General features: G+C 28.4%; 1 protein-coding gene and 1 long non-coding RNA gene across 2 annotated transcripts; one reads left to right on the forward strand and one right to left on the reverse strand.

Annotated features, from left to right (window-relative positions):
* Nucleotides 1–901: 901 nt before the first annotated feature.
* On the forward strand, nucleotides 902–5,311 carry LOC136086698 (uncharacterized). Its single transcript, XR_010641523.1, has 3 exons — nucleotides 902–1,110; nucleotides 4,726–4,772; nucleotides 5,129–5,311. It is a non-coding gene; the product is annotated as an uncharacterized LOC136086698 (long non-coding RNA).
* Nucleotides 5,312–42,094: 36,783 nt separating this feature from the next.
* Nucleotides 42,095–43,633, reverse strand: LOC136087061 (uncharacterized). Its single transcript, XM_065809567.1, has 3 exons — nucleotides 43,035–43,633; nucleotides 42,624–42,876; nucleotides 42,095–42,410 (listed from the first exon to the last, which is right to left on the reverse strand). Exons 1-3 carry the CDS (start codon nucleotides 43,631–43,633, stop codon nucleotides 42,186–42,188), a joined length of 1,077 nt encoding a protein of 358 aa, XP_065665639.1. The 3' UTR covers nucleotides 42,095–42,185.
* Between the last annotated feature and the right edge of the window lie 28,456 nt (nucleotides 43,634–72,089).

The following is a 72,089-nucleotide window of genomic DNA, read 5'->3' on the forward strand; positions in this document are numbered from 1 at the left end:
TTTACGCAAATAAAAATTTGAGCAATTTTGCTCAAATCTTTATTCACGTAAAGCTGAACAATTATTCGGCGTTTTTGGAGTAAGTTGCTCAGCGTAAATAAAAATTTGTGCGATTTTGCTCCAAATTTTGTTTGCGTAGAGCGGAACAATTACTCCAAAAACGCTGAGTAAAAGTAATTGCTTATAATTATTCACCCGGCCTAGTGAGTTTTTAAAAAGCTTAAAATTTTTATAAATATCAAAACAGCGACAGAAATTTTTGCGTTTATGTCACGACAGAGATACTTATGTTATTAATGTGCTTGTAATTAGTTAGGTCTGTGCGTTTACACATTAAAGAGACTTTTTTCTTATATAAAAAAAAGATTTTATATTCAAACTTATTTTCTTCAAAATTAACTAACGGGGTGAAAAAATTATAAAAAACCTTTAATAGAAACTTAATAAAGAAAAAAAGTTATTAAGTCTGTACCCGTTTTTTTTTATTTTATAGATATTTACAGTTTTACAATAAGAAGTTGTAAAGTATATTTAAAATGCCCGCTTCGGGTACTAATATCTAAAAACTTTTAAACTTTCACTAAGTTTAGTTTGGCTAACGTGTACTTTTGAAGCCTAGATTTTTGCTGAAATTTTTCAAAATAGATTTTTTTCATATAAAAATCTGTATAGCAAAATATCTTTAAATATAGTTCGAATAAATATTTTTATTGCTCACTTTAATGTTCACTTGGGTTATGACTTCTTTTCAACCCCATGCTCCTACCCAGTGAAAAATAAAACCGCGTCACACATGGGTTCCGAGTGGGTTCCGTGTGGGATTGATGGGATTTACGTGGGACGGATTTTCCCATGTGGTATCCGTATGGAAATTTGTCACCTTAAACCCATGTGGGTAATCCCACTTGGGTTACATGTGGGAACCATATGGTATTTACACACATGGGAAATCCCACGTGGGTTTCCTGTGGGATTTGCATGGGAATTAATTTGAAAGCTGGAAACTAAAAAAAAAACTATAAAAATTTTTTTTAAATCGACATTGCATTGCGTTACGTTTATATTGTGTGAAAATATTTTATATTAATAAAGAGAATGGCAAGCAAGTATGTAAGTACCTCGAATAATGTTTATCTTTCCTTATAGAAATAAGATTAAGATTTGTGCAAATAGACGTATTATTAGGATAATATAATAGTTATTTGAATATAGATCTTGAGTTAATTATTTGCAAACAATTAACTGATGCAAGTTGAAATGTTGTCAAAAACCAATCTTGCATGCATGGGGCACTGCAGTGTCCCACAAAGAAATGCAGGTTTGAAAGTCAAAGAATTCCCAATTTTCTTTATTAAAAAAAGAAAAAAATAGGATGGGTTTCTGTAACTTTTTTTATGCTCCAAAACTTTTAACTTTAGATGTAATAAGGTCCTTAAGACTTAAGGGACTTACGAACTACATTGAGGAACAAAAACAGGATATTTACAGAAACTTTTCAATTTTTAATCTGGAGTACCACAGTGTTATTGATAATAAAGCCTCTGGGTCCAGTTTTCAAAGTAATATGATCTAAGTAATGTTTAAATAAAATAATATGCTTTAAAATGCATATAGTTATACATATAACTCCCGATAGTTAACTATATGTATAACTAGTTATACATATAATTTGTTATAAAAACTTATTTTTTAAGGTTATGCTTGAACAAATTAGTACCAATTAATTCAAATTCAAGATTTAGTTAAAGTTCAAGTTAATGTTCTTATTTATTTATTGTTTTTGTTAATTTTATATTTATTTGTTCAAATTTATCAGTTAGTACTATATTTTACTACAGTAAGAATGTTTATCGTTGTTGAACGTGATTTTATGTTGTTATTGATGTTAAATTTATTGCGTTTCAATAACTCAGATTGAATCTTAACTGAATTATTGTAAGCTTTGTAGGGGTTTGTTGTATATCAAATGGTGTTGTAAATAAAGTAAAAATAATATATATATATATATATATATATATATATATATATATATATATATATATATATATATATATATATATATAAATATAACATTAAAACAATAAAATTGATACAAAATTTCACTTTAAAACGAATACCATTAACATTGTGATGATAATATCATTAGGAAACTAGTATTTATGTATTATTATTATACTATAAATAAATAGTTTTTTAATTCATTTTATAAAATGGAGACTGACAACTGATAATTAATGGAAATAAATACAAATTATAAAAATCATGTATTATTACTAAATACTATATTAATGCTAGTCTACAAAGTTAAAATCAATTTAGAGCATTGTTATTAGTTCTTTTGTGATTCGCACTTCCACTTCTGTCTCTCAAATTTATAAAATAGGTGGTCAAAGCTTGCTCAATAGGTAGGTTCTCAGCATAACAATGCTTTTTTCTTACACTTTCTAAAGAGAAATATGGCAAATTGATTACTTATTTTACTTAAATTGTAGGGTCATCTATGCATAATGATGTCAGATGATGACCCGGTTTGTTGAACAACTTCACCCTTTATCAAACTCAGTCAATTTTTTGCTATCTCCCATTGAAAATGATATCAGTTTTTGTTATCTTATTATGATGGTATATCTGAATTGTTAATATAATATACAAAATGCATATACCATCAATTTTTTTCTGGTTCAATTATACATTTATTCTCAACAGTACTAAAAGTAAAAAAAACAAACATAAATTGTTCTTTCAGATAAGCAAGCTAATTTCTGAATTTAAATTGTTTTTCCGATGATCCTCTACAGTTTTAAGCAACAAAAGCAAGAAGTTTTTAGATCACATTGTTGGTGTAAATACCTCTAAAACCTGCTCATAGCTAGTTTTACTTTTTTTTAAATAAAATATTTTACTTTTTTTTTTAATTTAATTTTTTAATTGACATTATTTTGGTCTCAACATCCCCTTCTTATTGTCAATTATTGTTAAACTCACGCTGCTCCTCTATCTACTGGCATCATTTATGGATGATCCCATAGCCTAAATACTATATATATATATATATATATATATATATATATATATATATATATATATATATATATATATATATATATATATATATATATATATATATATATATATATATATATATATATTTATATATATATATATATATATATATTATTTTTACTTTATTTACAACACCATTTGATATACAACAAACCCTTACAAAGCTTATAATAATTCAGTTAAAATTCAATCTGAGTTATTGAAACATAAAAAATTTAACATCAATAGAAAAGTAAAGCTGTCATCTTTTAAAATGTAAAGGGTGTTGTCAAAATATGTTGATAGTAAAATTAAGTTACTAATAAAATCACGTTCAACAATGATAAATATTCTTACTGTAGTAAGAATTAGTACTTGTTAACAAATTTGAACAAATAAATATAAAATAGTGAAAAAACAATGAACAAATAACTTGAACTTGAACTAAAACTTGAATTTGAATTAATTGGTGCTAATTTGTTCAAGCATAACCTTAAAAAATAAGTTTATATAATAAATTTTATGTATAACTAGTTATACATATAGTTAACTATCAGGAGTTATATGTATAACTGCATGCATTTTAAAGCATTTTATTTAATTTATATATTACTTTAGATCGTATTACTTTGAATACTGGACCCAGAGACTTTATTCCCAATTACACTGTGGTACTCCAGATTAAAAATTTAAAAGTTTCTGTAAATATCCTGTTTTTGTTCCTCAATGTACTTCGTTAGTTCCTTAAGTTTTATGAACCTTATTATATATAAAGTTAAAAGTTTTGGAGCCTAAAAAAAGTTACAGAAACCTCCTTATCTCCCCCCTATTTTATTTTTTTTTTTAAATAAAGAAAATTTGACTTTCAAACCTGCATTTCTTTGTGGGACACTGCAGTGTCCCATGCATGCATGCTTGGTTTTTGACAACATTAGAACTTGCATCAGTCAATTGTTTGCAGATAATATACTCAAGAACTATATTCAAATATCATATGAACATGTTAGAGAATGTTCATATGATATTTGAACATCACAAATTTAATAATATTGTTGTGATATGTTATATAAATAATACCATAATAGATTATGATATGAAAATAAGATAGGATATGAAGGTAATGATCAAAGAATAAATTTACTTATAGAAATTTAGATGTTTGTTTATTAGTTTCAGAATATTATATTGTGTGACCGCGGCCTTCTATAATAACAGGCCTTAACATCGCGCAACAAAGTTGTTAAACTGAAGGCCAATTCCTAATCTGTGTTTACATTTTCATCTTTTAACATCAGACGAAAGTTTGTGTTCGCGCTTTTTTAATAAATCTTTAAAATGTGATGTGGTTTATAAATTAGATATCTTTAAAATGTGATGTGGTATATAAATTTAAAATGTGATGTGGTTTATAAATTAGATAGCCCAACATCAAGACGATAACGTTGTTATCGTCTTGATGTTGATGTAAGGTTCAAGGCGTTAACTTTGTAAGGTAATAATATTGTCAAATTAACGATAAGTTTTTTTAATAATTAAAATGCCTTTAAAATGCCGTGTACGGCATTTTGCGCGATGTCAAGGCCTGTTATTATAGAAGTCTACATCATTGAAAAAGTAGGTTTTTACATTTTTGCTTTTGTTTTTTTGTTCAACTACTTATCCTTATTGATCACTTTTTTTCAGGATTCTCCTCATGGGTTCAAGCTCATTACGCATAAACGTTAGTCATTGTAAGTAATAAATTAGGAAATAATTATTTGTGAAATATTGTAGTCATTAATGACTTCAAACTGTCTAATAATTAAAATTGCTCGACTAATAAGGTTCCTTATTAAAATTGCTCTCTTTCTCTCTCTCTCTCTCTCTCTCTCTCTCTCTCTCTCTCTCTCTCTCTCTCTCTCTCTCTCTCTCTGTCTATCTCTATCTCTCTCTCACAATCTATCTATATATATATATATAAATATATAAAAATATATATATATATATATATATATATATATATATATATATATATATATATATATATATATATATATATTTATATTTATATTTATATATATTTGTATTTATATTTTTTTTTTTTTAGAAAATGTTTGAAGAAAGTTAGAAGATACTAAAAACCTTGGTATTATACAAGCCGAAGCGATTTAATTAGTTCAATTGACAAAAAACGGCGTGTAAATCGCAAAAGAAAAAATAATATTTTTAATATTCGTTTTGGATGTATTGATTAATAGCATTTATTTTTAAATAAATTCATTTTGCAACACGTTTTTTAATTTTATAAAATTTCGTCATAATAGTTTAAGGTAAATCCCACATAGGTTATAGGTGGAAAACATCACATGTAAAAGATCAAAAATGCTACACGTTTTGATTACCGAATGGGATAAAGTAGCAAATACCAGATTAAGTTAAGCCTCTCTGAAAGCTTCGATGATTGATTTTAAATTACTATTTAAAAAATTTTTAATTTAAAAGAATTTTAAAAATTATCATAGAAGCATTCGGACTTTCATTTGTCTGGTATTGACTACTTTTATACCATTTGGATTAAAATATGTGGCATTTAAGATCTATAACATGTCGTATTTTCCACCTATATCCCATGTAGTATTTACCACATAAAACCCATGTGGGATTTACCATATGAAACCCACATGGGACAAAATAATAATCCCCATATGGGTTACATATGGTAAAAACCCACGCGTATCCCATATGGGATTTACCATATGGAATCCATGTGGGATTTACCATATGAAACCCACATGGGACAAAATAATAATCCCCACATGGGTTACATGTGGAAAAAATCCACGCGTATCCCATGTGCGCTTTTTCACTGGGTATACTGTAGTTTGATGAACTATTACCTAAAAAGCACGAAATGAACTATTATTTGCATATTTTTTGAAAAAAGTTCACCGTGCCATGGAAAAATCGATTTTGACATAAGTACTACAATGTATTCAAATGCATTTACCCAGTGAAAAAGTGCACATGGGATACGCGTGGATTTTTTCCATATGTAACCCATGTGGGGATTATTATTTTGTCCCATGTGGGTTTCATATGGTAAATCCCACATGGATTCCATATGGTAAATCCCATATGGGATACGCGTGGGTTTTTACCATATGTAACCCATATGGGGATTATTATTTTGTCCCATGTGGGTTTCATATGGTAAATCCCACATGGGTTTTATGTGGTAAATCCTACATGGGATATAGGTGGAAAATACTACATGTTATAGATCTTAAATGCCACATATTTTAATCCAAATGGTATAAAAGTAGTCAATACTAGACAAATGAAAGTCCGAATGCTTCTATGATTTTTAAAAATCTTTTAATTTAAAAATAACTTAAATAGTAATTTAAAATTAATCATCGAAGCTTTCAGAGAGGCTTAACTTAACCTGGTATTTGCTACTTTATCCCATTTGGTATTCAAAATGTGCAGCATTTTTGATCTTTTACATGTGATGTTTTCCACCTATAACCTATGTGGGATTTACCTTAAACTATTATGACGAAATTTTATAAAATTAAAAAACGTGTTGCAAAATGAATTTATTTAAAAATAAATGCTATTAATCAATACATCCAAAATGAATATTAAAAATATTATTTTTTCTTTTGCGATTTACACGCCGTTTTTTGTCGATTGAATTAATTAAATCACTTCGGCTTGCATAATACCAAGGTTTTTAGTATCTTCTAACTTTCTTCAAACATTTTCTAAAAGAAAATATAAATACAAATCTATATAAATATAAATATATATATATACATATTTATATAAATATATATATATATATATATATATATATATATATATATATATATATATATAGAGAGAGAGAGAGAGAGAGAGAGAGAGAGAGAGAGAGAGAAAGAGAGAGAGAGAGAGAGAGAGAGAGAGTGAGCAATTTTAATAAGAAACCTTATTAGTCGAGCAATTTTAATTATTAGCCAGGTTGAAGTCATTAATGACTACAGATTTCACAAAGAATCATTTCCAATCAATTCACCAAATGAACGGATCACTGTAAATCCAAACATCCAGCCTGGATCTAAGTCACTGTAGGAATCCTGAAAAGTGTTATTATAAGCTGTTAAACAAAACAAAAACAAAAGTGTAAAACCACTTTTCGAACCACACACACATGCCAGACGGTGCACAGCCACTTGCAGCTACAAAGTATCCTCAACTTTTTTCGTCACACACACGGCCTTCTATAGTAACAGGCCTTGACATCGCGCATAATGCCGTAAAAACTGAAGGCCGATTAAACTTTCACTTTTACTTATATTGATATATTTTTATATTTAGTAGGGTGTATGGGCAGCTCATGTTTTCTAATAATAATCTCTAGTAAAGACGGAAATATAAAAAGAAAACCAAAAAATTGTTAACAGATAATCATATTTTTCGTATTTCAAATTTCATTAAGAATATTTATGTACTAATAAATAGTATCAATAACAAGCAGAACCATATCAAATTATATAACTATATATTAGAAAGATAACTGTATTTTTAATTTTTTTGCTAAAAATGGTAACACTAAAAATCAACAACAATAAAAAACACCAACAAAAGTTGATTCAAAAAAGCGAAAAAAAAGTTTGATCAATATATCTCCACAGGGTAAATATTTACAAATCCAAACATATTGAGAGACATATAGGCTAATGAGAAAATAAAAAACATTACAAGTACATAGCATAATAACTTACAAAACTAATTTTCACATAAATTATGATAGCTTTAGTATTTTGGGAGTGGTAATTAGTGAGTAAATCTTTAGCAGATATTAGAATATACTCTGCATTGTTTTTTTGTGATTTTAAATTTATTTAGCAGCAATGAACTGAAACTGAGTAACACAAAATGTTCTGCATAAAGGGTCAGTAGCACCTTGAAAAAAAGCAAAATATTGACCATTAGAAAAGAGTATCAGAAGGAATTTCAAGTCCGCCTCTGTTTAGGCTATACAGATAACTTCCATATTTATAATAATAATTGGTAGAATTATCATAAATTTTTATTTCGCTTTTTTGCACGTAGCCAGCTATGTAAACTATAGCCACTAATGTAGATTTGTCAACTGAGCTTTCAAGATCATGTATATTATCCAGAAGTTCTTTTTCATCAGTAGAAATATCTCTAAAACATATGTCACAAGTATGACCATCGATACCATCAACAGGAATGTCAAGTTGTAATATCAATTTAGTATGTTGAATATTAATTTTTTCAATTACAGATTTAGCGTTTATAAAGTAAGTACCTCCAGATCCCTGTTGAAGCTTAGAAAAAGCTTTTTTCAAGTGGATCTGTTGAAAACCAACCTAATAAGACATACTTTGTTCCTTTTCTCAACAAAGTTTCTATGAGATCAATAAAGCCATAACATAAATGCGCTATTGCCTGTAGGTTTTATAAAACTTGACAGTTCAGCAATATCTCGTAGCAGTTGTAACCGTTGATCACCAACTAAGTCGATTTCTCCGCATAATTCATTTCTAAACCGAATGCCAGCACCAGGTGCTTTGACATTAACAACATTCGAAAAAAAATTATTTTTTCAATAAATACAGCAGTACCTTCAAATGCTTTATTTTCAATCTCTGGATGCGTTCTTAATGCAGCTACTGTTTCTTTGCAAAAAACAGACAAACAAAACTTTACAGATTGTCTCTCTATTGGTTTTGGATAAACTGATTTAGCTGTAAATTTAGAGAGTTTAAAAAGACTATTGCACTCAGTTTTATATAAAGTTTCTAAATCACTCCACTTAGCCAAAGCCAGTTCTTTATTGTTCAAAAATTGAAGTTCCCCAGTCTTTTTTGTCAACCAATTGTTTCGTATAGATTTTAAGAGATGCACATAATCATACAATAAATATACAGGGTGACCACAAAGTATCCGCACAGATAAAGAGCTTAATATAAAGCATGTAGAAAGTATTTGGAACACAAATTTTATTTTAAAACATTTATTGAACTATAACAATTATGATTCAAAGATTGAATTCGACTTTCTCTCCATCAGCAAAATAACAGGCCTGTAGGCGTCTCGGGAATGCTTCGACGGTGGCGAGCAAGCAGGCAGGGTCCAGAGAATCCCAAGCTTTCAGTAGTGATTTTTTTAAACTTTCAATATTTTTATGCGGCTTTTGGCATGCCTTTCCTTCTAGGACGCTCCAGACTGAGAAATCCATCGGGTTAAGATCGGGGCTCGATGGCGGCCATTGAGAAAAGTTGATAAAATCAGGAAAAGTTGCCGCACAAAGGAGAAACGCGCACCATTCTAAAAAAACCAATTTAACATAGTTTACAAAGTATATAAAGTAAAGTATATAAAGTTTATGACATAATATTAACCAAAAAACAACAAATAAATAAGAAAATACATAAGTGCTTTTATGCTTATATTTTCACAAGATGAAACCGTCTCGTGTGCGGATACTTTGTGGTCACCCTGTATACCTGATGTTGATAACCATGGTTTACTATCAACTGTTTTAAAAATTCCAAAAAATCTTTGATTTACACGGTTACCATCAGTAATTATTACCAGTGTCTTACTACTTTCAATGTTATTTATCGTATCAACAATTTGTTGACATTGAGCAAACTGAAATTCAGAGGAAAGACTTGAAACAGGTTGAGCTCTACATATAAATTCTGGACCTCCAAAAAGACATTTAATCATAAATGATAAAATTGTTTTAGCTAACTTTTCAGGGTAGTTTACTACTTGACCAAACAAAGCACCTCTTTGGTAAAGTAATGAAGCTTTGACATAGACCTAATCAATTATTAGTATGAAAGTTCTTTTCAATTCATTCAAATTCATAAAAATACTATTTATGAAACTTAGGTCCTCCATTGAGCTTATTTTTGAACTCAATCGTGTTAAAATCCTTATACTTGGTAACTTGTAGTCAATACACAAACAATCATATAAACTTCGTTGCATAGCAAAATACTCATATGCTCTACATATAATATCTGAAGTATATAAAACTTCACCAACATTAACTTTTCTCATAGCATTAAGGTGTTCGAATAGAATATTTGACTGAAGTGAACTTTCTTTATTTTTTAAAAATCTAACTGCTTCAAATAAAGCTGATTTTGTTTTTATTAACTATAATTTGTTTATAGCTAAAGATGAAATATTACAAGTTGTGCGATTATGGTTAGCTACAAATGAATAATCATTGAAAATTACTAAAATAAATAATGGAACACCAAGTTTGTACATTTTTGATTGTATGTGTAAACTTTTTTTATTAAGCTGGAAAACAATAACATCATTATTATCACTTAACAAAGATTGAATATCGTCAAATATAAGTTCATCCTCTTTTAGAAAATCATTTAACTCATCTGGTAAAATGCTTCGAAAACCGCTTGAAGTTACAGTTTTTCTAACTTTACTTGCTGGTGTTGCTAAACAACTAGGCGGAATATTTTTTTAAAAACAGATGGTGGGTTTAAAGGTTGTTGCTTCCCATATTTGCTTTCAAAAGGTGCTTCATTTGGCCAATGCAGTTGACATACTGCTGTATAGTCTGTAACAATAAAACCAGTTCTTGGGATAGCTTCACTACATCTTTTTCTCTCCTCTAGATTCTTCGGGAATTTATAAATTGATATTTTTGTTGTAGTTGAGTATTGATATTTTTGTTGTAGTTGCAATTGATATTGTAGTTGTAGTTGTATAAATTGATATTTTTGTTGTAGTTGAAATAGTTCGACTTGCAAAGAGTTACACAGCATTTTAAAGGCATTTTAATTATTAAAAAAACTTATCGTTAGCTTGACAATATTATTACCTTACAATGTTAACCCCTTGAACCTTACAACATTATCGTCTTGAAGTTGCGCTATCTAATTTATAAACCAATCAAATTTTAAAGATTTATTAAAAAAGCGTGAACACAAACTTTCGTCTAATGTTAAAAGATGAAAATGTAAACACAGTATTAGGAATTGGCCTTCAGTTTAACAACGTTGTTGCGCGATGTCAAAGGTCCTTATTATAGAAGGTCGCGGTCACACATAATATAATATTCTGAAACTAATAAACAAACATCTAAATTTCTATAAGTAAATTTATTCTTTGATCATTACCTTCATATCCTATCTTATTTTCATATCATAATCTATTATGGTATTATTTATATAACATATCACAACAATATTATTAAATTTGTGATGTTCAAATATCATATGAACATTCTCTAACATGTTCATATGATATTTGAATATAGTTCTTGAGTATATTATCTGCAAACAATTGACTGATGCAAGTTCAAATGTTGTCAAAAACCAAGCATGCATGCATGGGACACTGCAGTGTCACACAAAGAAATGCTGGTTTGAAAGTCAAATTTTCTTTATTAAAAAAAAATATTAAAATAGGGGGGAGATAGGGGAGGTTTCTGTAACTTTTTTTAGGCTCCAAAACTTTTAACTTTATATATAATAAGGTTCGTAAAACTTACTGGACTTACGAAGTACATTGAGAAACAAAAACAGGATATTTACATAAACTTTTCAATTTTTAATCTGGAGTACCACAGTGTAATTGGGAAAAAAGCAGGGATGCGGAGTCCCAAAAGGACTCTGGCTTTATATCTTTACATTTTCCAAGTCTGTAGTGTCCAGAAGCTCTAAACATGTTTGTTGACTTATTATCTACTATTATAAAAAAAATCATGAGATTTAATGACTTGAAACTTATTGTTTTTAAGCCCGGAGTCCTGGCGTCTCGGAGTCCTTGCCGCCATTATGCCTAAGGACTCCGGGCTCAAAAAAAAATTGTTCCTCTAACCTAAAAGTCTTAACTTTTTTTCCTAATAGTAGTCCATAGACTTATTTATATTTTTAGAGCTCCTGGATACCAAAAACTAGGATAAAGTAATCTTTTTGTGACTTTCAAATCCGGAGTCTTTTTTGGGACTCCGCATCCCTTGAAAAAAGTCTCTGGGTCCAGTATTCAAAGTAATACGATCTAAAGTAATATATAAATTGAAAAAAATGCTTTAAAATGCATGCAGTTATACATATAACTCCTGATAGTTAACTATAAGTATAACTAGTTATACATAAAATTTATTATATAAACTTATTTTTTAAGGTTATGCTTGAACAAATTAGTACCAATTAATTCAAATTCAAGATTTAGTTCAAGTTCAAGTTCTTATTTTTTCATTGTTTTTTCACTATTTTATATTTATTTGTTCAAATTTGTTAACTAGTACTAATTCTTACTACAGTAAGAATATTTATCATTGTTGAATGTGATTTTATAAGTAACTTAATTTTACTTTCAACATATTTTGACAACACCCTTTACATTTTAAATGATGAGGTTCCACATTTCTATTGATGTTAAATTTACTACGTTTCAATAACTGAGATTGAATTTTAACTGAATTTTTGTAAAGTTTGTAAGGGTTTATTGTATATCAAATGGTGTTGTAAATAAAGTAAAAATTATATATATATATATATATATATATATATATATATATATAATTTTTTGTTTGTTTAAAACACCATTTGATATACAACAAACCCCAACAAAGCTTACAATAATTCAGTTAAGATTCAATCTGAGTTATTGAAACGTAATAAATTTAACATCAACAGAAAAGTAAAGCTGTCATCATTTAAAATATAAAGGGTGTTGTCAAAATATGTTGAAAATAAAATTAAGTTACTAATAAAATCACGTTCAACAATGATAAACATTCTTACTGTAGTAAAAAATAGTACTAACTGATAAATTTGAACAAATAAATATAAAACTAACAAAAACAATGAATAAGAACTTTAACTTGAACTTAACCTAAATCTTGAATTTGAATTAATTGGTACTAATTTGTTCAAGCATAACCTTAAAAAATAAGTTTTTATAACAAATTATATGTATAACTAGTTATACATATAATTAACTATCAGGAGTTATATGTATAACTATATGCATTTTAAAGCATATTATTTTATTCAAACATTACTTTAGATCATATTACTTTGAAAACTGGACCCTGAGGCTTTATTCTCAATAACACTGTGGTACTCCAGATTAAAAATTTAAAAGTTTCTGTAAATATCCTGTTTTTGTTCCTCAATGTAGTTCGTAAGTCCCTTAAGTCTTAAGGACCTTATTATATCTAAAGTTAAAAGTTTTGGAGCATAAAAAAAGTTACAGAAACCCATCTCCAACCTATTTTTTTCTTTTTTTAATAAAGAAAATTGGAAATTCTTCGACTTTCAAACCTGCATTTCTTTGTGGGACACTGCAGTGTCCCATGCATGCAAGATTGGTTTTTGACAACATTTCAACTTGCATCAGTTGTTTGCAAATAATTTACTCAAGATCTATATTCAAATAACTATTATATTATCCTAATAATAAGTCTATTTGCAAAAATTTTAATCTTATTTCTATAAAGAAAGATAAACATTATTCGTGGTACTTACATACTCGCTTGCCATTCTCTATATTAATATAAAATATTTTCACACAATATAAACGTAACGCAATGCAATGTCGATTTAAAAATTTTTTATTTAGTTCTTAAAAAAAAATTTTTTTTTTAGTTTCCAGCTTTCAAATTAATTCCCATGCAAATCCCACATGAAACCCACGTGGGATTTCCCATGTGTGTAAATACCATATGGTTCCCACATGTAACCCATGTGGGATTACCCACATGGGTTTAAGGTGACAAATTTTCATACGGATACCACATGGGAAAAACCGTCCCACGTAAATCCCATCAATCCCACACGGAACCCACGCGTAACCCATGTGGGACGCGGTTTTATTTTTCACTGGGTAGAATGTCATAGTCATGTAATGCAATAAATTTTCAATCCAACAATGACTCAGACCGTTGACCCTGCTCTTGCTTGTTGCATAGAAGGAATAGAAGGTGCAATTTGTCTTAATTTTTGCATGACGAATATATTTCCTTCATTAATTTGATTGCGCGCTCTGCGCATTGATTACTTCTGGAGATCAGTAGTATGGATAACTCTCGCTGCCAGTAATTTTTCAAAGAGCTTAAAGCCTCTTTGTATGGATTTAGTACTTCAGCCAAGTTATTAAAGTCGTTTTTGTTGTACAGTTAGTCTGTAAACCAATGGTCTGCCCAGCCATACGATATAAATCGGCATACTCTCTGCAGCACTGTCCTTGTTGAAGGAATTAAAATAAAGGCCAGGATCACTAGTATAACTCTGAAATTCCACCTCACATTGCTGATGCCGGGTAATTTCTGAAACCTGATCAATGGAAAATGTCCCTTTTCCATTAAAAAAAAAATACTCGAGTGAGATGAAATAAAAATTTTAAATCATCTCTCCAGCCTGATGTTTCAAGAATTACTTCTATTCCGTTATCAAACTGTGTTTTCAGTTGTTCGTACTCCTACAACAGTTGAGATACAAATGAATATTCGATGTTCGGCGATAGTTTTCATATTCACTGTCGTCAGTCTCAGAGTCAGAATCACTGAAACCAAGATAGTAAGATGATGAGTTGGATGACCTGGTAATATTTTTTTGTCTTTTTGAGGGATGGATCGTTTCTTTACCGGCCGCTTAGCCTGTAGAGTATCCCACTGTTCCTTTACTTTCCACTTGGAAATGGTACAATCGCTTGTCCTCGGAAGATAACCATGTTCCATCCACTTTAGTAATATAAAAATTTCAATTTGGTGACTTCTTAGGAAAGTTCCGCTACCCAGTGAAAAATAAAACCGCGTCCCACATGGGTTCCGCGTGGGTTCCGTGTGGGATTTATGGGATTTATGTGGGACGGATTTTCCCATGTGGTATCCGTATGGAAATTTGTCACCTTAAACCCATGTGGGTAATCCCACATGGGTTACATGTGGGAACCATATGGTATTTACACACATGGGAAATCCCACGTGGGATTTGCATGGGAATTAATTTAAAAGCTGGAAACTAAAAAAAAACTAAAAAAAAATTTTTTAAATCGACATTGCATTGCGTTACGTTTATTTTGTGAGAAATTATTTTATATTAATAAAGAGAATGGCAAGCAAGTATGTAAGTACCGCGAATAATTTTTATCTTTCCTTATAGAAATAAGATTAAGATTTGTGCAAATAGACGTATTATTAGGATAATATTATAGTTATTTGAATATAGATCTTGAGTAAATTATTTGCAAACAATTAACTGATGCAAGTTGAAATGTTGTCAAAAACCAATCTTGCATGCATGGGACACTGCAGTGTCCCACAAAGAAATGCAGGTTTGAAAGTCAAAGAATTCCTAATTTTCTCTATTAAAAAAGAAAAAAATAGGATGGGTTTCTGTAACTTTTTTTATGCTCCAAAACTTTTAACTTTAGATATAATAAGGTCCTTAAGACTTAAGAGAATTACGAACTACATTGAGAAACAAAAACAGGATGTTTACAGAAACTTTTCAATTTTTAATCTGGAGTACCACAGTGTTATTGATAATAAAGCTTCTGGATCCAGTTTTCAAAGTAATATGATCTAAGTAATGTTTAAATAAAATAATATGCTTTAAAATGCATATAGTTATACATATAACTCCTGATAGTTAATTATATGTATAACTATTTATACATATAATTTGTTATAAAAACTTATTTTTTAAGGTTATGCTTGAATAAATTAGTACCAATTAATTCAAATTCAAGATTTAGTTAAAGTTCAAGTTAATGTTTTTATTTATTCATTGTTTTTGTTAATTTTATATTTATTTGTTCAAATTTATCAGTTAGTACTATATTTTACTACAGTAAGAATGTTTATCATTGTTGAACGTGATTTTATGTTGTTATTGATGTTAAATTTATTACGTTTCAATAACTCAGATCGAATCTTAACTGAATTATTGAAAGCTTTGTATATATATATATATATATATATATAGATATATGTATATATATATATATATATATATATATATATATATATATATATATATACATATATATATATATATATATATATATATATATATATATATATATATATATATATATATATATATATATTATATATATATATATATGTATATAAATATAACATTAAAACAATAAAATTGATACAAAATTTCACTTTAAAATGAATACCATTAACATTGTGATGATAATAGCATTAGGAAACTAGTATTTATGTATTATTATTATTCTATAAATAAATAGTTTTTTAATTCATTTTATAAAATGGAGACTGACAACTGATAATTAATGGAAATAAATACAAATCATAAAAATCATGTAAACTTCATTTATTATTACTAAATACTATATTAATGTTAGTCTACAAAGTTAAAATCAATTTAGAGCATTGTTATTAGTTCTTTTGCGATTCGCACTTCCACTTCTGTCTCTCAAATTTATAAAATAGGTGGTCAAAGCTTGCTCAATAGGTTGGTTCTCAGCATAACAATTTTTCTTTTTTCTTACACTTTCTAAAGAGAAATATAGCAAATTGATTACTTATTTTACCTAAATCGTAGGGTCATCTATGCATAATGATGTCGGATGATGACCCGGTTTATTGAACAACTTCACCCTTTATCAAACTCAGTCAATTTTTTGCCATCTCCCATTGAAAATGATGTCAGTTTTTGTTATCGTATAATGATGGTATATCTGAATTGTTAATATAATATAAAAAATGCATATACCATCAATTTTTTTCTGGTTCAATTATACGTTTATTCTCAACAGTACTAAAAGTAAAAAAAAAAAAAAACATAAATTGTTCTTTCAGATAAGCAAGCTAATTTCTGAATTTAAATTGTTTTTCCTACGATCCTCTACTGTTTTAAGCAACAAAAGCAAGAAGTTTTTAGACCACATTGTTGGTGTAAATACCTCTAAAACCTGCTCATAGCTAGCATAAATTGTTTTACTTTTTTTTAAAATAAAATATTTTACTTTTTTTTTTAATTCAATTTTTTAATTGACATTATTTTGGTCTCAACATCTCCTCCCCATTGTCAATTATTGTTAAACTCACACTGCCCCTCTATCTACTGGCATCATTTATGGATGATCCCATAGCCTAAATACTATATATATATATATATATATATATATATATATATTATTTTTACTTTATTTACAACACCATTTGAGATACAACAAACCCTTACAAAGCTTACAATAATTCAATCTGAGTTATTGAAACGTAATAAATTTAACATCAATAGAAAAGTAAAGCTGTCATCATTTAAAATGTAAAGGGTGTTGTCAAAATACGTTGAAAGTAAAATTAAGCTACTAATAAAATCACGTTCAGCAATGATAAATATTCTTACTGTAGTAAGAATTAGTACTAGTTAACAAATTTGAACAAATAAGTATAAAATAGTGAAAAAACAATGAACAAATAACTTGAACTAAATCTTGAATTTGAATTAATTGGTTCTAATTTGTTCAAGCATAACCTTAAAAAATAAGTTTATATAATAAATTTTATGTATAACTAGTTATACATCTAGTTAACTATCAGGAGTTCTATGTATAACTGCATGCATTTTAAAGCATTTTATTTAATTTATATATTACTTTAGATTATATTACTTTGAATACTGGACCCAGAGACTTTATTCCCAATTACACTGTGGTACTCCAGATTAAAAATTTAAAAGTTTCTGTAAATATCCTGTTTTTGTTCCTCAATGCACTTCGTAAGTCCCTTAAGTTTTACGAACCTTATTAATTATAAAGTTAAAAGTTTTGGAGCCTAAAAAAAGTTACAGAAACTTCCCTATCTCCCCCCTATTTTAATTTTTTTTTAATAAAGAAAATTTGACTTTTAAACCAGCATTTTTTTGTGGGACACTGCAGTGTCCCATGCATGCATGCTTGGTTTTTGACAACATTTGAACTTGCATCAGTCAATTGTTTGCAGATAATATACTCAAGAACTATATTCAAATATCATATGAACATGTTAGAGAATGTTCATATGATATTTGAACATCACAAATTTAATAATATTGTTGTGATATGTTATATAAATAATTCCATAATAGATTATGATATGAAAATAAGATAGGATATGAAGGCAATGATCAAAGAACAAATTTACTTATAGAAATTTAGATGTTTGTTTATTAGTTTCAGAATATTATATTATGTGTGACCGCGGCCTTCTATAATAACAGGCATTGACATCGCGCAACAAATATGTTAAACTGAAGGCCAATTCCTAATACTGTGTTTTACATTTTCATCTTTTAACATTAGACGAAAGTTTGTGCTTTTTTAATAAGTCTTTAAAATGTGTTTGGTTTATAAATTAGATAGCCCAACATCAAGACGATAATGTTGTAAGGTTCAAGGCATTAACATTGTAAGGTAATAATATTGTCAAACTAACGATAAGTTTTTTTAATTATTAAAATGCCTTGAAAATGCCTTTAAAATGCTGTGTATCTCTTTGCAAGTCGAACTATCTCAACTACAACAAAAATATCAATTTATACAACTACAACTGCATTATCAATTACAACTACAACAAAAATATCAATACTCAACTACGACAAAAATATCAATTTATAAATTCCCGAAGAATCTAGAGGAGAGAAAAAGATGTAGTGAAGCTATCCCAAGAACTGGTTTTATTGTTACAGACTATACAGCATTATGTCAACTGCATTGGCCAAATGAAGCACCTTTTGAAAGCAAATATGGGAAGCAACGACCTTTAAACCCACCATCTGTTTTTAAAATATTCCGCCTAGTTGTTTAGCCACACCAGCAAGTAAAGTTAGAAAAATGTAACTTCAAGCGGTTTTCGAAGCATTTTACCAGATGAGTTAAATGATTTTCTAAAAGAGGATGAAATTATATTTGACGATATTCAATCTTTGTTAAGTGATAATAACGATGTTATTGTTTTCCAGCTTAATAAAAAAAGTTTACACATACAATCAAAAATGTACAAACTTGGTGTTCCATTATTTATTTTAGTAATTTTCAATGATTATTCATTTGTAGCTAACCATAATGGCACAACTTGTAATATTTCATATTTAGCTGTAAACAAATTAAAGTTAATAAAAACAAAATCAGCTTTATTTGAAGCAGTTAGATTTTTAAAAAATAAAGAAAGTTCGCTTCAGTCAAATATTCTATTTGAACACCTTAATGCTATGAGAAAAGTTAATATTGGTGAAGTTTTATATACTTCAGATATTATATGTAGAGCATATGAGTATTTTGCTATGTGACGAAGTTTGTATGATTGTTTTATATGTATTGACTACAAGTTGCCAAGTTTATATGTATTGACTACAAGTTGCCAAGTATAAGGACTTTAACCCTGCTGAGATATATTGATAAAACTTTTTTTTTGCTTGAATCAACTTTTGTTGGTGTTTTTTATTGTTGGTGATTTTTATTGTTACCATTTTTAGCAAAAAAAATTAAAAATACAGTTATCTTTCTAATATATAAATATATACTTTGTTATGGTTCTGCTTGTTATTGATACTATTTAATATTACATAAATATTCTTAATGAAATTTGAAATACGAAAAGCATGATTATCTTTTAACAATTTTTTGGTTTTCTTTTTATATTTCCGTTTTTACTAGAGATTATTATTAAAAAACATAGACTGCCATTACACCCTACCTAATATAAAAATATATCAACATAAGTAAAAGTGAAAGTTTAATCGGCCTTCAGTTTTTACGGCATTTTGCGCGATGTCAAGGCCTGTTATTATAGAAGTCTACATCATTGAAAAAGTAGGTTTTTACATTTTTGTTTTTGTTTTTTTGTTTAACTACTTATCCTTATTGATCACTTTTTTTCAAGATTCTCCTCAGGGGTTCAAGCTCATTACGCATAATATGTGTTCAATTACGCATAATACGTTAGTCATTGTAAGTAATAAATTAGGAAATAATTATTTGTGAAATATTGTAGTTATTAATGACTTCAAACTGGCTAATAATTAAAATTGCTTGACTAATAAGGTTCCTTATTAAAATTGCTCTCTCTCTCTCTCTCTCTCTCTCTCTCTCTCTCTCTCTCTCTCTCACACCATATATATATACAGGGTGTTCGGGATAAATTTGACATATTTATAATTGATTATATTTTTTTGTAGATTAGAGGTATTAATACACACTACAGGTCATTTAAAAGTTTGAACCCTTCTTCATTCATATACAAGATGTCAGAAAGGATGGATGACTGGAACCCACCTGAATCATGGAAGAGAATAACTTGCATCATGATGATTCGTGCCGGCCATCAAAATAAGGATATTATGACTGCTGCCCAATGCTCCCTGAACACTGTAAAAACAATCAGGTATGAACTAGAGACTTGCAATGGTGACTACGAGGATGTAGTAAGAAGAAAGATCCCTAGCAGACGATCTGATTGCGTTCGTACAGCAGAATTCCTCGCAAGTCTTCAGGAACAGGTGTTGAAGAATCCTCTACTATGAAGCTTGCACTCAATGAATACATTCGCTACTACTCATACAAGCATCCAGAGGATGCAACATTAATTTCACGTGACAAAACCCGAATTCCAATGCCAGGGTTCTTCAACACCTGTTCCTGCAGACTTGCGAGGAATTCTGCTGTACGAACGCAATCAGATCGTCTGCTAGGGATCTTTCTTCTTACTACATCCTCGTAATCACCATTGCAAGTCTCTAGTTCATACCTGATTGTTTTTACTGTGTTCAGGGAGCATTGGGCAGCAGTCATAATATCCTTATTTTAATGGCCGGCACGAATCATGATGGTGCAAGTTATTCTCTTCCATGATTCAGGTGGGTTCCAGTCATCCATCCTTTCTGACATCTTGTATATGAATGAAGAAGGGTTCAAACTTTTAAATGACCTGTAGTGTGTATTAATACCTCTAATCTACAAAAAAATATAATCAACTATAAATATGTCAAATTCATCCCGAACACCCTGTATATATATATATATATATATATATATATATATATATATATATATATATATATATATATATTTATATATAATTGTATTTATATTTTTTTTTTTTAGAAAATGTTTGAAGAAAGTTAGAAGATACTAAAAACCTTGGTATTATACAAGCCGAAGCGATTTAATTAATTCAATTGACAAAAAACGGCGTGTAAATCGCAAAAGAAAAAATAATATTTTTAATATTCGTTTTGGATGTATTGATTAGTAGCATTTATTTTTAAATAAATTTATTTTGCAACACGTTTTTTAATTTTATAAAATTTTGTCATAATAGTTTAAGGTAAATCCCACATAGGTTATAGGTGGAAAACATCACATGTAAAAGATCAAAAATGCTACACGTTTTGAATACCAAATGGGATAAAGTAGCAAATACCAGATTAAGTTCGGCCTCTCTGAAAGCTTCGATGATTAATTTTAAATTACTATTTAAGTAATTTTTAAATTAAAAGAATTTTAAAAACTATCATAGAAGCATTCGGACTTTCATTTGTCTAGTATTGACTACTTTTATACCATTTGGATTAAAATATGTGGCATTTAAGATCTATAACATGTAGTATTTTCCACCTATTATCCCATGTAGGATTTACCACATAAAACCCATGTGGGATTTACCATATGAAACCCACATGGGACAAAATAATAATCCCCGTATGGGTTACATATGGTAAAAACCCACGCGTATCCCATATGGGATTTACCATATGGAATCCATGTGGGATTTACCATATGAAACCCACATGGGACAAAATAATAATCCCCACATGGGTTACATGTGGAAAAAATCCACGCGTATCCCATGTGCGCTTTTTCACTGGGTATTCGCTCCTTTCTTCTTTTGGTTTTTGGTCTAAGGAAATGGTAGCGTCCGATAATTTGCTTTTTGCACTTTCTTCCAGTGAATATTCTTCCAAAGGGGCCATTCTTCTTCATTTATGAGAGTCTTCAAATTTTACCAGATTATTGGTCCAGACATCCTTGTTCTTTTTTTTTTTTTTTTTTTTAATTTATTTTTTTTAGGTGCCCCAAGAAGTCCTTACGGTCTTTTCACAGAGCATCGTGGATAAGCATTTAATTAAAAGTTTACGTCTCCTTCTTAACCGATGCTGCAAAACTTGTCCAGAGGTAGAGTTTGAACCACAGATCCTTTGTTTCTAAGGCAAGTACGCTATCGCTGCGCCACGGTAAATAAATGACGATTCGTAATTTTAATTGCGGGGTGACTTTTTTTTAGAACCTAGAGGATTTAAACATGTTTTTAATGTTTTCTAATAAATGTTCATCGATTTCTGATACATGAAATTTTTTTTTTGAAAAGTCAAAAAGTCATAGGGTAAAGTGACCATATTCCAGCCGCATCTTTACAAAATTGTGTCTACAGACATATTAACAAAAAGGTCCATATGAAGATTATATATTTCTAGAAAGATAAATCTTTCAGCATTTAGGATATAATTACAGCAGTTATTTTAAATGAAATTTTTTTGAAAAAACAACAATTACAAAAAGTATATAAACTAGACCAAATACAGCCACTTTGACCAAATTTTAGCCAGGCGTATGCGGAATGAACCTAAATACAGCCAATATAAAAAAACAAACAAGCTTTTTACTAATACTTTTATGGGTTGGCATTTAAAATATTTAAAAATTAATTGTATTACTAAATATTGAATCAATAATTTATTTAATCCTACAAATTTAGCAGTTGACAGATAAACAATAAATAAAACAGCTTTAGCAAAATTGAACTTAAAGTTTATTTAATCTAAAGTTAAAATGAACATGTTCTTAAACATCAGTTTTAGAAAACGATTGCTTAACTTAATACGAAGCATTCATCAATAAATAAACTTGCCTAAGCTTAATAAAGATGCCTAAACCTTAAAAAAAATATGTTTTCAGGAGTTGCACCACTTTGTCCATGGGCAAGAAAATATAAAACTTATACATATTGGTAACAAATAAAAGTAACTTTTTTTTTGATGCAAATAAAAACCAAACACAAAACTAGGTTTAATATTTTAAATAAGAACCTATTATGTGTAAATCAGGATAATTAATGTCAATGTAATAATTAATGTCAATGTTATAATTAATGGCAATGTAATAATCTATACTCCTGTTTTAAAAGATTTGCATAGAATATACTATTCACATTAAAAAAAAAGAATTCAGTGAGGTCCATAAAAGACTTTTTTAAACACTAAAAACAAAAATCCATAACAACATAATCAAATTACACAGTTTTTTTATACTTTTATTGGTTCGTTTTTATAACAACGGTTTTTTCCTAGGATTATAATTTGACAATACCTTTGCTTCCTTTTTTTTTAAATTTTGTAGTCTTTTCAACTTATGCATTTTTTTTTCCGTTTCATTTTGAGCTTTATTTTGCATCTGCTTTAATTGTGGCTCATATGCTTCCTTTAGAAGTAAGCACTAAAAATTTGTCTGAATTCTTAGCTTTTTTGCACTTTGTAAAAATGGGTCTGAATATGGCAAAATTATCTCTATCTCCTGGATAAGATGAATTTTTAAAAGAGAAATTTGAGGCAAAAGATCTAGTTTTTACAAAATCAGAAGCTAAAGGAGTTGAAACTGTAAAATCAATTTCATGCTGATCAATAGGCTGTTCATTTTTAGAGTCGGACATAATCCTAAATTTGTCTTGAAACTTACTATTAAATGCACCTTTATTACTTTCAGCTTTTAGTTCTATAGCTTTCATACATAGTTCCACTAAACCATCACTGTTATGTTCTGGAATTTCTACTACGGTTATTGGTTCAGCTAAATAGTCACGATCATTTGCTATAGCAAATCTTGGGTTGGTAATTAGATGTTGTTCCAACTCAATATCTGATACTTTTGTGCTGCTGTTGTTTGATTAATCTGCTCAATTGTTGTTTTATTATCAATTGTTTTAATTTGATCAAAGAGATTAGTCACAAACCTGTCTTCAGAATACACATAGTTTGGCAAGTAAGCTTCAGCCAGAATAATCGAAGAATTATATGGAAAGAATCCACATAATTTTTGTCATACTTTTACTCCAGGCTTTGGTTAAAAGTCCTGTAAAATTGGCCTTGTTTATTATAACCCCAGGGTGATTAGACATCATATCCTGGGCTGCCTTATTATATGAAACTTTGAATGGCTTAAATACAAGGTTGAAGCCAATTGCTTGTATGAGCAAGAAATTGTGGTCCAATGTTTTAAAAAAATGTAAGCTCAAACCATAGTTTTGCAATCCTTGTTTAGTCCATCCAGATTCACTTGGACTCCAGTTGGTTGCTTCAGGGGCATCTAGAAATTGAAAACTTTGAAGGGATTTTACTGTCTTCCCGTTTGGAATCACATGAGGTGGTAAGGCTCTTCCTGCTGCATTCACACAAACAATTAAAGTAATCATTTCTAGATTTCCACTTGTTCTCATATGTAAATATTTAGTTCCTTTTGCAGCAACAATTACGAGTACCTTAAATTCTAGCAACAGCCCTGTCTCAGCCATGTTCCATATTATTTCAGGCTGACAGTCTTTAATGACTTCTTTAAGTGTGGTAGAATAATTTGCCACCTTTATTGGATTCATGGATTGATGATAAACTGATGCTGTTGATTCTAGTTGTCAAAGAGTTACTTTTTTGTAATGTCGATTTATAAGTAGTCCCCATCATTTATTAGATGGTTTGCCATTCTTAAAAGAATATCCATATTTTTTTGGCAAGCTTGCCAGCATTTACCATGAACTGTTCTTTTCCAAAACCAATGCCCATTCTAGCTCTGTTGTCTGAAAAATCGAGTAACTTTTTTTCAAGATCAAGTGCCATTAAACTTTTTTTCCTGCTTTTGCACCAATCCCAATTTTTCCATTTATCCTTCTCTGTAAAGTTGCTCGGGGTAATTTCAAAAAATTTAGCAGTAGCTCTAAAAAATTTAGCAGCAGCTCTACCATATGTGGAATATGAAGAGGAAGTAATACTTCCTCTTCATATTCCAAATATTTACCTCGAGTTGGATGAAATTGTTTCTTATTATGAATTTTTTTATTATTATTAGCCATTCTAAAATGAAAAGTTTATATTATAAATTATTAAAATTTTCAATTAAAGATAAATTTTAATATAATTTCATTTATAAGCAATAATCTACATGAAACAATATGATATCTTTCAATTACTTAAACTTTTGTTTATTTTTAAGTTATCATCCTCATATTTTAAAAATATTATATAAATATTTAACTAAATAAATGCATATACTTAAGATTGATAACTTTAAGGACATACATGTAACATAAAGTACTTGGCTGAGTTCGTACCAGTCTCAAAAAAATTCGCATTTATAAACTTAAAGCAAAAACCAAGACAGAAATATTAAATTTAAAATGTGGCTGGAATTTGTTCACTGGCTCGAATTTGGTCACTTTACCCTAACCCTAATGTTCACGCATATGCTAAAATACGTTTGTACATTAAAAAAAAGCCGGCTCTGGCTATATTTTATAACATCGGTAAGGAAGGAGGCTTCAAGACTAAAAAAGCTTGTTACAAATTTCAAATATAAATAAAAGATTTATTAACAACACTATGCATGCTTACTTGATTATTTCCATTGCTTTTATTAACTCGTCGTCTCTGTCTGTTTGTTTGTTTGTTTGTTTGTTTGTCTGTGAGCATCAAATCTTTTTGTCAGCTCAATTTTTGAGTCACTTTATGGTTATAGATTTTCTTCAAATTTTGCATACATACTCTTGCTTGATGACAATACAATATTCTATAATTAGTTTTGTAATAAGTCAATTAATTTAGTTAGTTTTAATTAAGTGTATTTTTTATATAAAAAAAAGAATACAAATTTTGTAAATAAGTATATTAATTGTTTTCATATTTATACGCCCTTTTAGCATATGTGGATAAGGCGTTTACTTCGTAGACAGAAAGTCTGAATGAATGTTTTTTGTTTTTTTACACAAGCATACAGCCGAAGGTTAATAAAATATAACCGTAATATCAGAAAAAGTTAATTGCAAAATTTGCGTTTTAATAACATATAAAAGCATTGCGTTTTAAAAACTCGTTTTTAATTTAACTTGTCTTTCTCTTCATTTTTCCGAAGACAAAATGGGCGAATGGAAAGTAATCTTTAAATAACTTATATAAAGTTTTTCTTGAAATCCACTTTAAAATTTCTCCAAAATAATTTATTTTTTTAATTTTTAATTTGACAAATTTGATAAAAAAAAATTGTTTATGTATAAAAATTTTTTTGCTGATTTAACTTGAAATTACTCGACAGTATATTTTATTTACGTCAATTAAATAGTTAATTTTTCTTTTCACTCTTCATGCTACTTCGAGCCGTTGCGCACTTTTAATTTTAATAATATAAGAGTTTTTTTTTTTTTTTTTTTTTATGTGCATAAAATAGGTAACAGTAGTATTAGTAGCCCCCTTTGAAGACTTGTTTGGGTGAATTTAATAAAAACAAATAAAATATTAATAAACAATAAGTTACTTGTACAATAAACAACAACCTTTTATGAAAAAAATAACAACAACCCTTTTATGATTTTCACATTTTGCTCTTGACTGAAATGATTTTTATTGGAATTTATTCATATTTATAAAATACTTATATTTATATCATTTAATATACAGTTTATATACGAATATAGAGAATAGATCATTTTGTTCTAATTCGGCTCATTGTTTTACAAAATAAAACAGTTTGTTATTGAAAAGGAAAAAAAAGAAGAAAAAACTAAGAAAAAAAAACTAGTCAAGAACAAAATCAAGATCAGATATGACTGGGAATTACCACAATGAATTTGTAATGAATCAAAAAACCTCTTATTTTTATACCGATTTTTTTTATGTTTTAAATTCTTTTGTTGTTGTTGTGATGGTGCTCCAGGAAGACCTATCGGTTTTAATACAGAGCACCACGGAGGTATATTTAAGGTATTTCTAAACAATCAAAAAGGTGACATCTCGAAACTTTCATTTTTTAATTGCTTAAAACCAAAATTTATTATAGAATCCAAATTTGTCATCGAACTGTTTCAAAAAGAAATATTTTTGAAGTTATTTAAATTTATCTTGATGATGGTATAAATTCTTACTCTTATCAACGCCCTTAGCAACGGTGTAATGGAATTATAACACATCTTTCATAGGCTACTTCTGGTTCAATGGCATTCCTAAGGTGTTTAAAAGTATTCCTGATGCACTTGGCATGAATATTAAAAATTTAATTTGAAATCTAACTTTGTAAACCTAAAAGGATATCACTTGGTAAATTAAAAAGCAAATGTAATTTTATTGTTGCTTTACGTAATACAAATGTTGATTCTTTTTGTCAATTCTATTTATATCGAAAGTTAGTATAAAGTGGTATTTAGGAAAAGTTTTAATTATATCTTGAGCAAAATTGTTTTTAATGGCAAAGAAAAAAGTTACTTACAGACAAAAAAAATGTTTTACTCAAAATCAACATACAAAAGCTGGTTAAAAAAAAAAAAGACTATACAATTGCCCAACGATGTGCCATTACAAAATGCAATTAGCTTTGATGCAAATGTAGCAAATAAAAGTCTTGAAAGACATTATATTTTGTTAGATTTTGATGTTTTGGAAAGCATAATAGATATATTTGGTGTAACTTGTCCACAGTGTTTTGATCAAGTGAATATCAAGAACATTATTTCTGAAAAAAAAGGATCGCCAAATAAAATTTCTATCAGTTGTCAGACCTGTGAATGGTGTAAATTTATTTTCATAGAATAGAATATGATGTGAACTTGAGATCTACAATGGCATTTCGAGAAACCGGTCTAGGTCATGAAGCAATGAAAATTTGTTCAATGATTACGAGCTTGACTGAACCAAATAATGATAGTGCATATAATAAAATAAATAAAAAACTAATGGAAGGCTTATTCAAAAATAACTGCTGAAAGTATGGGAGAAGTATCGAGGTACAAAATAATATGAAACTTGTTTATCTGATCATGATTGTGATATAAAACATACAAAATCTGCTGGTTCGATGAAATCTGAAGGTGCAATTCATTTGTTCAACCGTTCTATATCAAAATACAACTTAAAGTATAACAATTACATTGGTGATGGTGATTCTAGTTCATTTAAATGTGTAGTTGAATCAAAGCCATATGGAGATGCATTCAAAATTAAGAAATTAGAATGTGTTGGGCATGTCCAAAAAAGGCTTGGTTCACAATTACGCAAAATGAAGCAAAAATACAAAGTGCGATTATTGTCCGATAAAGACGTCTAACAGAAAAAGCCATCAATTTATTTCAAAACTATTTTGGAATGACCATTTGTCAAAATACTGCAGTTTATTCAATGAAAAAAGCAATTGGTGCTGTTTTATTTCATTTTTCTGAAAATGCACTGGAAGAGCAGCGGCACATGTTTTGTCCAAAAGTAGTTGACAGATGGTGTAAATGGCTATCAAAAATATTACTGGGAATAAAACATACAAATCAAAATTGCCTTTACCTATAGCTACAAGAGATAAACTGAAACCTATTTTTCAGGAATTAAGTCAAGACTCATTGCTAGAAAAAAGCCTCCATGGCCAAACGCAAAATGTTAATGAGTGCTTAAATGGAACTATTTGGGCACGCTGTCCCAAATCTACTTATTGTAGCAGAACGTGGAAGTTTTTTTAAAAAAAATGGATTAAAGATTGACAGTCAAGAAGCTTTAATTCCCCATAAACAATCATCTGATACTTTGAAAAGAATAAGAAAAGTAAGAAGGGGTCTAAGGAAAGGACATATAGACAAAAACAAAGACATTGTTTTTGTCTATATATCCTTTAATAATTCTGGATCTCATTGAATTATTTCTACTTCATTTTATGTTGATAAATATAATATGAATTTTCAAACCCGTTTATTCACAGTACAGAATTTGCTTGTTTGGTTATACCGTTTACGTAATATCTTCAATATTACTTAATGAAACTCCTTGAAATTTTTTACAAACATTTGTTATTTGTAGAGCTACAAAATGACCCTCATTGATGAGGCTTGCTTACTCAGACTTATATTTATGAAATTTTGAATAAGCGAGTAATATTGTAAAAGTTACTAATTCTTATGAAAATGGCTATAACTTTAAAAGTTTTGATATTTTGAATATGAAGGTGGCAAAAATTGTAGTTTACATTGTTATGAAACAACTGTGCAAGTTTCAGTTTTTAATAGTTACTGTGTTACATGAATGTGTAAACGGTTTAGCCCCTTTATGGGACCAAAACCGGATTATTTATTTGCATTAAAAAATATATATATATTTCTTAATTCTGTCTTTCTTTAACCTACATTTTCTAAGCCAAAACTCTAAACGCTGCGCCACGGATGCTATACTGGTTTTATAAAAAAAAAAAAAAATAATAATTAGTAAATAGTTTGTTTGCTAATTAGCTATTAGATTCACTAAAAACGATTTATAAACACCAAGATTTTTATTTAGAAGTTTTATTTTAGAATGTGATATTTTTTTATGGAAAGTTTAAATATGGTACACAGTTCAAGTAAAAAAACTCAAATACAACTTGTTTTATTTCCAATAAACTCACTTGTTCCCACTAACAGAATGTTCAATAATTACGTAAACAATTTTTTGGAAATTTTCACCTGTTTCCCTCCCCCTTTTCAAACTTGCGGAGAAATTTAACACATTGCATAAACCAGGGGTCGGCAGCCTTTTTAGACGGAAGAACCAAAAATAACAATTTATAAAATTTTCTCAGTTTTCCAACATCTTCATTTTAATCTTAATATTAATACTGTAAAACGTTCAACGTCGTTTCGCTATCGTTTTTAAAGTAGTTTTAATTAGTTACTAGGCTTTTCTGAATTTGAAAGAGCGCGTTCTCAAAATGCACGCGGTCATTAGAGAAAGATCTATAAAGTGAGTTAAAACTTTTTACGTTTTGGAATTTATTTGCTAGCAGAAAGCAACCCGTAATACGGGTTATGGTTAGCCTGTACCATAAATAATTTATAGTCCACAGTTTAAAATTGCAAAACCTTAACTAATACCCTTTTAGAAAAACGCCTTTAAATAGAAAGTATTAATCCATCTGTAAAATTAACGTAAAAAGTATGAGGTAAAAAAAATTACCAATTATTTGAGTAATTTATAACTGACATTGGTCATATAAGTATGAGGCAGAACCATTTTCCACGGCATAAGTTTAACACAATACGTTTTTAGTTTCTGACACAAAATAATAACACATCATGTTTTAAATTGACGAAAATATTTTTTTTTTTTTTTTTTTTTACACTTTTGCCGATAAAAAAAGATTTACAGTCGTAACTTATAAAAAAAAAATTACATGACCGGGGCTAGAAGAAGACAAACTTAGTCTTATCATTAAGCCCCAAAAAATGCGTCATTACTAGACAAAATATAGTTTGACAATAAAATATAGTTTCAATGTATATATCTCTGATATATATTATAAAAGAAAATTTAAATATATGATTAATTATGTATTAATAATCTAAAGTAATTAATTAATTAACTATTAGTTATTGATTTCTAATATAAAGAAGTTTTATTAGAAAAAATTTAATTCATTTTCAGTTAGCAAAAGTAATTGCTTAAGTTTTGTTTTGAATTGGTTTAGAGAATAATTAGTTTTCATTTCATTATTTAATATTATGTTCCACAACTTTGGTCCTCGGTTTACAATAGAGAATTTAGTAGCGGAATAATAAGTTTTGGATTGAATGTAGTTGTATTTTGAAAATCTAGTAGGGTATATGTAATTTATTTTTTCAAAAATTGAATAAAATAAGATTGGTAATATATTTTTATCAAGTTTGAACATAAAAATAAGAACTTGATAGAGGTTTAGTTTATATACATTTAGGATATTGAGTTCATTAAATAGTGTTTGTGAGTGTGAGAAGCGATCTACGTTTGAAATTATCCTTATAGCCTGTTTTTGTTTGCTAAGCAATTTTTTTATTTTCGTCGCGTTAGTGCTACACCAAGCAATGTTCGCATAACTTAAGTAGCAATGAATAAAAGAAAAGTAAATGTTTTTTAAACAAGACCGATGTAATAACTGCTTTGCTTTGTACATTATACCTAAATTCTTTGATATTTTATCTTCAACTACACCTATATGTTCCCTCCAGGTTACATTTTCGTCTAGAAACACGCCTAAAAACTTTATTGATTGCTCTCTCTTTATTAATTGATTGTCAATAAAAAGGTCCGGAAGTTCTAAGGGAATATCTGTATTTTGTTTTAGTAATATTTAAAGATAACTTGTTTGATTTAAACCATTGGGTTAGTTTGTCTAGTTCTTTGTTTAATGTTTGGAATAATATATTGATATCTTTATTGGAATAAAACAAGCTGGTATCATCTGCAAATAAAATTGTATTTAAAATGTTAGAAAATTTATTTAAATCGTTTATATAAACAAGAAATAGAAGTTTTAATTATTAATGCCTCATATGACAAACCTAAAATAAAAAATTAATGGAATTATGATATCATAATTAATAAAACAGAAAAAAAAAAAACCACATAAAAACTGAAAATCGATTTACCTATTTATGGTAACCTATTTTGATACTGCAGTTAATATAAACATTTATCGAAAATGTAACTATAAAATCTGTTTCGAAGTACAAAAGTATTAACAATACCAAAAGAAAAAAATCAAATTAAGATATAAATTGCATTTTTAGCAAAATGTTGTCTTGGCTTTTAGTAAATAAATAAAAGCAGTAAGTTCCAATAACGAAACTACCTATTATTAATTTTTAACAATAGATACCAATGGAAAGGTAAGCCAAGCTATATATCAACGCAAAACATCACAACAATAACATTACAACAATAACACATAATAATAGCCATAGCATATTTGCATCCTAAAATCCAGTGAAAATAACTTGATCCAAAAATCCAGTGAAAATAACAAACCAAATTAAAGTATGTAAGGAAAAATTCAAAAAACAATTTAGACTATGTTTATTTTTTTACTAAACTTTAATAAAGTATATTTGCTGTTATATTCAATATTAGTTATTCAACTACCTCAAACTTAGGACATAAAAGCACCCTAGATTTAAAGATCAAGGTTGCGTACTCTCATACACATTATGCTAAACATGAACAGAATAGTTAAAAAAAGGCTAGACAACACAACCTAGCTCTAAAGCAGTAACACTGCCTGGCACTAAATGCTACTAGTTCATACCTCTGCTATAAGTACATTGCTTGGCTGGCAAGGTTATCAATCAACATAATGCTAAGCCACACCACTTTGAAAATATGGAAACAACATAATTTAAACATATATACAACCATAAACAAATGAGACTTAATATAACACATATAAACACATTTTATAACAATATTAAATAACAGATACATTTATTAAAAATTATGAAAAAAAAATTGAAATAATAAATAAAGTTATACATACAAAATGTGCTCACAACCTACAAACAGTAAATTTTCAACTTACAAACAGTAAAATAATTATTTTGAAGAGCACAAACTTTCATTCAAGTACCATTGCATAACCCAGCTTTGATATCTAAATTTCTAAGTAGCATAATTACACAACTAATTTTCAATTTTAAACAATGAGGTGGCATACCTGAAGGAGTTAAGCTGTTCAAAAACTCAACAGGAAAGTTATTTCTTTCATTAAGGTCAATAGTATCAATTTGATCAGCACTTAAATAAATTTTGACCTCACCTGACAGACATTCAAGCACTTCTTTATTGATTGATAATGAATCAACATTAGTTGGTGTTAAAATCACGCATTTAAAATAATCATTTTGCTCAGCATCTCCAAAATTCTTTTCAACAATTGATTCATTTTCTCTAATAATGCACAGATTCGGTATTTCAATGCATCCTTTAAAAGGATCCTTCTCTTTGACAGGTACTGTTCCATTCCCAAGTTTTAGTAGCCATTGGGAAAATTCTCCTTCCCCATCTTGTACTCTCATATTTTTAGTTAATGCATACTTCTGCACCCATTGCCACTGTAAAGAACATTTTATACACAATTCCACTAATTCAGCTGGTTGTCCTTTTTTCACAACAGGCAGAATTTGCCTAAAGTCACCAACATAAAGACAACCTATCAATTGCATTTAAGGCATGTTTAGGTATCATGGATGTTTCATCAAGCAAAAACAAAGTAACTTGTCATAAAAAATGCCTGTGCAAGGGTAGCATTACATACATTTAAACCTACAAACTCATCAATAACAGGCAGATTGTAATCAGTTAGCGTTTTACCACTTTGGTTAATGATCTTTTTAGTTTGACAAAGAGTAGCTTGTTCAGCTATTAGAAGTGGGAATGAGTGGTGAATAAAACATTCCATTATAACAGCTTTGTATGTATCCCAGAGATGTAAAGGATTGTCAGGTTCACAAAAGGTCAAAATTATTGAAAACAACTGTCTAATTTACTTTGGCATATGCGTTAAAACTGCTTCAGAAAGAGTATTCTGCCATTCAGTGTCGTCTTGCAACAAACCTTTTAAAACACATGCTTCACGAAACGTTTCAAGAACCATACCATTAACAGTACGCACATCTCCCCAAGATGTTGCTCCTTTTACCTGCAAATGTAAGTCTTATGGCCATAGCATCTTCAAAGTTTTCTTTTAAAGCTCTAAGACTTCCTATATAAGTTAATAGTAAAACTACGACACGCCCTGGTCTAACATTATGATCATTTCCAAGGTTGTTTACATGTTCGTGTAAAGCATCATACTGCTCTACTATTATACTAAAGTAGTAATAACCAATTTTATGGAAAAAGCATTAGTATAACTTTTTTGTTGCATAAAAAATGCATGAAAAATAAATAGACCATCCATACCCCTATTTTCCTTCTAAAAAATAAAATATAAGCTCAATAAAAACAAAACTGCTAAAAAAAATAAAGCTGAAAGAAAAACTAAACGATTTAAAAATGTAATATATAAATTGCTAAATTATTTTTTATACTTACTATATATACAATTATAATATGATTTTAACGATGATTATTTATCTTAATATGATTCTTTATGTAATATTTCTAAACTAATAAATAATAATTAAGTTCCAAAAGGTTTAACCCGCTTTAAAAGCTTTAACCCGCTTAAAAAGCTTTAACCCGCTTGATAGATCTTTCTCCGAAGACTGAGTGCATTTGAGTACGCGCTCTTTCAAATTCAGAAAAGCCAAGTAACTAATTAAAACTACTTTAAAAACGAAATCGAAACGACGTTGAATGTTTCACATCAGTGGGGTGCGACCAAGGCCTATTGACTCTTTCGTTTTTACATACTTAAGAGTGTAATCGTACGCGCAATGCATTATGGGATGTCCTGGTAGTATAGAAGTTAAATAACAACAAACTTAGTTGAAACTGTTTTCTGTATTATCTTGCGTTTTTCTACAATAGATAATTATCTTCATTATTCAGAAATGCTTTCATATTGCGCAGCGATAAACTGCACAAGTACTAGTGGAATAGCTGACAAGAATGTTTCATTTTTTCGTTTTCCGAAAAACAAAAATAGTTAAGTACTAAGTGTCAATTGGAGTGCCTAATAGAATATTTTATTCCTTAATAAATAGTTCTCTGTATTTTATTATTTTTGTAATCTTATCAGTTTTGTTTTGAACGTTGCAGAATTTTGAACATTGTACAACAAAATTTTTATAGGGAATGATACAATAAAAGTTTGACGATAGACGTTAAAATGATTAACTCATGAGACGAATATATAATACAACAAAAATTACATATTACTGATATTGTTCATATTCTGCAGGTGCAAGAAATGGGTTATAAATTATGGAAGAGCATATTTAGATGGAAAACCTGTCGAAACTTTGAACAAAGATTATCGTTTGTGTAGTAATCGTTTTGAAAGTTCAATGTACAAACAACGAGAGAAAACGTCTTCTCTATAATGACATTCTTACTATATTTAATGTTTCAAATCCACCACAACCTATAGGGGAAAAAAGAAAACCACCTGCTAAAAGAAGTCCTTTGCCTTCTAAAACTTAAAAAATACAAATTGAAAAAAATATTAGTATATTTGAAAATCCCAACATTCAAAATAATCAAGAAAGTGTTGACATTACAAAGCATAAAAAAGTGCAAAATTCATTGCGTGCATCTCGTGTTACAATAAGCAGGCTTACAAAAAAATAAAACTATTGGAGAAAAAAAAAGCAAAAAAAATGTCTCAATTAATCATATTTTAGATTTATCTAGAAACTTTCTTTCCAATTATCAGCAAAAGTTGTCAATAAAAAAAGAGTTATAAAACGGCATAAAAAAGGAAGCCGTTGGACAAACTACTTAGTTAAACTACCGTTAGACCACAACTTTTTTTTTAACCCACAAACATACCGAATTTAAAGTTCAATTTTTTCTTTACCGAGTAGCACCACTATGAAATTATTTCTTTCAAGAGCTTATGGAGATATGCAAACTGGATTCTCACAAAAGTTGTTTACTTTACTAAAACTACGTGTTGATAACATGAATCAGCATGATCGTAATTGCAGTTTAGTATTGGATGAGATGGCACTCAAGCAACACTTAGATTATGATAAAAGTGCAAATGTTGTTTTTGGAATAAAAAATAAGAAACCACTGAATCAGGCTCTAGTTCTTATTATCAGAGGTATTGCCACTAAATGGAAGCAACCAATTGCTTATTTCTTTAGTAACTTAACTGTTTTAACAGTTAACCTTGCTAAGTATATTCAAGAAGCTATATTAAGAGTTCAGGACTGTAGATTGTTAGTTCGGTGTATTGTGTGTGATCAAGGATCAACGAATATTTGCAGCACTTAAAATCCTTGGTTTTTCAAAAATAAAATCTTGTATTCCCTTCCCGTTAATACAGTTCATATTATCTCTGATCCCCCTCACCTAATTAAAAGTGTACGTAATAATTTTATGTGACATAACAATGATATTGATAGAAATATAGTCTCATGGCATCACATTCGTATGCTGTATGAAGTAGACAAATACAACCCTATCCATCTTGCACCAAAATTGACTGATAGACATCTTGATGCTGGAGCATTTCTAAAAACGAAAGTTAATCTAGCCACACAAGTGTTTAGTCATCAGGTTGCTACAGCAATGTCTTTGTGTGTCACAGCAAATATTTTACCATCAACTGTATTACCGACTGTCCAATTTGTTGATAAAATTGACATTTTTTTTGACCTGATGAATTCAAGTAAACTTCATGCAGATAAACCGCTTGTTGTGCTATAACAGCAAAGGGAAAGCTTCTCGCTTTAATCAAGATTGTTTAGAAAGTTTTTTTGGAACTATTCGAAGCAAAGGAGGCTGGAATGACAGACCGACAGTTAGACAATTTCAAGCAGCTTACCAGAACTCTTTATTGTTATTGTCAGTAGAAACTAGCAAATCTAATAGCAATTGTCTGACAGAAACAAATTTTTAGTGTGGTATTAGATATTAATTCTTTATTTGAAAATGTACAACAAAAAAACAAAAAAATAACTAAAGAAGAATGTTTATTTTTTGCTGAAAAAAAAAAAATTAATAATTCTTTGAACATATTTCCTGTTACAATTCTCATGAAAAAAAATGTTGTACAAGCACATACGGATTTTGCTAACTTGTTAATAAAAAGAGTTTGTCTGTGCCAACAGTGTGAGGTAGTACTTTATCATGAATTAGTAGATATTACGATACCTAGTAAACATGGTTTGGAAGTCAATAAACAAACATACAGTTAAAATTGTGCACCAAATTTATTATTAGTATCATTGATTTGTCATATGGAAGCAGTATTCGTGGAATTTGTTGTAAAGTGGCTTGATACTGAAGACTTAGCTTTAAGATTATCTTCTAAAAAAATAGAAATCTGAACTTTTGACTTTTTATATAAATATCATATTGAACATGCTTTTTATTTACAAAAAAAATAGTTCTATGTCATATCTTTATATCTTTGTCATTACGAGAATTTTTTATTTTATTAAACTGTTCAACCGCGATCTATATCCACGAAATAAAAGAAGTGATAAAAAAATAAAACGTTTGGTACACAAATAATTTCTATTTTATAATATTGTATGAAAAATTATATGAAGTTATATAGTTAAGTTCTTTGTTTTTAAAGTTCTTCAATATTTTTTAATTTTAACAATCAGTTAACTCCTTTTCATTATATATAATTGTAATTTATTTTATTTTGTTTGTTTTATTTATGTATGTGTTTAATTATGTCAGTTTGAATCAGATAACTATTTTTTTTGAGTACATATTTTGATTTAAATTTACTGAATGGTAAAATATATGCTGTCAAAAAAGTTTATTCAGACCGATTATTCAATAGTAAGCCAATTTGATGATCTTCAAATTAAGTTTCAAGAAATATTTAATACTGCTGTTATTTTTATAAACAATGGTACTTATAGTTTTAATAGGGAATTTCTCTGCATCAACATTCTGCATTTCAAATGGTTTGACTTCTCAATCAGAAATCACTAATTTAGCTCAATCAAAAATCTTGAAATCAACATCTTCAATAAAGTTATCACATAGCAGTAATAATAGTAATAGTAAAAATTAATAATTCAAATGAATTTCCTCTATACTTTATCCTTTTTGACACAGACATTTTAAAATTAGTTGTTACTTTGATTGGATATGGTCCACAATGTCATAATAATTCAATTGAAATCTCAACTAACTTATCAAAAAAAAAGGATTGTCTGTGTTTATAAAAATTTCTTGACCAAAATTTTTGTGCAATTGGAAGCAGTAATTTTATTCTAGCAAATAGATTGAAAGTCAAGGTCCTGTAATGTCACCATTTAAAATTAGTTATAGCTCTATCATTGTCATGCGAGAGATGGAAAAGGTCATTCTGGTTTAGAAAAGTTTTGTGGTCAAATGAATTTACCTCCTCCAATAAAGGCATTTAATTATATTGAACATAAAAGCATTTAATTATATTGAAGATAAAATTCAAATCATATATCAAAAAATAGCTGATGTGAAAATAAAAAAGTGCAACAAATGATTTTCGATCGATATACAAAAAATGATTTTAATATTAATGCAGTAACTAATATTATTGTTTCCTATGATGGAACTTGGCAAAAAAGGGGTCATACCTCATTTAATGGTGTTGTCACTGTTATCACAGAAATATATTAACTATCAAGTTTTTCTAAAAATATGCAATACGTGTGCATCACGGGAATCAAGAAAAGATAGCGATGCAGATCTTTAAAAAATATGAAGCGTTGTCCTGAAGAAGTTTTTGTTGGTTGTATTACTATATGAAATAAGTATTGCATCAGCATATACGAATATTTAAATGTTACATCAGGTATATTTGCTACTCAGTATTGTACCAAGACAGACCAAGAAAAAAAAAAGATGGTGCAAAAGAAGTTGTTTGACTACATAAAACAAAGAAGACAAAGCAGACTTCATATAACAAATCAGTTTTGTGCATAACAAAAAGGTTTTACTAGTAAATGAAAGTCTAATGAACCAAGAGTATTTTAGATCTTAGTTTTTTGTTATTGTTTTATTTAAATTTATTTAAAGAAGTTATAGTATTTTGTATTTTAAAATTAAAGCTTCTGATTATTGATTTAATAATTTTATTTTGGTTAAATGTTTTTCTAGTATTAGAGTTTTCATATTTTTCTTTTTTTCTATAAGTGTTCAAAAATGCTCTAGACTTATTGTTTTGCGACAATTTTCTGACTTATATATATATATATATATATATATATATATATATATATATATATATATATATATTTTAAAATTTTTTTATTAAAAATATTAACTATCGTTTTTCTCAATATGCGAGTTTCTTTCACGCTGCGATAAATATCTTGTAATTGGTTTGTCTGATTGTGTTGAAATTTTCAGGAGTTGTTCATTATATATATATGTACATTCACCTTACTAAAATAATTTATGTTAGTAAACTGGTTCCTAAAAAAAGGTCTAGGTTCTAAGCCTTTTCGGGGCTATTTTTAGGCCTTAAACCAGTTTACTTACAAAAGCTTGAATAATTTTTCAAATTATTTGATTTTGGCAGGGTGAGTGTAATCATCTGATATTAAAAAATTGTAAAAATTTTATGGTCATACCCTTATTAGTTCACAGGCTGTTTATCGCAGCACGTAGTCCATATTTAGGATCCATGGACCCAAAATCTTGACCCCAAAAAAAAATTTAAACTTTTTTCTAATTTACTGTGCTTCACATATGAAATACTATACCTTATGTAAAAATCATGAAATATGAATGTATTTTTAAAACTTTGATTTTATTAGTATAGGACCAACTTAAACAAATTATTAGATTTTTAAGTAAACAAATATTACTGCTAACTTCTATTGAAGCATTATTGTTTAGAACAAGTTAAAACATAAAAATTTTATTTAAATAAATTCGTGTCTCTGCAAACCTTTCAGTAACTTATATGTGTATAATAATTTTGGAGATTACGATCGGAAATTTGGTTCAAAATTTCTGTATTTCTGTAATTTTTTTAATCATCTCTAGTGTTGAAGTTGGCCTGGGATTGATCTTCTTGTATAAATTTTTTAAAACACCTAAAAACTCTTCTATAGGATTAAGCTGGGGGCTATAAGGAGGAAGATATGTATGGTGCAATTACTGTTCTGTAGTACAGAAGTTACGGTCGATGAGTGATGGAACATGGCAGTGTTCATCACTGCTATTAATCTTCTGTTGTTTATAGCATGAAAAAAAACTTTCTAAAACGCAGTCTTTCATTGTCTCTGCATTAAATGAACCAATTTTCAGTTTAAACGGGATACAACCATCAACAGAAATTGCACAAATAAGACTTACATTTCTTCCTCTCTGTGTAGTAACAGTTATGTATGGCGTACTACCTGAAAGTGCATATCCGTAGTGCCTTGATTGGTGTAGGTTGAAACCTGTCTCATCAGTAAATATTAGATCTCTATCCAAAAGAGGAAATATATGATTGCAATATAAAAAACTTTGAGAAATTACTTGTGAAGAATTTCTTGCAGCAACTATAGGTTTGAGACGTTTTCTAGTATAACCCATATTTCTGATTTTCCTTTTTATTGTTGTTGTTGAACATTTTAAATCTGAGGGCATTTGTTCTGAAATATCAACTGTAGTTAAAGAGTTGTTAGTGGAAATTAATAATTCTATTTCTCTTCTACGCTGATTATTCATATTTGAACGTCTACCCCGTTTTTTGGGGCTAATATCTGGATTGTTTTCTAATTTTACAACCCAATTTTGAACTGTCCCAATTTTGTTCTAATAGATAAACCTGTAGCTCTTGAAATAATATTTTTCTCACCTGATGACATCATACGCTTTATTGTATCAATAGTTTCTTTTGTAACCGAACTATTAGAGTTATTTTAGGCAGTTGAATTCTTAAAATTTTCGTCGTTATATTCATTACTTGATGCCATATTAAAACTCAAATTTGCATTAAAGCTGATTAACTTTATCTAAAAATATGTCTTATCATAACGAAAATAATTATGAATGATGTGAAAATAATTATGAACAATGCGAAAATAATTATGTACTATACGAAAATAATTATGGACGACGCGAAAATAATTACGGGCGATGCGAAAATAATTATGGACGATACGAAAATAATTACGGACTGTACTGTAATATTAGGACTATTAAAGTGAAAATATATTGATTGATTTGAATTGATTTGATTTTATTAAAGTTTTAAAACTTTTTGAATTTCATCATTTTTTTTAGTTTGATAAACTTATAAAAATTAATAATCTCTTTCTGTCAATAAAAAATGTAGGCAGGCGATGCATCATCAACGGTAGTAGCGAAACTTTTTTGCAATGCGTGATAGTAGAAAGGCTGTGTTAGAGTAAAGGATTATAGTGTAATCTGTTTAATTTGTATTATATTTTTAATAACTTAGTTTCCTATATAACTTTTTTATACTATTTATCGCAAAAAAAAAACAACAACAATTGTTTGTTAATTACTTAATTGTCGCGTCAAAAATTAATTATTCGATACCAAAATAAAATCATTTATTTGGTTGTCCATGTCAAAAATCGCAAACACTTGTTATCAATATATTTAAAATTGTCTGTTAAGAAGGTATGACATAAAAGACGTCATGCGTTAAGAATTAAGAGCCGTTTTTTCTAAGAATCAGGCAAATTCCTGAAACTGTGGAAGTGAACCTCCTCCAAATTGCTTGAATTTTTTATATATTGATCAGAATATAGAAAAAACCTGTTGGGGAAAAAAAAAATTTTCAAAAATGTTTCGTTCACTCGGAATCTGGGCTTAAATTTTTGAGATTTTTTTAAAAATTTTTAGAAATTTAGTTTTTGCCACCTTTGAACCCATTTTTTTGGCAAGGTAAAAAGTTGCACATAGCTTTTGTAGTTAATATCAGACGTAACCCAAAAGCTCTCTCCAAAAAATATAAAAAAGTTGCGTGACACTGTGCGGTTGGCTAATTATCATAGTTCAAAAGTACAAAATCAATCAGTTTTGTCAACTTTTAATCGGAGTTAATTCTAGCGGCGAAGTGTTGCACACAATTTTTCTTTTAGGATTTGAAATTATCAAAGGTATTGAGTCTAAAAATGCAAAGAAAGTTATGTGATACCTAAGGCCTATTAATATATTAAGGCTTGAAATTGGAAAAAAATGTTTTAGTATACTTACAAAATGAACCATTACGGCAGAGGTGCTTAGTTTTGTAAAAATGTAAACATATCCAACTGTCAATACAAAAAGGTCCTAACATAATAATAAAAAAAATTCGTGTGATTTTGTCACACGCATGATATAACATGAATTAAAAACTGAACAAAAATCTAACATCAAGATAACTATATTGCTAATTAAATAAAACATATATCAAACATTTAAATGTTTTTCCATTTAAAAATTAGTTTTTCATTTATTAATAGAGTCATTTACACACATTATCCACCACATCACACATAATTTCTACTCTGCTGCAGTAAGTTTCTCTAAGAATAATGATATGACTGCATTATAGTCTTCTTCGGATAATGAATAATCGCCACAACCACTGATTAGAAAAGGAGCATTTACTAAACAGATAATTTTATCAGTTTGGTTATTTATCTCCTCGGTAGTAACTGGCCAGCGAAAAGTATTCTTCTCTTGCCCGTTAATCATACAATTAACTCTGATCCCAGTTATAGATACCTAAAAGTATTAGCGCAACATTTAAAATAATATAATAAAGAGTTTATGATTTGTTTAATTTTGCTTACATTCAATAAAACTTGTAAAGTCTTATATAATGTCATTCTGAAATTATTTTTACATTTTATTTATTTATATTCCTTTTATTTTAGAGCACTGTTTTGTAAAACAAAATAAAAACTTGAAACTAATATATACTTTGAATAATATTACCTCCACAATATATCCAATATTCCATTGTTTTTCATATGCAACAGCAACCCAATCATTCACTTTCCATACAAGACAAATTTCTTTTGCAAGATTGGCGATGTCTTCCTCATATTTATTATCATCTTCATTGTCTCCTGCCAGATTAAAGTCATCATTTTCGCCATAAACTTCTTTGTTATCGTTAACCTGACTATTTTCATTATTTTCTGTTGTCGGTTCTACCAGCTTACCTTTTCTTTTCAGGTTACTAAATCTATAACAATATCAATTGTACATATTTTTAAACATATGTAAACAAACACACAAAATTATAACTTTCACCTAAATTTTAATTTCATATTTGTAAAAGAACTATTTAACAGTCAGAAACATAATCTAATTTGCAAAAGTTTTGATAGCAACAATGCCTACCTTGAAAATAAAGATCTTATCTGTTGGCTAGTTACATATTGATCAGGCGGAAGTTCTCTCCTCAGCTGCATGTGAACCTGCTCAGAGCTCATTTTATTACCTGATTCTTCTCCACGAATAAAGTATTTATATAACAGTTCTTTCTGCTGATTTGAAAATCTAAAAGAACTTCGAACTGGTAATGCCCAACCTTGCAATAGAAAAATGTTCATGCAATGTGGTTTGTCTTTTACGGAAGCACTGTTAGAGGATGAAGAAATTGGCATATTTAGTTGTGAAGTGATTTTCATCTTATGAATAAACGAGTTGCGAACTTTATCCAATGATGTTAATGATTTCGGAACTGTATGAAGACCGGATAGCATGTGTTCTTCTAACTCAGCATCGCTTTCAAATGATAAAGTACAATTCATTTCAGTGCAAAATCTTAATGAACATAATTGCCTGTCACTTCTTTTCTGTTTTTCCTTAAGTGACTTGTTACGCTTAATTGAATTATCTGTTTTGCTATATGGCAACAACAACTTAATCGAGGGTTGAATTTTAAGATTTCCATACTCTTGTTCAATTCCCTCACCAATATTGAAATAACGCCACATCTTCATACTTTTCTCACAAAACTCAAATGAGTGATAGTTTCTAATGTTCTTAATCTTTGGTCCAGTAACTACAGTTTTATCATTGCTAATTTAAGCAACTGCTACCTTTGCATCTTTAGCGCCAAAACTATAATGCATAGCCTTGTGTATATCTTCAGTAGTCAAAAGATTATTACCAGAGTCAACGTAACTCCTTAAAATTGTCTTTACAACTGCACTCTCCCTGTCACATTGATCTTTTCCACAACAGGGTTCATTATAATCATATCTCAGCAACTTTATATCTCTCTCTTTGCATACATTGTAGATTGCTTCAGCTGAAAGATTTCCCTGATAGCAGCCGGCATTATCAGATTTGGTAAACATTTTCTTGATATGCGGTTGATCAATTCTGAATTGGTCTAAAACTGCAGTGGCTAACGAAACAACATCACCTATTCCCTGATCACACCTATACATTGAAGTAAAGTAAACACGTTTGAATAACTTTCCTGCTATTTTTATGAAGAATATATCCACATGTAAACTCATTCCTTTCTTGCCAAAATACTCTCTTTGGCCCTCTCTGTATCGAACCGGAAGAATTTTTTGACAAAAATCTTTAAGCCAGAAAGCAGTTTCATCGTTTAATTGCTTAAAAGCTTCGATTTTTGCCTTTTTCTGTTGAGAATCTCTCATCAGGTGTTTTATGTAGTTGAATACATTCTTTACAGCAATTTCCAAATCATAAATAGAATCAGCATCGTCAGAATTTTGAATTGTTAGTTCTTTGATCATCTCGATAGCTTTGCACAAATCATAGCAATCGGCACATACCACTTCTGATATCTCTGTGTTGGATTGAAGATTTTTTTCAGATGGATCTGATAAGGCATGTTTTGAGCTATGAGAAGAAATGTTTGAGTCATTGACACTACAATTGGTTTGATAACTTGTTTTCAAATACCTTTTTCGTTTTTCAAGGGCAGCTTCGAGAGATTTAGAACTAAATCTTTGTGCCAATTTTTGTAATGTTTGAAAACCATTCATGCCTGAAGCAGTAACATCATCTAATCCAGCTAAGCTTTTTCGACTTGAAGGTTTTATTGCATGCAATACTTTCCACAAACTTGAATCAGATAATGGTATATAATTGTTTTCACTACAACTTTTTCGATAGAACATGTTAGCGTGGCTATATTTTGTCGTCAGTATTGTATGCACTATCTTTTGTTCTTCACCGCTGTCGTATTTTAATTTGGTTATTCCATAAGCAACATCATGCAAAATACCGCTTGTAAATATAAAGTCTAAGAAATGTTCACACTTTGTTTGATCAAGACTAGATCGGACGAATACTTTCTTCTCTGGAAATGCCAACCCTTTATGAGATGCATGCCATTTTCTTGCTGTTTCTATACGATGTTTGGTACACTCAAATGTGTTCATTATAAACTTTTTGGTATACTTGGTATGGTCTAATAATGAGAGGATAACTAACTTTCCCATGGAATCACTTTGCTTATATACTTTCTGAACACGAATAATTTCAATTGGGAGAGGGCCATTTATTTCATCAACATTTTTACTGTTAAGAAAATCTATAAGTATTTCCTCTTGTCCAGGAGCAACAGCTTCCGCAAATTTTTTCTTTAATAAGTTTTCTAGGCGAACATACTTGCGTTTTAACTTATCTTTAGTAGTATCTTCCAGATATTCGAACTTCCTTTTTAATCTAAATTTTATTGGACTTGCATTAAGAACCTTAGTTACACTCTCACGGCTTCTTAGAGATTCGTCCAAAATCTCCTGTGAAACATTAATTTCACCGGGATCAAATTCTTCATCTGGAGTAGCAGGTGTCATATATGTTTGTTCTTGTTGTGTTTGTGTTTCTGTACATAAATTGGTGTTTTCGTTGACTCTAGATAAAGCAGTTTCTTGCTTTAAATGGGTAAAACACAGCATTGCACCAACTGAAAATACTTCATTGTATCGCTTTGACATTGATATGACGACATGTATTGGTGACGCCCTTAAAGCGGGAGATTTTTTTCCTTTTATATTTAGATGGTGAGGATGAAAGCATGTTTTTGGAGGACTCCATGCAATAACAAACGTGTACCGGTGAAAAGCACATATTTGTTCATCCTTTTCAAGATTTCTTTTAAGTCTATTTGCAATAAGTCCATTTTCTTCCCAAATACTATTATCGTTTAATCGCATGACCTAAAAACAATTTTTTAAACAATTATTAAGTGTGTCATTTAAAGCATTGTTTATAATCTGACTCTTCACGAAAAATGTTTACAAGTTTGAAATACATTGTTGTTATTATTAAAATACAATATTGCAAGAGTGTGATTAATTTAGTGATTATTTATTAAAAGAGTGAGGAATTAATTAAAAGAGCTATTTTTTTTTGTTTAAAGAACTTTGTCTCAAAATCTTATTGCAGAGAAGTTATAAAGTATGTAACTATAAAAATTATATTACAGTCTGCGTAAATTTAAAATACATAATTACCTTTAAGTTGATGAGGTGTTTCTTAACATCAACATCTCCCAGCTGATGAATGTAGAACATTTTGTTTATGATTTTATGTTTTTTGAATGATCCACAATTTCCTTTTGAAAAGCAACAACAGTTTTCATAAAAATATTTGTTTTGTTTCATACTCAACTAAAAACAAGTTCTATTTATGCAGTACCTATTTCTCAATAGCAATGATAAAATATCTACTCTATTTATGCAAATTTTAAAGATCGTTAAAATAAAGTTAAGACATTTTTATGGTAAAGTAAACAACCGCCCACTAACTTGTTTCTCCACAATCGTGATATCAGCGATTCTTCTTCCATTCGATCACCACAAGTTATTTGGTTATGACGTAAATTTAAATAATTCACTTCTGATCATGTATTGTTTTTTATTATTATTTATTTCAATTGTTATGATTTCTATATCATAGTCAGAAACGCTTAAATTTTTTCTTAACATTACGTGCAATGTTTTGTGTAATGCTAAATGCTAATTTTGGATGATAGAAATTTTATTGTGAGCGAAAACCTCATCTGTGTGTCCAAAAAAATATCTCTTCGTACTTAATCATTTTTAACAATTTGTACCTTCATTTTTAACTTAATATCTAAAGATCACACGAATTTTTTTTATTATTATGTTAGGACCTTTTTGTATTGACAGTTGGATATGTTTACATTTTTACAAAACTAAGCACCTCTGCCGTAATGGTTCATTTTGTAAGTATACTAAAACATTTTTTTCCAATTTCAAGCCTTAATATATTAATAGGCCTTAGGTATCACATAACTTTCTTTGCATTTTTAGACTCAATACCTTTGATAATTTCAAATCCTAAAAGAAAAATTGTGTGCAACACTTCGCCGCTAGAATTAACTCCGATTAAAAGTTGACAAAACTGATTGATTTTGTACTTTTGAACTATGATAATTAGCCAACCGCACAGTGTCACGCAACTTTTTTATATTTTTTGGAGAGAGCTTTTGGGTTACGTCTGATATTAACTACAAAAGCTATGTGCAACTTTTTACCTTGCCAAAAAAATGGGTTCAAAGGTGGCAAAAACTAAATTTCTAAAAATTTTTAAAAAAATCTCAAAAATTTAAGCCCAGATTCCGAGTGAACGAAACATTTTTGAAAATTTTTTTTTTCCCCAACAGGTTTTTTCTATATTCTGATCAATATATAAAAAATTCAAGCAATTTGGAGGAGGTCACTTCCATTGACTGCCTGATTCTTACAAAAAATGACTCTTAAGTATAACTTATACTCGTAAAGATTTTTTTTTTCTTATACTATAAGAAAAAAAAATTCTTTACGCGTATTAATTCAAATAAATAATTTTTTATTTGTACATAGCTGTATATTACTTAATACATTGTATAAACATTATTCCTATATTATTTATATATGTTAATTTTTATTTGAGAAGTTTGCCAATATTTAGATTTCTGCATTTTAATGTAGAAAAAGGTTTAACTTAACCACAAAAATTCTAAATCAAATATTTTGAGCAAAATCGGATTAGTAGTAATTTGCATTCTATTGTTTGTTTTATTTTTAAAATTAATTAAATTAATAATTGATCGATAAGCGTTGCCAGCAAGGTACAGAAAATATAATATTGACAAATAATAAAATAAAGACATAAAATAAAAATAAAAATAATTGAATACAGACAAAACTATCTTTTTGATGTAATAAAAATATGGACTTAATGGCCAATTTTGCTGACAAATAAAAGATAAGCAACTGAGACTATAAAAAAAATATAAATAACATTTATATCGTCTTTTTGATAACGGTTCTTCTGATGTCATAGATGAAATAAATTAATCCTATTAAATTGCAAAAATTATTTAAACTAAACTTCATTGTAACTTTAAAATTAACGTTCAACAAAAAGAAAAAGAATAAGAAAACAAATACGAGCAAAACGAATAAATGAAGGCAAACGTTTTTTTAAAAGCAAATGTCGTATTGTCCATCAACTCATTGTAATTACTTGACAAAAATAAATTATTTATCTATCAGACATCTTTTCTATCAGACAAGATTTTTATTAAACAACTATTTAAGGTGATATCCAGCCATTATTTCTTTTTCTTATATTTTGCACATAATAAATACCTTTGATGAATTACTACCATAATAGATTAAAATCTAAAACGTATTGCAAAAAATTTTTTAATTTGAAAAAAGATAGTTGCTGACTCAGCATTAAAAGGTGAAAAAGTTAACGTCTTAAGAACATATATATCTCAAGATTAAATCAATATTAAAGGTTAATAGTTTGCAAAATGCTAGTATATTAGGGTAGCTTGTGCCTAAACCAAAAAATTTTTTGAAAAAATTTAAACGATCAAAAATGGCAGACTTAATAGTATAAAAAACTATTTTTAGCGATAAAACATTTGATATGATAATTGTAGGTTAAGTTTAATTTTTTTAAATTTTATTTTAGATTCAGGTACTCAAAACATTAATAATGAACATATCCTGAAAATTTGAAGCTAAAATAAAGTTTTTTTTCTTGAGATATTATTGTTTTCCTACAGCTACTCATAAAAAAACAAAAATTGAGAAAAATCAATTTTGAAATTATAAATCATGTACACTACTCAAATAAATCGTGTGTTTGAGAAGAATATTATTGATATTCTAAAATCATTTTGGAAAAAATATTTTTACTATTGAATTCGACAAGGTTCAACTGTCTAAACAACATTTTTTTAAATTTTTCTTTTTTTCTCCATTTTTCACTAAAATAATGGCTGGATACCACCTTAAATGTAAGAAAAACCGAGAGTATGTTATTGACAAAAATGTGCCTAATTCAATTTGTTTCTTAGGAAACGTTTAATTGGATTTATATATGGCATTTTACAAATCAACTGATTTTCTGCTTTATTTGCATAATTCTTGACAAAATATATAAGTAATATGACATAATATATATATATATATATATATATATATATATATATATATATATATATATATATATATATATATATATATATATATATATATATATATATATATATATATATATATATATATAGAAACACTTAAGAGTTTGATAAATTTGACCAAAATTCAAAAAGAAGCATCAATAAAAAAAACTTTAAACCTGGTGGATACGATAAATAATGGCGAGCAACCGAATTTTTTTATTTTCTTCGCATTTTAGTAAAGGATCTTCACTGATAAGAATACATTTTTCTTTGTTGTTTTCATTAAGTAAAAACCTTCATAAAATAAGTTTATCAAAAAAAAAGCCATGGGGAAGTGAGTTTTATTTTTTTTTATTTTTATTTGAACATAAAGTTTTACATAAAATTTGTTTAAAAACTTATATCAATTTTATGCAAAAATTACCTTAAACAGACCCGAGTTTAAAATTAGCAGTATGTCAATATTACTAACTAAATGAACTATATTACAAAATGATTTGGAAGATTCGATTAACTTTTTTAATTAATCATTACCTTATAGTTTGATAAAAAAAAAAAATAGTAATAATAAAAAATAAATTATGCATAAAGCGGTTTTCTTAACACGAGATGTAATAATAAATAAATGTAATAATAAAAAATAATTTATCAATAAAGCGGCCTCTTAACGCGTGTTACACTTTTGCACCACACTTGAAGTTCGCTCCATACTTGAAGCTTGCACCACACTTAAAGCTTTTTAGTTGCGTTTATGTTTTTGACTTTCTTTAAGTTCCCTTTAAACAATTTTATAGCGATTAAAATGCGTGGAAATTTTTTTGCATTTTAATTTTTCATTTTCTTTATTAGAATCTAGTCTAACTCTCACCCAAGGTGCAACTGAAGTGCATAATAGATATGATGAATATTGGCTAGCTTCGTTGCACGTATCGTATTTAGTACACAATTGCAAATTTCACTGAATTTTTTTGGGGCTTACTAGCCATCTAAGAGGAATCTCGTTAAACTTTTTATAAATAACATCTTCAATCTCACTTCAATCTATTATTTTGGGGATGTTTCTTCCAAACATCTTCCAAGAGACATTTGCTGGGTAGCATTTAAAAACAACTTTTACTCTTTCAAAGTTTTCAGTAATGTTATGCGTTTTATGGTATTATATGACTTTGTCAAATTTAAAATGGAAACATAAGAACTAGATTCTGTTTAAAAATCATTTTTAAATAAGATTTTAGTAAAGTTTTTCATTGAGTTGATTTACTAGCCTATTTAAGGTACAACTCATAGCAAATAAATGACGCAAAAACATGCCTTTCTCTTAACTAATAAAAATTAATAAAAAAAGAATAAGCTGTCAAAATCTGATATCTTCCACAAAATTAAAGAAACTGAATTATCTACTTACATTGACTTAGGATTAGAAAAAGCTGACTAGTGTTTCCTTATCGAAGCGTCTTGAACGTGGTTTGCTTTGTTTTTTGTCTCTTGAAAAGGAATTATATGGTAGAGATGGTATTTTTTTGCTATTTATAGCTTAATTGATTCTATGTATTCAATAACATGCAAAGACTTTAAATGACATTTTAACAACGTTGGTGAATCTTCTTTTCTTGAATACTTTTTCTCACAAAGTATACAGTTTACTACATTTGCATCAAATTCATTAAAGTACGTCCATTTAACATATATAACATAAACACATATAACACATATAACACATATAACACATATAACATATAACACATATAACACATATAACATATAACACATATAACATGTTATTATAACTACTACTCTTATCAACTATTAACATTTCAATTCGTTCATAATTTATAAACAACGTTTAATTAATGTTTAGCTTTTTTAATACTAAAATAAAATTAATTTAAACTTTTGAAGTTCAATAGAATAGGCTGCATTTTAAATTTTATTATAAATTCCAATTTAAAATATTGGATCTGATGTCGGAATCAAACCTTTGACGCCTCATGTTATTTGTAAACTTTCTGAAGTCCTTTTGGAAAGTGGTGTAAAAGTTTTTTTTTTTTTTTTTTTTTTTTTTAAATATTTTGCCGTTTAAAAATATTACAATAACCAATTATATTTTACAATTTTTACATTAGTAACGACAGGACTTCTAGAAGATCATGTGGATCTTGTCATGAAGCCCTTTACAATATATGGTTAATTTTTGATAAAAATACAATGTCTTAAGTGAAATAATAATAATAATACAACTTTATGCAAAAACATGTAAAAACCAAGATAAAATTTTAAAAAGCCAAGATTAAAAAATAAATAAAATATACAAAATAGAACAACAACGAATAAACAAACAAACAAAATAAAAAAACAATTAAAAGTAAATCAAAATATTTTCAATTAAAAATATAATTCTTTTAAGTTTTTGTTTGAATGAGGCAAAAGTCAGTTGGGTAGAAAAATCAAAATTTGGTAAGACTATTTTGTTCCAGAGATAAGGACCTCGATAAGAAACAAAAAACTGGTCTTTGCTTTTATGGCAAAAAGGGGCAATAAGATTGTTATTAATTCGAAGATTATATTTGTTTTTAGGTTTCATACAATAAAGATTTTGTAATACGTTTGGCAACAAATTTTCTCTACATTTAAACATGAAACATAAAATGTTAAAGACATTTTGTTGATATACATTTAAAATATTCATTTCTTTAAAAAGTTGTTTCGTATGAAAAAACCGATTTTTAAAATTTATTGCGCGAGCTGCGTGTTTCTGATGAAGGTAAAGAGATTTTAGTTTTGTTCTATGAGTGCTTCCCCATATAATATTCGCGTAGTTTATATGACAATGTATAAATGAATAATATAATTGTGTTAACTGGTGTTTACATAATACATTTCTTGCTTTATAGAGAATTCCAATGCATTTAGCGATTTTATTGGAGGTATTATCAATATGATTTCTCCAAGATAGATTCTCATCAATATATACTCCAAGAAACTTAGTAACTTTTTCTCTTTTTATTATTATATTATCAATTAAAAGGTCTGGCATGATATGAGGCAGTTTCTGTTTTTTTGAAGGTGGATAAAAAAGTGTCCATTTAGTTTTTTCTATATTTAGAGACAATCTATTTTGTTTAAACCAAACAGATACTTCTTTTAATTCATTTGTCATATTAGTAAAAAGCATATTAATATCTTTATGAGACAAAAACAAGTTAGTGTCATCTGCAAAATTTATTGTTGTTAAGTTTGATGATTTATGAAGATCATTTATGTATATTAAAAAAATAAGTGGACCAAGTATGGATCCTTGTGGAACACCACATGTTATATTCATTAATAGATGAGATATAGAATCTTTATTGTAAACAAACTGTTTACGGTTAGTAAGATAACTTTCAAACCATAATAGGGTTTTATCTTTAATACCATATGATATTAGTTTTTTTAACAGAATTTGATGATTGACAGTATCAAATGCCTTAGACAAATCAAGAAACACTCCTAGTGTAAAACAAGAGTCTTTAAAAGAGTCAGTTATATTGCGCGTTAGTTGAAGAATGGCATGCTCGGTTGAATTATTTTTTTTGAAACCAAATTGGTTTTCGTATAGAATTTTATTTTCAACAAGATAAGAGTAGATTCGGTTGTACATTATTCTTTCTAAAATTTTTGAAAAAACTGGAAGAACTGAAATAGGGCGATAGTTTGTTATATTTGTACGATCCCCCGTCTTAAAGATTGGAGTTACTTTTGCTATTTTTAGTTTATCTGGAAAAGACCCTTGTGCAATCGATGCTCTGAAGATTTTATAAAGAATATCTTTTATAACATCGTAGGAATCAATCACAATATTTGTGTTAATATCATCATACCCAGTAGCTTTATTACGTTTTAATGACTTAAAAGCAACCTCAAATTCATTAAAAGTTAACTCAGTATAATTTAGATTAGAACTTATTGATGTTTCGAACTCATCAACAGATTTATCTTTAACGAACGAAATACTATCGCTTAATTTTGTACCGATAGTGGTGAAAAGCTTATTAAATTCAAATGCAATATCATTTGAGTCATTTATTAATTTGTTATCAATTTGTATAAAATTTGGAAGTAAATTTTTATTTGGTTTAAGTTTTCCAGACACCTCCTTCATGATTTGCCAGACGCGTTTTGAGTTGTGCTTATATTTATTAAGCAAGTTTGAATAGTAGTTTTTTTTTGCACTTTTGCGAAGCTTTTCAAATAAGTTTGTATAAGTTTTATAATTTTGTTTATGTTTTTCAGATTTTGATTTTAGGTATTTTATGTAAAGCTTCTGCTTAATTTTTGACGATTTTCTGAGACCTTTAGTAATCCATGGAGATGATATTTCTTTATCGCTTAAAACTATTTCAATTAAAGGAAAATTGGAATCATACACTTGGTGAAAAGTTTTGAAAAAATTGTCGTAGATTATGTTGATATTATCATTAAAGTTAATATAACCCCAATCTACAAGTGATAGTTGTTCTCTGAAAGAATTTAAATTATTATTATTGATAAGCCGTTTTTTTATAAAAACTTTTCCCTGCTTTTCTTTTTTTAAATTAACACATATAGAAAAAAAAATCGGGAAGTGATCGGAAACGTCGGTTTTTATAATTCCTTTTTTTAGCGACTTATTAAAAAAATCGGTTGTTAAAATGTTATCAATTAATGATGATGAATGACTTGTGATTCTAGTCGGGCGATTAATTAAAGGTATTGTTCCAGTTTCAAATAAACCATTAAAAAATTTTCTCGAACTTTGATTTTCATAATAATCAAAGGAGTTTATGTTGAAATCCCCAATCAAGTAATTTTTTTTCTTTTCAAGATCAGTTTGCTTTATTATGTTTTTTAGTAAAAATTTGCCAAAGTTTTCAATTCTTCCAGCTGGTGGCCGGTAACAACAGCTTATTAGTATATTTTTTGAACGCTTATTGATAAGTTCTATTGTTAAAATCTCTTTGTTTTCGTCAGAAACGCACATTTCGCTTCGAACTTTATACAGAAGGTTATTTTTAACAAAAAATAAAACTCCTCCTCCTCGCTTATTAGTACTTCGTTCTAAAATTACTGGATCAAAACCTGGGAGATGGAGATTTGAATTATTTTTAAAATCTGCTTGTAAACACCACGTTTCAGTTAAACAAATTAAATTAAAAGAACTTTCCGCTTCGCTAATAAAATTTAATAAGTTTTCAAAATTCCTTTTTAAGCTACGTATATTAATGTGGACTGCATTAAGATAATCACTTTTATTATCGCCTTTTAAATATTTGCTCATGTTACTAGGATAAAAATAAGAGGTTTCAAATTCAGGAGAATTAATTTCATTAAAATAATTAATATCCGGATCGGATTCGTCGTCTAAGTGTAATCTATACGTTTCAAATAAATTAACTTTTTTTTCAAAATCATTATTAGCTGTTTCCATTTTCGCTATAATTTAGATTTAGCAATAAATAATAGTATGCGACAATTTGAAAATCTTTTAGGAAGACTTAGTGATCAACTTATTGTAGACCATAAAAAATAAAAAATAAATTTAAAAAGATAAGATATTACTTTTTTTGGAATTCCAATCTCGTACAATAAGTTTGTCGTATGAAATGTACGCGTATTTGCCAGCTTGTCTTTCTACTTTCATTTTTTCACGTAGTGTCTTTCGTATAACATTCGTTTCGTTACAGTAATCTTCATATATGAAAATATTTTTACCTTTTAATTTGTAAGAGTTGTTGAGAATTTCAGTTTTTTCCTTAAAATCCAGAAGTTTTAGGATTATTGTTCTATGTTTGTTGTGAACAACTTTGCCTATTCTATGTGCTCTTTCAATGTTTACACTTTTGACTCCTAATATGTTGTTGAATATTTCTTTTACCTTTTTTTCACATTCAGCCCAGCTTTCATTGTCATTTTCAGGGACACCATCAATTCTTAGATTATTACGCCTTGACCTATCCTCAATCTCTCTGAGTTTGTTATTTATTTTTATAAGTTCATGGTTGTTATTTTGTACTTTGATGTTTGCCAGATTTTCTTTTGCGAGACAATCAATGGCGGTTTTTATTTTTTTATCGAAAAGATCTTCATGAAAATTTAAACTTTCTTTGATTTCTTCTACTTCCTTTGCAATTGATGCTATTTTGGTTGAGTTTTGAAGGATGTTAAGTTCAACTCTGTCTAATCGATCATTTAATATTTTTGTGTTAGAACTAACTATGTTGATAAAAGTATTTTCTTGTTGCTTCAGCATTTCTTCCGTCTCGATCTTAAACTTCATAAACATTTCCGTTATCAATTTTTTAACTTCAACAAGTGTGATAGACATGTTTAATAAGTATAAATTATTATAATATAAATATCTATTAATACTATTAACGATTTTTTATTTTCTGTATTTTCTGTATTTTTTATTTTCTGTAAAGTGATAAGTATACCATTTAGTGTGTCCATGATTTGGCGTAAACCTTTAAAACATGTGAAAGACTGTCATTTTTGCATAACAAATTTTGTTAGATTCAAGAAAAGAAGCTGACATAAGACTCAATTTCCTAATGTATAATCAGCCCTGGGGTTTGTAGGACATTGCGAAGACATTCCTGTGCATACTACTCCTACTCAGCTGGATGAAATTGAAAGTGATGACAACTCAAGTTGTGAAGACAGTGGTGATGTTCAAGGTTTTGATTTTGTTCATGGTTTTGATTGATATTGTAGAAATTACATCAAAACTTATTACTCATGAAGAACTTGATGATCTAGTTTGAGATCATTACTTACCAAAGTTATCAGTAGAATTCCTTGCATCCCTCTTAAAAGAACTTTCTCACTACTAAAACTAGTATAAGTGGGTACTGATATCTTGAAGCAGAATTTGTAGAATTACTTTCAAGTAAGCATAACTTGCTATATTGCAAAAATAATAATATATATTTTAACATCTTTACTTTAAACAAGGTTACAAGCAACCACTATTAGAGTTGGAAGCTACTGGAAGAAAAAAGATGAAGTTTAAGAAGCAAGAGAACGTTTATCAGATGACTTTTTTTTAATTCTGGTTTACTCCCAACAAGGCTGCAAGCAACCACTATTATGTTAGGAGTAACTAGAAAAAAATAATAAAGTTATAGAGCAAGGAAACGGTTGACAGAAGACTTAAAAAGTTTAAGGTTACATAAGTCAGGAAAGCATGAATATGGGAAAGTTCCAAAGGGTTAAAGTGAGGGGGGAAAAACTAGACGAATAGAAGTTTTTGGAGCATGCAGGGACAAATAAAGAGATGCAACCTTAGCAGATGTTAATTTTGTAATGGATTTTGCATATAGTTTCCAAGAAAGATTGGAAGTAAGAATTAATCCTAGAAGATGAAGGGTAGATGACTCATCCAGTAAATTACCGTTCATAAATATAGAAAGATGTATATTGTTGCGATAACGATTAGCTAAACAAATTGGAACAGAAAAACGCAGTTTTAGTTACTAGACAAATAAACTTTAATTCCTCGTAAAGTATAAGCTCCAGCAGTATATATCTTTTTAAATATTATTTTAAACATTAGTAGAAATTTTCAGAAAATTACAGGATTGCAATACTATTAAATTATTAGAGTTACCGCAGTCGTTTAAATCCAGTTCATGATGTTTACGCACGGAAGTTACGCATGGAAGGTGAAAATTTAGCGATTTCTTGTTGTTGTTTTTATGAAAATAAATTGCTTGTGAGTATTTTAAGTGAAATATTCTCTACAACTCGTATTTAATATATTTTTATATCTCTACAACTCATATTTAATATATTTTTAATGAGAAATAGCAGTCATCAGATATTTCTGGCTAAAGTAAAGTGTTTAGAAAAATATAAAGCGTTTAGAAAAATATTTTTCAAACTATTGCGTCATTAACACACACACAAAATAAAATAATGAAAATATATAAATTTAAATATTCAGGTAGCCTAAAATATGAAAAAAATATTTTTGTTAAAGCTGTCACAATAGTATGCATATTGCTATAAGTCTTGGCTTCTATTTGTAAATTCAAAGAAAAACATTACGCGCAGAAATGGAAATACCCTGCTTTGTTAATTGCAGGTAAAAAGAGTTTTACTTTTAAATTAAATTTTTATCTTTAACTAAAAATTTTTATCAATAAATTTTTATAAAAAAATTATTTAAGTAGTTTATCATTTCTTCTTTCCCAAGCTCTTGAGCGAACATGGTTTATATTCTCATTACAGGCTGAACGAGCTTAGTTTATCGCGCCTAGTAGTTTTAAATATTCTATTTTGTGTTTTACGTGAAGAAAGCGCACAAGCCCTGTTCATATATTTTTTAATACCGGTATTTAGCCAACACAATACCGGTATTACGGTATTTAAAAAAGCCCGGTAATACAGATATTACGGTATCGGTACTACCAGTATTGGAAGCACTAAATGTTTTATTTAGTAGTCAGATTATACTATTTGCTTTAGTAGCTGCATATTTTACTTGATTGTCTCATTTCTTTATTATTCACACAAAGATGTACAAACTAATAATGTTAATAACATCCATTTAACTTTAATAATATCTTAAGAAAGGTTTGTGACGTTAGAATTATCTTGTTCTATCTCCACATTTATGAGTTTTGAGATAAAACGATTAAAAAAAATAAAAACTTTAGGAGACGCCAAATAAATTTTTTTTTATAACATGTTTTCTCCGCAACTTTTCCTCATAACTTAGGTTTCAGTACAGTAGAAAAACATTATTCTGTTGTACACAAATCTATCAAAAACTCAATTTTTTCAAAAAGTGGTGATAAAACAAAATAATTTAACGTCGGGAGTTGTTAAAAGAAAATCTACCGTTAACTTTTTAAGAATAGTTTTAGATGAAAACCTGTCATGGAAGAATCACTTCGAATCCATTGAAAGTAAAATCTTGAATAATATTTAAAACAAAACCATTTTTAAGTATTAGAGCTCTAATGAAAATTTATTACGATAAAATTTATTACTAATTACGATAAAGTTAATAAACTTTACAGTAAACAAAAGCACGCATGTGTAGGACTGTATTTGGTGCAAAATGAGCTACGTATAGAGAACTACCATTAAATTGTCTCAAGGCCTTAAGTATTTATAAGTTAAACATTTACAAAAATTTTCTTATTCACCTTTAATTCCATTTATCTCCTCAAGGCGATGAAGGCCACTACAGCCGAGGAGGTTTCTTTAATTGTGTTTACAACCCTTTCTTAACTCCATAACTCCGAACCACGAATCTTGACTAGCAAGCCCGCTCGTCAAGATTCGTGTTTCGGAGTTATGGAGTTGAGAATATTTGATATTTGAATGAAATCAACTTGTTTCTCCTGCACGGAGAAACAAGTTGATTTCATTCAAATATCAAATATGACTACCATTGCTTAAATTGAGGCATGGAATATAAATATCTAACAAAGTTTTTAGAAAATATCTTTTTGGTTTCGATAATTATTTTGAAAATGAGTTCTTTTCAAATTCAAAATTGAGGACCCATTTACATGGAAAAACCTTATTTATAAAGTTCAATAAAGAACATAATTCACTAGAGAAATTTAAAACAGAATCTAAAAGAATTTTACTTCAATTAAATTTTGATGCAGTAGACTTTATATCTTTTTTAAAGATGGTTCCAAAATAGAGAAAACAACATAAATCATAAAATCATAAAATATATATCATAAAATATATGTAGTAGTAGTAGTAGTAGTAGTAGTAGTAGTAGTAGTAGTAGTAGTAGTAGTAGTAGTAGTAGTAGTAGTAGTAGTAGTAGTAGTAGTAGTAGTAGTAGTAGTAGTAGTAGTAGTAGTAGTAGTAGTAGTAGTAGTAGTAGTTCTATTTGCTTTTGAGGTTCAAGCTGGTATATGATCTCTAACTACACCTTTGACCTTTGACCATTTAAAAGCTTTATTTAAATCTAATTGCAATAACTCAGCATCGTATCTATTTTTGACCTGACTAAATTTGTATCATCCGCATAAAGTTTCGAGTTACAGTCAAACTGTTCTGCTAGATCGTTAATGAATATTACAAACAAAATTGACCGAATTACTGATCCTTGTGGCATGATGCTTAGAATATTTCTCCTACTTCACCTTGTACGACTTCTATCTTTAAGATAAGTTTCAAGTCATTTTAGCAGCTTAACATTGATCCCATACCCTTTTAATTTATATCAATCTACGATGAGGTACTGTATCGAAAGCCTTTTCAAAGTCCAAATAAATGACATCTACTGGATAGCCAAGGCTAAGTTGATATGAGATTTAATCTAAAGTTTCAAGAAGATTTGTGTTGCATGGCTTATTCTTCACAAATCCATGTTGAAAAGGCAAAATAAAGTTATTTTTAACCATATGTTTCATAACCGACTCCCCTACTATGCCTTCTAACATTTTGCTCGGTACCGAAGTCAGCGAGATAGGTCTATAGTTTCCGGGTAGTGATTTATTTCCATTTTTGAAAATTGTAGTAACAGAATAGAATAGGTAGATACCCGTACTCTAATGATTCTTAAAAAAATAATAATTAGAGGTATTACCAGGCCGTCTGCACAGTTTCTAAGAAGACACGGTTGAATGATTTCTGCTCCACGCGATCAATCTGGATTAAAATTTTTTAATATTTTACAGACTTAATCTTACGTAATAATAAGATACTTAATCTCCAAACATTTTTCATTATTTCTTTAATATAAATTTGGAATTTATTTTGGTTCTTCACGAACAAAATACTCGTGAAGTATTCACGAAGAAAATACTCATGAAGAATAACTAATTTCTTTCAAGTCATTTATTACATCGTTTTATTACATCGAGGCTATCATCGCTTTGTTACATCGAGGCTTATCATCGTTTTGTTACATCGAGGCTTTAGCAAAGATTTTTACAGTTCGCTGATTGTAATCGAATAACACTTTTGGATTTCTCATAGACTTTATGACAAGTTGATTTCCATACTTGTTTTCAACTATATAAATATTTCACGGCTTTAAACATTTTCTTAAACTGCTTGTTCATAGCTTTCCAACTAACAGAACAATTCAAATATCGGAATTATTTTTTAAATCTTATTAAAATCTTAAGGTTGCAATCAATGCAAGGATTTTTTTTTTACACAATTTACATTTACCTTGGGTACAAATCTTTCACACTCTTCATTAAGATAGAATATTAAGATGTCATACATTTGTTGAACCAATTACATTTCCATATATCGATTGTACATTACCATTTGACCAAGTTATATTTGGAAAATTAAAATCACCCATCAATAGAATATCCTTAAAACAATAACCATCAATAAATAATTTTGACTTGTCTAAAGTTCTGATAAGCGCATCGATGCATAAGTTTTCACTCGGTCTGTATATACACCAAGCCAAATATTTATCTTTACCGCAAATTAAAACTACTCATACCTGTTCAAACTTGCTAGAATTCGTTCACTTTATACAGGATTATACTTGAATTCACATAAGGAGCAACTTCTTCTTTTTTTCTTCCACCATTTCTTTCTCATAAATACGTGAAAACCAACCATTTTTACAAGAGATGTGTCTTTAAACCAAGTTTCCGTTACTCCAATCAACTTAGGATTATTTTTATCACACAATACTTTAAACTCGTTCATTTTGATATCAATTGACGTAAAATTAAGATAAAGAAAAAGTTATTTTCAAATATTTATCGACACTTCTTTGCTGATCTATTTTTAAGGTTCGGTTCTGTCCAGGTTTTTTTGACTTAAATTGTCTTAAATTTTTAATCACGGTGCTTTCTTTACCTATTTATTTGAGAATGTTTGAATCGTTTAGCTTGTCATTTTCGATTTTTTAAGCCATGGTCTTCTTCTTTGATTCTTCCACGTCATACATGATTATATTGTTTTCTTTGCTCTTGATTTCAGTCTGTTGAGCAATCAACAGTTTTTCAACAGCTAATTGCTCAGCTGATTTTTTATTTTTTTTCCAGCAGTAACCCAACTACTTGTATCAAGGGTAGACGTTCTGTTACTCGGTGTAGTTAAGGCAATTTAAAAATTATTGTGTCTGTATGATATTTTGTTGACTACGACATATTCCCGTTAAATAATCAAGTCTGTGAATTATGAAAAGACGAAAAAAATTAAAATGATAAACTTTGCAATATCATAAAATATAAACATTTATAGCGAAAAAACTCAGACTGAAGATTCTTTAATTTTTTTTCGCTTGCCCAAATTTGAATAAGATTTTAAATATATACGTTGCACGGGTATTTCACTCAATATAAAAACGAGCGTGACATCATGAGTTTATCAAAAAAAAAAGTATTTCCGCATAAAAAGTATAAAAATTCACAAACTTTAAATTAATACTAACTTTTTTATATAAATGCTTTCATCTTGCAATTAAAAAAATATAAAAGATCTATCTTTCCTTGTTAAATAAATATTTACATTAATTGGTATAAAAATAAGTATTGCCAAAATATTTTTAATAATTTAGAACCACTTTTCTAATTTTCGCATATTTTCCGGAAAACATGAGTTGGGCCAACTAAGAATTCATAACATAGCTTTGTGCTTGATATTTGAAATTTAGAACACTTAACCCTAAATATCCATTCTATCAGATTCCTGCGTCATCCTAGAAAATTTTTTACAAAAAGACTGTTTTTAAAGCATTTATATTTTTTAATTGATCGTTTTTAAATGCAAAACGTAACTTTTTTGATAGATGACGTAAGTTAATGAAATTTCAACCTTTTATGCAAATGAAAATAAAAAAATTATTTTACGTGCCTTCAGCTATGTTATAAAATATGTTTTTAAAAATGTCATGTTTTACAACTAATCTTGTTAGTTTTAGGCGTACATTTGTGTTGATGTTTTTTTGCGATGACGTAACCTTTATGCGTTACGTCCCAAACTATTTCTTAACGAATATTCACCAAACAACTGTTTCGGCGAGTCAATTTTTGAAGTATAAAAGTAAACAAAGTTACGCGGAATTTTTCTCTTTTGATTATCAAACTAATATCAGATAAGTTGTTAAATCCACTTTTATCTAGTGCATATATTTGTTTAATTAATATTATTTTATTTGCTTTTATTATATTTATTAATAAGTCAATATTATTTTGATAACAATGTATTCAACTGAGAGGGAAATTCTAAAACAACATATTGGATGGAAAAATGGTTGGGAAGATAGGTGCAACTTTCCTTTTGTTAAGCGATTAATTAGGACAGATAAGATCAGTAACAATGTCATTTCCATTTTAATGACAGTTTTTAAAATAAGAGGTGATTAATTTAGTTTTATGAGTTTTCTTTTGCCAATTGATTTTGATATGCCTAGTAATGACGAGTTTGATAAAATGTGCCTAAAGTTAACACGCCAAAAAAAGAAATAAAAAAAATTTTAAAGCTATAAAAAACGAAGAATCTTTTAAAATGCAATTGTCGCAAGCTCCACCCAAAAAAAAAAAAAATCAGCAGATGCAGATGACTTTTTCGCTTTAAATAACAGTCAGGAGCTACTGAATCAAATTGATCAATTAACTTCTGAAAATAAAATAAATATGGAGCAAATAGAAAAATTTAAAATGCAAGTATATAAGTTGGAAGCTGAAATTACAGATTTAAATTCTAAATTTAGGACTCTCAACACACATTGTAACTCATTGAGTTCTCAATTAGAAGTTCTAAATTCATTTTATAGACAAGGTCTTTGTCTTGTTTGTGGTCATCAAATTTAGTTAAAATATTTAAAAAATTAAAAACAACAACAACAAAAAAACTATTTACAAGTAAGATAAATTATATGAGATTTTTAATTTATATATAAGATAATTTTATTCTGTTCTAATATTTGTGTAATGTTAGTTTAAAATATTATTTTTTAATATATTGATTTTATATATTAGGTAGGTGCCCATTCTGTTCCTATCTTTAGAAGTTATTTATACCTATGCAATAACTTCGCTCAGGTTAAAGAATGGAATACTAGTCTTGCATCAAATGTATGTAAAAATCTAGCTTTTATATATTAACTTGTGATCAGAGCAACTGGTATGTTGGTTGGGTATGATCTTGTATGTTTGTGTATTTAATTTAAAAAGTGTATTGTCCTTCATTATATGTAACATTTTTTTATAGATTTATTACATATCCATTCGATGTTTATCACCAGAAGTTAGTTCTACCTTTGCAGTACCTCTGCTCTACATACCTCCTCGCTGGTTAAAGAATGGAATAGTTGGTGTAAAAATTTAGTTCAATAAATTAAGAATTTGTAAACGTTATCAAAATTTTGAGTGGAGCAATTGTTTTTCTGGTTTAGCATGAGTATGAATCTGATATCAATTGGATGTACAAAGATAGTTTACTACTTAAAGAACCTATCAGTAAACCAACTGATTATAAAACAGTTTTTAATGGGAATAAAAACAAATTTTCAAAAGATTTCAATTAGCTATTTGTATATTCAAACACTTTATTTACTGAGAGAAGAGACTATAGATTCAAGTGCTATAAAATAATTCTACTACCAAAAGCGAGGTTAATTCAAAAACTTAAACTCAAATTTGGTCATGAATTATTTTATTAGACTTGGTGAGTGTTTATTTATTAATAACTTAACACCATATTATTAGAACTGTATGCACAGAAAAAAATAAATGCTTAAGCTTTAAATGTTTTGACTAAATATTCCAAAATCGAAATCTGGCTTTATTTTGCAATGCAATGAATTTATTGGCTTAGGAAAATAAGTTTCTAAAACAAGAATTCCTAGGTTTAAAAATGTACTCTTTTAACAGCTAATCCCCCTTTTAACTACATTTTTCATAACTTTGCAAAAAGTGCGGTTTGCTTTCAGACCTCAATAAAGTCTGTTTTAGCTATACTTAAACAATTAAGGTTTTTTTGTTTTTGTAATGGTCAAACAATGGGTATATTTGAGAATAACTATCAGAAATAAATTTTTCTGATTTTTTTTTGATAAAAAGTAACATCAAATTACTTGAATTCAGCTAACTTCATCTTTTGTCGCGTTTTTTTTAAACTTAAAGAAGTTTTTTTACTAATGCATTAAATGTTGTAAGATGAAACATTTTATTGGTGTTTTTATGCTTTTTACAAAACAAAATTATCTTAAAAGTTATAGAAGTTTTAGTAACACCCCTTATGTCAATATTTTCAAAAAATAACAAGAAGCCGTTAAGTTCGGTTTGAAACAGCCGTGGTTGTTTAAGTGAAATGAACATCATAGTTTAATAATATAATCTGTTCTGATCATTTATTGGCAATTTTTCTTAATTATAAGTTCTTTCTTGCTCAAAATTCTAGCAATTTTTGTGAAAATTGATAGAAATTTTGTGTTTTGACAACTATATATATATATACGTCAGAACTGATTAGAACTAGTATCTATATTGGGTTAAGACCCTTTTCAAAAGATTTTAACTAAATTCATGTTAAAGCCGATAAGCGAAAGTGATCTGAAGACTCCAAAATGTTATTCTTCACATTTACTATTAGGCGTAGTGAAAAGGTATTAAAAGTTGTATAAAAAAAAAAAAAGTATCTTCAAATATTAAAAAAAACTAAAGCAAAAAAAAAATTATAATATCTAATGCTCTAGAGTAGACATAATACGCTGATAAAATCATGCTAATTCCGAATGAAAGAATTCGAAAAATTGGCAAATCGCCTTAACTACACCAAGTATTTTCCAATTCTTCTATCTTTTTGTCTTTATCCCTAATGGCTTGCTCTTATAAATCGATTCTATGAGTAAGAGCCGCTACTGATTCTTTAAAAGCAATAAATTCAGCATTATTAGATAATCTTGTGGATGTCATTATGATAAAATAGTTGCGGTATTGAGGATATTTTTGCTCAAAACTTTTTTTTTGAATTTTGGAATCTTTTAAAATTTTTTAAAATTTTTATTACTCGATAACCAGTTACTTGATAACAGGTTACTCGATAACCGGATACTCGATAATCGGTTCGTCGAAAACCGTTTACATTTGACTAATGTTTTGTTATTCAATATCCAGATATTTCGTCTCAAATAACCAGTTTTAGAAAATTTTTAGTTGTGCCGACTGTTTTTTTTTTTGTAATGCATATTTCGTGAATATACTAAACAATTTAGTGTTTTTATTTAATACAATACAAATATGCAATACAAATAATGGCAAACAGCTCCCAGGTTTTTATAAATCCAGAAAAGAGCAGATAGATTACAGGATTAGACGTCAAATTAATTTAAAAAGTTAGTGTTTTATTAAGAACGCTATCTTCTGGTCATGACATTGATTGTGTCAAATTTGAAAAACTTCGTTCTGAAACAAGAACTTTATATTTACATTTATATTCGTGGTATTGCATGCCTGTTACAGTGCATAAAATTTTAATGCATAGCATGGAAGTTATGAAGTCGTGTATTCTGGCCAGCTCTCAGAAGAATCTCAAGAAGCACAAAATAATGATTGAAAAAAGTTACGTATTTCTAAAAAATATGGATTTGCTGAATATGCTCTTAATAACATCTGACCCTGTTATCAATTCATTTAGAAAACTACCTGTAAAAAGAAGCAAAAAGTTACAAGTAAAGGTTTGTAATTTGATTGTTCCGGCTCCAAGAATAGGAAATTGTAACTTGTCCGATAACTTGGTTTTCTCCCTATCCTCCGCAAAAAAAACTTCTAAGTTATTAAAACCAAGATAATTATTCAATAAAACAACAAAATATTATTTATTTCAACCTTTCATGACTAGAACAATAAAATTCGTTCACAAAATATTTTTGTCTATTTAGATTGTATAAAACGATTCACTGTGCATTGTGCCAAATAGTGATAACCATTGCGCCAAATATAAACATTTTACCAAAAGCCGGATCTTGAGGAGAATGCTTGGATATCATTGAAAGACATTGTCAAGAACTTTCTTGAAAATATAAGTGCACATAATTTTAAAGAAATCGCTCAGCAACTGTTGGAAAATTATAAAGCACTTGGTTGCAATATGAGTATTAAACTACATTTTCTACATCACCATTTCGCTAATTTTACTAAAAACCTTGGTGCTGTCAGTGATGAGCAAGGAAATCTTGGTGCTGTCAGTGATGAACAATCTTATCAAGATTTGAAGGTTATGGAAAAACGTTTAGATGGAGTGTACATATGATGGCCAACTTTTGGTGGAGCATTAAACGCGATAATCCTCAAACTGAACATTCCAGAAAGAGCTATAAAAGTACATTTTTACCTTAACTAATTGGAAAATTTATATTTTCAGTAGCCATATTTTTTGTAAAAACTTTATTAGTGTTAAATAAACATTGCAGTCTAGCCCAATTGTTTAATTTTTGAAGGTATCGTATTATTTGGATAACATAAGCTTATATCTGTTGAGTGCCGTATAAATTATATTTTATCACATTTTTTAAGAAAATGAAAATCTTATAGTTCAAAACTTGATAGAAAAAAAACTCAGTTCATTTTTGGATTTAGCTCTAATAAATTAATTAGTAACACCTATCAAATCCCATTCAACAAAAATTAGGTCCCCCAGTGTAATAAACTCCTCAAAAATGACAATTATAAAAACCTTGTAGAAACAAGCTGGCAAGAATGGGGAAAGCAAAAGTATGTGAAGATTTTAAAGACTGGTGGAAAAAGGGTAAAGAAAATATAAAACAAGTTTTTCAACTTTTTGGCAAAAACAGAACCAAATTAAAAAAAAAAAACTTTAAAAATCATTTTAAAATGCACTAAAATAAGAACATGAAAGGTTCCTATAAAGAAATCATAATTGATAATATAGAAGAGGAAAAAGATGAAATAGGAGGGAAATGCTGGAGGAGCGGCAATTAGCACAAAAATCAAATGGAGATTAGAAGGTACAAAAATGTTCAAAATTTGTTTTTAGTCTTGAAAAACTCTCAAAACAATGTGTATCCGAAATTAGCAATAAAAATGGCGAAATTAAAAATAAACCTTGATATATTTTGATAGAATTTAACAATTTCTATGAAAAGCTGTACAAAATTAAAAAAATGACTACACTTCTCAGAAGTTATTATTTTCTAACGCTAACGTAAAAAAAATGACTTGAAAACAATTTATTAAATAAAGTAATATCAAAATCAGAAATAAGAAAAACTTTATCTTAAATGAAAAACAACAATTCACCCGGATCTAATAGTCTAACAATAGAGTATTATAAAATGTTTCTTGATTTAAAAAGGTTTTATAATAAAAATAGTTAAAAAATTGAATTATTTATGTTATGTGAAAACCAGATTTAAATTTTTGAGGTCCGTAATTTATAAAAAAATTGTCTAAGAAGGGTTTGAAGTTCAAACATTGAAGAAATTCACATTTTTTCAGGCAAAAATCTACCAACTTTTATACATGCTCACTCCTGTAAATGTCACAGACCAGACCATTTTTTTAAAATATTCTTATAAAATATGGAAAATCAACATAAAATAATGTAAAATATGCAATTTTGTAAAATAGACACAAATGACTGCATGTTTAACCCTTTTTTATTATAAGTGTTTGAAGAAAAAAACTTTGATCAACCAAGAAATTTTCGCCCAGGTTTGCCCACCTTGATATTTTTTCATTTGGAAATATGTTGTTTATAAAAAATTTGTGGAAAAGTTACGGCTGCTTTTGTTTGTTTTTGTACCTATAGGGTCAGTCCAAACATGGCGTGCTTAAACTAAAATGCGGCTCTCCCTCTCACTCCCGATGTTTTTTAATGAGTTTCAACCGTGATAATGAATAGGGGGATACTTTAGTACAAAATCGGACATAAAAATATATAAATAAAACAATAAAAAATTGAATAAACAAAATGATCAAAACAAGTATTATTCAAGAGTTTAGTGGTGAAACCAATTTTAAATATAAGGAATAAATAAATTTTTGATTACTTAACTAAAGGAAAGTATGAGAATAGATATGAAAGAAAGCAAAAACCGAAAATAGTATATTGATTTCTCAGTGTTATCCAAACTACAATCAGATGAGGTTAACCGAACAGTTTATGAAAAACTTTAAAAAGAAATGGAATGAGACAGGTAGACATAAAGGAAGGTTTATAAATCGTTACGAGAAATGGATAAATATGGAACTTATTGTAAACGAACCTCAACAGCAAGTTAGAAAAAAAAGTACAACGAGGTGCACCCTCAAAATTATTTTATGATTGATTTCGATAGAGAATTTTATATTGATTAATAACCGTATGAAAATTTTAGGAAAGCACTAATAGTTACCATTTCCTTTATTACTCGAAATGATTAAATTCTTTTGCTTAGTTAACTTAAAAACAGCCCGGTTTTTATTAACACTTCAAAGCAAAACTATTTAAAGTAAAACCCATTAGTTTCTAATTGATTCTGACCCTAACCCTAACTCTGAACCTAAACATGTAATTTTGTTTACGCCTATCCCTATTTGTCAGTCGATGTATGCACATCGAAAAAGCTGTTTCAAAGATTTTTAATTTTTAAAAAAATATTTACTCATTAAAATATTCGACTGAATTTAAATAAGTTTCAATAATGATGACGATAAAAACTGGGTTACGTAATTTAAAAAAAATTTTTTTTCTTAATGATTGATTTTTAAATAAAAACCGATTAAAAGACGTTTTTAAAAAGATTGCGATATTAGCGTTTTTGGTATAATTTTTTTAATTTCAACATCAAATTATAGTACTTTCCTCGAATTTTTAGGTCTATGTTTATATAAGATTCTCATCAGCATAAAATTCTCTACCATAATCATTTATAAAATGATAAGGGTAGCAAATCAAATAGTGCCAGCAGAAGAACCTTTAGGTTTAATTTTAGACTGTAGAATGAGTAGGACTGACTATCAAACTATCCGTCAAGTGGTCATAGATAAAGTTTGAATGTTAAAACTTGCCTACTATTTTATTGTAAAAGCTAAAATTGATTGCATTCCAGATTCCTCAATTGTCACTTCAAACTACAGTGCTTCTGTAAATCTTCAAGGAATAATGGATCACACTACAAACAGGATTTGGAAAGTTATGGATAAGTTATGGATAAATTGAAACTACTTGAGCCTTGCAATACTCTTCTTCTTATAAACTTATACAACTTAAAATACAGGAAACTAATGTTATTCTTTGGACTAACCCCAAAACATCCTCAAACCAATATTGTCGTTCTGTTCGAATGCAATACGTTGAAGAAAATCGGTAAATTGTTAAAGCAAAATGGGACTTTTTTAAGTCAATTGAACTCAGAACAACAACCATAGACTTTATTTAGGTCAAGCACAAGTTAGAATATATTATAATTGATGGAATGATTTTTTCATGCAAACACTACTGAAAAGAAAAAAATAGTTGCAAGTAGAAAAAAAAGAAATTCATGAAAAAATTAAAGATGCATCCAAATGATGTAAACACAACGAGAAGGGCATTTAGAAGTATTGAAACCTTTGCTGAAATACTTGGAATTGATATAGGTATTGTTAATAGATTTTTTATTTTTCTTTGTATGTTATATGAGGATTGTTCTGCTCATCAGACCCCTTTAATACTTCTATGAGGCAAAGTTCTGAATCAAAGAAGGAACTGGCTCTTCCAGCAGAATGTATAGACCTTCTTTTGTAGTTTTCTTAATACAATTATATTCTTAATTGTAGTATTGATAATATGGGTCCTAAATAGATTTACTTTACTTGAAGGAATCTGTAAAAAGCTGCATGTTTAAATTAGCACCTTTATTTTTTGAGTAGGGATGTGTGACACCTGTTGTATTTTTTGAGAAGGGATGTGTGACACCTGTTTTTTTTTTTTTAGTAGGGATTTGTGACACCTGTTTCATCGCTGTTTTTTAAAAGTTTAAACTCTTTACAATTATGTATTTTAAAATTTAGTATAAAAAAATTAATATAAAAATGTTAAAGAAAAATTATTTTTATTTATATTCTTGGTGTAAAACCAATATTACGCGTTCTTTTTAAGTAGTCATATGTTCTTGCTGTGCTCCCATATGCATAGAATCTTCATGTCTAGGTAATTATAAAATATGTGTCCTTGATGATTTTGTTCAGTAATGGACCACGAAGTCAAATTATTGAAATCGGTATTGTGGAAAAAAATTTTAACATTTAGATAATATAAATGTAAATGCAAAAAGCATATCACATGCTTATGTCATGTGTACTTGGTGTCTTATTTTAAAATTTGTTTATTCTTTATATTAATATTCGTAATATTCGTAAGTGTACCATAAATCATGGAAATTATTAAATTAATTTAAATATTGTCATGTAACATGTGTCGTTTGTTGGGTCTACATTTTGTCCTTGGTCTTGCCCTTGTGTCATATGTTGTGTCTATTTTTTGTCCTTGGTGTGCTACTCTACATATCTATGCAATCTATCAATATGTCATAAATGTGAAATTTTTCCTCCAGAGAATATATAGTAAAAAAGTATTCCAAAAATAATTATGTGTTCATGGTGTTCTGCACATGTATGATATTTGTTTAATCAAACAAAAATATATCATACATGCTGGTGACTATTTATAAAAAGTTGAAAATTAAATATGAAATGCATGTTTATTATTCATTATTTCATTTGTCCTTGGTTTTGTGTTACTGGTAATTTCTTCAGAGGGATGATAGCTGAAAATAAAATAATGGGTATCGTTGGCCAGGGTATAATGAACATTCACCAAAAGTTTTAATTTTTGGCGAAGGTATGGTTTTTACCTCAAAAGTGACATTTCTGGACCACTTATAGCGTTTATTTATAAAAAAATAATGTATTAAGTATTTGGAGACCAATATCCTTAATTGATTTTAAGTTTTAACAAAAATTCTGGCAAACCGACTAGAAATTGGATACTATTAGTTTTTGCCGCGAACGCACGTGTTTTCGACTACTCTTCTCGAATATTAGTTAAAAAATGGAAATAACGATCAAAAATATTGAAAAAAATATTACAAACAAGTTTGAAAAGCAAAAAAGAACTTTGCTTAAAGGAGCAGAAAGGTTATTAAAAGACCAAGAAAAGAGCTTCACACACATAGTGAATGGAAATATAAAAATAATTATTGATAGACTCGACAAAATAGAAAATGAATTAAATGTAAACCAAGTAAATATGCGAAGTATTGAAAAAGAATTAAACGATGTGAAAGAAAGTCTCAACTTTCAAGAAGAAAGAATAAAGGAAGAATAAACACAAATAAGGAAGAAATATGATCTTGAAATTAAAAATATAAATAAAAAAAATACTGACTTAGAAAACCGCTCTCGTCGTAACAATATTAGAATTGATGGTCTGAAAGATTCACCAGGAGAAAGTTGGAGTGATAGTGAGAAATCTGTGAAAGAAATATTTACAAACAACCTTAAAATTTCAACTGAAATTATTGTGGAACGAGCGCATCGAGTAGGGTCGTATAAAGAAGGAAAAACACCAATACTATTGTAGTGAAACTTTTAAACTAACAAGATAAAATTAAAATTTTAGGTTCACTTAAAAACCTAAAAGGAAGTGGAATATATATAAATGAAGACTTTGCTAAAGAGTCGATGGAAGAGAGAAAGAAACTTTGGGAAGAAGTTAAAAATTTTTGCAACCAAGGTAAATACGCAGCAATAATTTTAATAGAGTTTTTTGTCGCGAATTTAGAAAATAAGAAAATTTTTGCGTATAATTAAGAAAAAGTTTAGGTAAGTTTAAGTGATCGAAGCAAAGTTAATTCTCTTAACTAAATGCTTTACAAACAATAGATTACAAAACGCAACACTTAAATGTTTTCAAATCGGCTAATAACTTTTTACTTAATAACTCTTACGATCCAGGTTTGCATTTTTTAATGAAAATAATTTTAACTCGCGGTTTTTTGAATTAGGAACTTTTGAAAATGA

The sequence above is a fragment of the Hydra vulgaris genome, chromosome 11, assembly GCF_038396675.1.
Source record: "Hydra vulgaris chromosome 11, alternate assembly HydraT2T_AEP".
Taxonomy (NCBI): domain Eukaryota; kingdom Metazoa; phylum Cnidaria; class Hydrozoa; order Anthoathecata; family Hydridae; genus Hydra; species Hydra vulgaris.

What these genes read in the sequence shown, in the direction of transcription:
- LOC136087061 (XM_065809567.1), bottom strand. Translation starts at nt 43,633, where the DNA reads ATGTGGCGTTATTTCAATATTGGTGAGGGAATTGAACAAGAGTATGGA. An exon ending in ATAAGATCTTTATTTTCAAG is followed by an intron (nt 42,877 to 43,034) that starts GTAGGCATTGTT and finishes ATATTGTTATAG; the next exon opens with ATTTAGTAACCTGAAAAGAA. An exon ending in ATATTGGATATATTGTGGAG is followed by an intron (nt 42,411 to 42,623) that starts GTAATATTATTC and finishes TAATACTTTTAG; the next exon opens with GTATCTATAACTGGGATCAG.